At 38.5% G+C, this 72,089-nt stretch overlaps 1 long non-coding RNA gene across 11 annotated transcripts; it reads left to right on the top strand.

The window, feature by feature from the left end:
• The first annotated feature begins 35,935 nt into the window (after nt 1–35,935).
• Nucleotides 35,936–67,576, top strand: LOC112978308. 11 transcript variants are annotated; one of them, XR_003257844.1, is made up of 8 exons: nt 35,936–36,175; nt 44,579–44,651; nt 46,898–47,048; nt 47,896–47,987; nt 50,497–50,657; nt 52,897–53,123; nt 56,376–56,487; nt 66,193–66,207. It is a non-coding gene; the product is annotated as an uncharacterized LOC112978308 (long non-coding RNA). The 11 variants fall into 11 exon arrangements; XR_003257842.1 differs by lacking the exons at nt 56,376–56,487; nt 66,193–66,207 and adding an exon at nt 48,914–49,083 and having other exon boundaries at nt 52,897–54,931; XR_003257843.1 differs by lacking the exons at nt 56,376–56,487; nt 66,193–66,207 and adding an exon at nt 67,190–67,576 and having other exon boundaries at nt 35,937–36,175.
• The last annotated feature ends 4,513 nt before the right edge of the window (nt 67,577–72,089 follow it).

Raw genomic sequence — 72,089 nt, 5'->3', positions numbered from 1 at the left:
GGCTTTTTTAAAATCTTTCATTTTGATAAGAAGTCTGCAACTCTATGAATGTAGTAGACCTTGATACATTCATCAATCCAGAGTAGATTACTCATGTATGATCTACTTGTCATTACATTTGAAACCTCTTAGAAAATGCATTTACACAGAATTCAACTTCCCCTTGCATTCAGCTAACTGAGGATATGGACAACAAATTACTCTTAGGTAAACTGAGATATGGCTTTACCACACATTGGCAAGGCAAGCTGCATGATCAGGACTGATGGACAGCTTCAAATTCACTGTGGAGTAAAGGCTTGCGCTCAAGCAGTGACCATGGCATATCAAAGACCTCAYTAATGACACTGTCGCTTAGTTTGTGCTGATCTGTTCCTCTGCCCATGTCCTTAGTGGTGTTTCTCACAAGCGGTGTCAGACAGCTCATGCTGGCTACCAGTTTGCTTTCAGATGCTGTTCAAGGCGTTGATCTTCAGCTGTATTAGAAAAGTTCCCCTTGTGTGAAAATCAAAATGCTTGAAAGAGCCCTCAGCTCGTACAGCTCAAACATCTAAGCTCCTGGAGATAAGGAAAGTCCTTTTGAAAAAAGAATGTGGAGAGATGCACTTTTCAATTACATCAGCACCATTCAGGCAGCACGTTACTTTTTAAGTGTTAGGTAGTATCGCTTATGTACCCTATATTACTAGCCAGCTAGGAGAGATATGGAACCTGAGCCTCATAACAGCATTGATTAGCAAACCAAGAACCCACTTACCAGTTTCTAAATGCTAAAAATAAACAAACAAATAAAACCAGGAGTTATCTGTCTACGAYAGAAATGAGTCTCAACAAAACCACTAACCCAGAGCAGTGCTGCCACCACCTAACTCAAAAATTTCATAAATATCTGAGACTTTCTGTGTGGGTTTGCTAAACAGAGACACAATCAACACTCTTTGCAAAATGCAGTGCACTTCCGATCACTGTTAGCCTCAAAGCCTGACTGTCCGTGCCTCACCTGTACCCATGAGGGCAGGAGCAGTCGCTGCTGGGCGTGCAAGTCCCTGAGCAAAGTTCCTTTGACTAATTACCTTAAATGCTCAGGTGCTTCAAGAGCACCTCAGAAATACATGAAACACGGAAAGAAGGAGGAGCCAGTTTCTTTCATAAAGTTTCTCTCCTTTTGACTTTCTTGTAATTTTACATATTTTTTTGCCAATGCTTACATCTGTAGAGAAGCTTAACAAACATAAAGTGTTTCTCCAGACAGAAACAATATGTGGGGGGGAAGGGACATTAAACAAAAAAGGAAAATTTCTGGAAAATCATCAACATCTGATTTTCTCAACTCTCAAAATAATTATCTCTAGTGTTTTGGGTTTTTTTCCTTTTTTTTTTCCAGTCAGACTGATGTCTACAAAAGACTAAAATTGTGTTTGAAAAGAATTGTCTCTAAACTTCTTCCTCCTGTTTCTAAGACATACATATACATGTATAGACAACAGCAAACATATGCCATAAGAATAGTTTAATTCCTGAACATCTGATTACACTTACTCATGTATTATCAGGAAATCAAAAACATAGCAGATAATGAAATATACTTATGAAAGTAAAATAGGCAGGATGTTGGAGGAAGGGGATGGGGAAGGACAAGGGAAAGTCAGGAATGAGGCATTTGGGGCAAGGGAAGCATCTGGCTAGTTTTGCCCAGAAAAGAAAAATAAGTCAAAACCACTTGTCAAGACGAACAATGAATTAGAAGTACATAAGTTATACCTCGCCTAAATCTTTTCCTGGCTTCCAGTGCTGTTGGAAAGTGTTAGTTCTTCTTCATCATGTCTGCTAAGCACATTCAGGGAAAAAAAAAATCAGGAGCAGAGAGTGAACTTAATCTTGGAATCCTTAAAAAGTCGCCTGTGTGCTTTTTCTAGCCCCTGGTACAGCAAACCAGGTTGCTATGGTAAAATGGGTCAGAGCAGTAAGCAAGTTAGCTTGTGCAACAAAATCAGACTCCTGGTGCAGTGATAGAAGGCAGAGGGCAAAGCAGACAGTAATCTACAGCTGAATCTAGGTCACTGGGGTGCTTTGTAGCTGCAGCTGTCCGTGCAGGACTGTGATCTCCGGCAGGGCTCACAAAACCGTCCTGACGGCTGGGCTCCTGCTTAATGGTTATGAATGTACTGTGGGAGCTGTTGCTTTGTCTCCTTCAAAAACAAATTATAATTTTAGATTTTTAATTATGGATGCATATGCAGGCAGCATGTGTCTGTGTGTATTATCTATGCACATTTATTTTAAAATAAAACATACTCAGCAGGCACACGGCCCATATTTTGGGAACCCGTTATACAAATTAACATTCTCACTCCAAATGCTGATTATCACATATTTATGGGAACCATGCATCCCATTCCATGAAGCCTATAAAGATCTGCAAGCAAACATAAGAAATCTCTTCCCTAGCATACCTAATGAATCCCCCCCCTCAGACAAACACCCTCCCAAAAAGCCTGGGAAAAGAAAAAGGGCTTTGGAGAATGTCAGGGAGGTCGTCCCACAGTTCAGTCTCTCACATCCCCCTACAAACATATTCTGATACACCCATCCGTGCAGTAATCTATTATTATCATTTACTATTCTGTGACTGTTAAAAAAAAAAAAAAAAAGAACAACAATCAGCTATTAGAAAGCCAGGCAGTGGGGCCAAATCAGGAGTAGAAGTAAACTAGCATATCCCCCACTGATGCCAGCGGAAATGCATGAGGTTATGCAGACTCAGAGTTCAATTTCAAGTACAGACATTGTCCTCACCTTGGGGGGGGGGAGCAAAATGATCTATAATGGAGATTCATAAGAAATATAGGAAAAGGCATACTCCTACGTGGTTAGGTAGATATCTGTTTTGAATACAACAGCTACCATGCCACTGGGCTTTCCTGCCTTTTTCCTTTTTATGTTTAGAAATTCTGTCTGGGCAGAATTCACTGCATTTGTCTGGGATTCGTGGATACCTAGCAGAGAGTCTAAATACATCCCCTGCACACAGACTTATTGACCTTCAGCGCATTCAGAGTGAGTCTGGTGCTTCCAGGGTATATATAAATGCATGCACATTTATTGTGCATGTAGCAATCAACCATACAACAAGTGCATAGTAGGCCTGAAGCTTCCTAGAAGCCTCAGCCTCATGTGTGGCTCATTCAGGCACACATGCTGAATCGCTCTTACGTCATATGCACTGTAAGTCTGGCATGTCAAATGCTAGACATGTTACTGTCAGATTTAATTTCTTTTGTTTTGTGCAAAAATCTTGAATAGACATACAGCAACTCTAAGAAGACAATATTAATGACACAGTGAAGTATTCAGCTTTTGGATCTGGTTTTGGTACAGTATTGGATGCATGTGAATTTTCCCTGTGCCAGCCACAGGGTATTAGACACTTCTGCTTCAGAAAACTACCTCAGACCAAGCATAAAAACAATATCATGGGATGTGCTTTAAGCATACTTAGGAATGCTGGGCTGGACTTAAAGTGTTCCTGGCCCAATGCAAGGAGAAAAAGTCATCCAGGCTCCAGGGGTAACAACCTTCCCATTTTTTTTCTTAACTATCACTACTGCATCAACACTTCTTACCTATTCCCGGCATGAATGAGGGCAGAGGATGGAGGAAGGACAACAGTAGCTCAGAGCCTCAGAGTCAGTGGGCCACCTGCATAAATCAAGTATGACAGCGAAGTTCCTGCCCTCAAAGCCTTGCATTTTAACATGGACGCTGAGATTAGAAATGTGTGAGGAATAGCCGAAACACTAGCCAGGCCAGGATTAATCCACGACAAGGTCAACATCCAAAGACAGAAGARGTACTAGGATGTATTCAATGAACTAAATAACTGAAATCAATTATGCTTTTCTAGAAAATGTTTAACACATGCATATTTTTGATGGGGACTGTCTGAAAGACAAGATGAAACAAGTAAGGACCGTATTTTAAATACGATCAGTTTGTAACTGAAGCAAAATCTCTCATTTATACATGCAGAATCGCTGCAAGCACACTGGACAATTGTCCATACTATTGGTCACTAATCAGACAAAGATAGCTTGCAAATGCTGAAGTTAGATGTATGCATCATACACAATCAATGCAATACATTGCTACATTTTTTCAAGAAAGTTGTAGCGAAAAGAAAAAGAGAAGTTGCCAGGACAGGTTCAAGGATGACTTTCTCTCCTGATGGTCACTCAGAGCTTTGCTTCTTCTCTCAGCAATAATAAAGATGATATACATAAAAAAAGTCCTTGACTCATTCCATCTACCACATATACATAATCCCTTCTCTAATTTTCACAACAACCAGTCTTAAACCCTTCAGCATTCTTCTCRTTTATTCAATGGCACTTGAATAGCACTGATAACGCATCTGATACAGCAAAATGACGGAAATATTTGTCTACCAGGCATTGTCTTTGTAAAGCAAACAAATACCACTTTGTACAAAGGAAGACAGTCAAATTCATCATTRGTGAAGCATTCTGAATATGGGGTTTATGCCTAATGGTCACCAGAACAGACTCATTTAGAGATATCACCAGAGATATAAAGATCTGCTACTCTGTTGATAAAATTCTTTTTATGCCACTGATACCTTAATAGCTAGGTCTATATAATGGCAGCGACACCAGTCAGGCATGGAGACTTACCCTTCTATGGGTGGCAGGGGGTCAAGAGGGTTCTGATTTTCATTTGATACCAGAACTACATAATTCAGCCTATAGCAGCATGTCTAAAARAGTCTGCACATAAAATAAAGGAAAATAAAAAAAAGCTGAAAAAGAAAAAAAAATAGTTCCTTTCCTAACTCTGATATAGATATAATTTTATACTTGCAAATAGCTTTAGCCTTCCTGTTCCCAAAAAAGGCAGTAAATCACAAACTCAGGGGACTATACAGACATTTACCAAGTGAACAGATTCCAGGGTGTGGGGAGGGAGGGACAGTTTTACAGGCGTAAAAGCAACATTCCATGGAAGTAAAATTGCCAGATAAATCCCATGTTGCAGTATATCTGCACATTCCATTGTTAAAGGGCYGTGAGTTCCAAATAAGAGGTCATTTTCTTAACCTTGGACAAACAGGCAATTCATGGCAAAGAGCTAATTAACTTTGTAACATGTTGGAAGAACTGAAGTACCTGACACACTTCTGTCACACTCCRTTCTCTAGGCAGGGTGGAGTGGGTGTTGACTGGAGGAGGGTTACAGAAAAGGCTATCTGATAAAAATTCCTCTTTTTAACTGATTTTCTCTTCCTCTGTATACTGGGAAATGTTTTCAAAGGAAGGAAGGAAGGAAGAAGAGGGGGAGGGAAGTGATCTAGTTAGGTAAATAATTACCTGTGCAAAGCGTTTMTTCAAGCTTTATTTAGATAAAATGCAGTTCAGGCTTGCATAAATGTGGTTACTAATAACACATTCAGCATGTTGAAAGAGATCATCATTATCACAACAAATGTGGTCTTCCTAAAGAGACAGAAAGAGGAAATTCCAAACACTCCTCTTGAAATTCACAGGGAAACTTTTGAGTTTACCTCCTTTTCACTTGATAAATACTGTGTTCCTCCACTTTTTGCTGTCTAGAATAGAATAACAAGGAGATAAGTGTAACTACTTTTTTAGCTAGTGCCTATACTGAAGGATGCAAGCATACATATCATCTACTTTCCAGACTGAAGCTCATGACTGTTCATCTGTACACTTTGATACACATTGCCTCAGCAATGACCTTCTGAATTTCACCAAACAAGGGCTGGCAGTTTTCCACTYTATCACTTAGTGTAACTGTGGACTCTTCTCTCATTTACTGACATCAGGGAATGCTTTAACAGAGCAATTATTGCCTCATACCTCTTCAAACACTCATGGGGTGGAAAAAAAGACAAACATCTGATGCACGCTCCTCTCCCTGGAATGTGTTAGGAAAAGACCAGTCCCTCAGTCAGTAAAAAGGGTTAAATTCCTTTTCTATGAAATGAACTCCTTCAAAGTACTTTAGAGTTCTTCATAGCTCAGTCAAATGACTTTTCAAGAGATTCTTTAGCAAATAGGCTGGAGGATTCTCTCTATATATATACTCTGTGAGTGTATATATATATATACACTATGTGAGTATATTAAAAACTGAATACGTAACTAAGATTCAGCCGTCAGGTAAATGCGTTAATTAAGGGTATTGAAGCTGTTATGGCAAGTAGCAGTTTTGACTTATTCTGTAAATGACCACAAGGTCTAACAGAGGCTTTTACCTGCCATCAGACTATGACCTCCAGTCTCCCCAGACTTTGTTTTGAACCCCTACACAGTGGACTACGAATTAAAACAATTGCCAGTCGTTAAAAGATTTGAAATAAAAAAAGAAATCACTAGAGCACACTGACCTATACAGAATTTTAGTTCCAACTGTGAAAAACAAAATAATGTGCATTTTAAAGAGAACTACTTTAGGCAAAACATAATGTCTGGCAAGGTAACTGGGGAGGAAGTATCTCATGTCATCCATGTGGAAGTCTCCAGCTGTAACAAAAGCTTCCTTAACCACTCAGTAAGTAACTAAAGTAATAAACATTTATATCACAGCTAATTTATTTTCAACTGTACTTTGGAAAGCTCCTCTCACTCTGTTAAATGATGCTGCTAAATGTCAAATTCACAATTTTGGAAAGTTATTGTCAACACTTTGCTATAAGTGGATATTAATTAATACTAAATTCCAGTGGCTTCCATAAAACTTCAATGAATGCCCAAAGGGGGGGAAAAAAATAAATCTTCTGTGTTACTACAATGAATAACAAAAGAAAAAAATAATGGTTTTCCACTTCATAAAATAAAAAAGTTGCCAGGAGCTACATTCAGCTAGTAGCCATTTGATTCGAGTGGATACTGACTCCTGTCATATGACAATGAAATATCAGATTTAATAATCTTGCTGGCACATGTCAGGTGAGCAGGGCCAAGAAACACAGAACTGTCTCCTAGAATAGTCCTTTCCATCATAGCTGTGTGGCATGGTGCTTAAGAAAACTGAATCTCTAATGAGAATAATGGTGGGGGAAAATATCCCTGAGAGTCTTAAGAGGGAGRTATGTGGCAGAGAAGGTACAGATGACTGTAAAACTTCCAGATTTTCCTGGAAGCACATTTTATTGATCAGAAACTGCAGTGAATAAAATCACTGGAGAGTTCAAATTGCTAAACAAAGTCACTGAGAAATTTTTTAAGTGTTATGATCAACCCAGTGTATTTGTTGATTCAAGACGCAAGAATAATATCTGACTGTAGAAAGCCTCATGGAAGCCAGTTGTGACTTACTGTTCACAGTAGTACTGTCACAGTACTGACCACTGTTTTGTAAGAGCAAATGAGAGAGAAAAAGAGAAGAGAGTCAGTTATAAGAGAGAATATCAGAAGTAGCCAAAATAAGGATAGGCATAGCAGATGAACAGGTCTGAAATGTTAAAAGACTGTGTTAAAACTGCAAAGCATGCTAATATTGAGAAGACAACTATCAGAGACAAGATAAGCAGAGCTGAAGAAAAGGCTGTTAATATCACTCACAAGACAGTTTGATCTGTATGGCAGGAAAATGACCTGGAGTGAACATGAATCAAAGGCTAATTGTCTTCAGAATTTGAGTCCATCTTATGTTGAGGGCCATGAAAAAAATGAAAAAAGAAGCCAAAAGACTTATAAGACCAAAAAAAAAAAAAAAAAAGTCATGGTGGAGGGGATGTAAGGGTTAATAATCGAAAAAGGGTTTTGAAAGGTAACTGTGTGAAAGAAAAAAAATGAGAGTAAGAAAGTGCAAAATTAAATCTTTTAGTTTCTTAGACTGCAATTATGGAGTGATGCATTGACTTAGTAAGGGGGAAAAAAGCAAACAAACAAACAAACAAAACAAAGCATAGTTAATCCTCAGAGAGTGTGAAGCCTTGTCTTATAGAAGAGCCAACCTTTGAAAAGAGGTAAAAGAAACAACATATCAAGAGTTGTTGATGTTCCCCTTGAATGCTTATGAAAAGGAAAGAATAAGTCAACACAAAGACTTAAGAAACCAGATCACAGGGGCAAAGGGATGTCTGAAAAAGCTCCAAACAAAGAGAAGAGGGTCAAATACCAACTTCTTGTAAACTACAAAATCCGATCTTTGATATTCTGCTATAGACTAATAAAGTTGGCTAACTCTGTGTTAACAAGGAGCCAGAAAAATTAGATTTAAGTCAAAACATAAAAAATCAAATGTGCAGCTGTAAATGAAACTTGAAAATCTGGGAAAAGCTAATAAAATGTACAATTTTAAATTAATGTGGGAAAAGCTYATCATAGTCATCAACACATTAGGAGGCTAAATATCAAGGAATCTTAAAAAGTAGGTAGTAATAAATTGATGATGAGGGAAATTAAGGCACAGGAAAGAGCAGCCTGTTATATTTTGCTAGAGAGAGTGCCTAGCTTCAAAAGTATGAAAGTTGCAGTTCCATGAGCCCATCTGATCTGTTCAAACAATTCYCTGCCACCAGAGAGAGAGACTCTTCCACTGATCTCCATCTTCCACTTCCGACCTTTTTTTCTGGTTCCAGGAGTCATCTGGTACTTCAGTGAGCTAATTCAAATCTCTAAACTGACAGAAAGCTAACCTGGGGAGAAAAAATATATATCTTATTTAGTCAGCTGAATCAGTTAATCAAGGAGTTAAACAAGAAACAGAGCTGGCACAGAGGGTGGGAGACAAAGGATATATAAAGAAACTATCYCTGTTGACAGTGAGATATTAGATATGCTCCACTGTCTAATGGAGCCATACTTTGAGAAAGATCAACTTGTTGATATGCAAAACCTACAAAAATACATTATTCTATGTAGACTTGAGAATGGGACATAGACTAGAAGAGAAAGACACAAAGTAAGAAGAAAGAAAATGAACACATTTAAAATTAAAGTATTCAGGGAAGCCAAAAGGTTAAATGGTACATGAGATATTCTAAAAAGGATTTACAGGAGATCTATGAGAAATCAAATACGTGACTATCCTTGTATGGGGAYCGTAGTTAGGATGACAGACATGAACTAAGAATCTCTAGAAAAGTTATTCCTGAGGTTTAATGTTCTTGACTAATTCAGAAGGCACCAGAGATATCACATGGAACATGACCCAATTGCTCATAACAGAAATTGCAAGCAGGTTGGAAAAAAAAAAAACCCTTGGCCAAAAAAGATGATGGCAAATTTTGAAAGAGAGTTTGTATCTATGGTGTATGGTACCAGGAAAGAGGAGAAATAGCAGATCAGAAGAGAAAGGCACATTTTCTTTAAAAGCAAAGAGTAGGCAGTTGAGACTGTTGATTATTATATTATATACCTACCCATTCAAACAAAGTAGTGTGAATTTGACAGTCAACAAACAGTTTAATTGGAAACCAAATAATTTTGGGAACAGCAACTTCATATGAATGACTTTGAGAGGAGTAGATTTGACTTTTCAAAAAACGAGTGAGTATAACCAGTGGTAATAAAATGGAACTGGAAATTAAAGCGTTAGCAAATAGTGGAAGGACTGAAATGTATCTGATCCAAAATGGATGCAAAGACAGAAAGTCTGAAAGTAAATAAACTGTAGAGACAGCAAATAGTAAACACAATAAATGTGGAGACAATCACAACACAAGGGCTTCAGGCTGTGGGATGTCACATCTTGTAAAGAAAGCAACCTTCTTTCAGAGTGCATGTGATTCTCTCCAGAAACTGCAGAGATCAAAATCAGAATCAGTTCAAGAACATAAAGCTGGAGAACAAAGCTCTGATTATGATGCAGAGAAAAGCCACTATCTTATTTAAGCCTCTCAGTAAACATTCACAGAAGAATTCCATACAAGTTATGTGGGTTTTTGGTTTTTTTGGTGCTACAAGCAAATGAATGAAGAATGGATTTCAAAATAAATAGTGAAGCTGATTACAGTGTAATCTCAGGAATCACAAACAAATAAATGGTGACATACAAATAAATAGTGACTTGCCTAGCTCAAAATCAAAACAAATCTTAATTTACAGTARGCATAAGATGAACCCATGTGGTGAAGTCATACAAGCACTCCTGTATAAGGACAAATACTATCAAAACAGTTCAAAATAATGGAGCAGGAAGTTTCRTGCAAGTTTGTATTGAAGAGCAGTCTGCAAATGTGGAAGATCAAAGGATAACCAAAATCTAGGAAAGCTCTTCAGGTTCACAGAGGGAACCTCCTCCAGAGATGATTCAGAGTAGCTAGTGTACATTGCTATTCTGAATCACCATGCAGAGGACGTATCTCTATTCCTTCACTTTACAGCAGCTCTAGCATTTCCAAGGTAAAATTGTCCTTGATGGCTAGCATTTGCTCCAGACTACCATAACACAGCCTTTTGTCATGTATCAACCCATAATATTTGAATAAAGAAAACAGAAACTAATGTTCTTTTGTGTAAATAGTTAAGGAGAATCTCTATCCATGGAGATTTTAAAAACTTGTCTAGATAAGGCTCTGTGCAACCTGATGTAACTGTGAAGTTAGCCCTGCTTCAAGCAGGAGATCACTCTAGATGGGTTCCAGAGGTCACTTATGACCTAAATTATTGTGTGATTAAATAATTTTGTTTGGAATAGGAACTTTGAAGAATAGAAGAACTTATAAGGTCATTGGCCTTAGGAATATTAAAATAAAAACAAAAAAATACAGTTCAGAATGAATCCAAACAAAACTAAGCTTGTTTCTGTAAGAAATGTTTCATTCAACCTTTCCAATCAAACTAATGTACTGCAGAATGTACTGCATTTTCAAGCAGAAAATGAAAGCCCCCACTCAGAAAACAGCTGTAGAAGATAGTTACCTCATCTACTTTCAGTCCATTATCTCTCCTTCTCAGGACAGTACCTTAACCACCAGGCTGTAAAATATTTCAGTTTTTTATGTTCTGTTGATCTTCCATTTTGAATAAATACATTTTGGACCACGGACAAAAATCCAGGTGTTGCATCTCCCCAGGAAATGGACTAGCCATTGGACTAGAGAGCTACTGTTATTAGTTTTGGCACTCTTTACATGGATTTTGAAGAATTTTTACAAAATGGGGCAGTACTACCACAGAAGCAGGGTAATTGCAGGATGCCCACTGAGTTTATCATAGTATCTAAGTTCTAGGACTATATCATAGTAGYTCAACATCCGTGAGAAATACAGGAGCTTAAAAGCTGTGTGCCTTATTTTCTTGTTTTGAAACAGCATTGTGAACAGAGCCATAATTCATGGTTCATTCAATAAATAAAAGCACTTAAAATAGTGCTTGGTGCTTAAAGCATTTTAGTTTTTGAACTGAATCTAGCCTCTAAGAATGACAATGTATGTCCTGATTACTGCACAGTTTCCTGTCATGATCAGAAAACCACACAAGGAATCAGTGTAAAGTGAGGTTATTTATGTCTTTCTAATAAACTATCGATTTGGTCACTGCATTCAGAAACAGCAGTGATAATTCCCTGTCAAAGATAAATACGTACACGTGAAAATGCCCTGGATGTTATTTTGAAGAAAATCATCTTTGGTGGCTTTATTTGAACCTGTCCAGTGTCCCCTTGTTTTCAGGTGAATGACAGCCACGGGTTCATCAGTTTGTCTCATTCCCTCTTTGATCTGTCATTGGATAGTATGATTGATTGTTCTTTCTCAAACAGTCTTATTTTCCCTTCATTCACTTGGAACCTAATTCAATTATAAACAACAGTAAAACATTTAGACATTTTAATATGCATCATTTGCTCATGTTGCTCCTCTCAGAGGAAAGATTTCTTCCATTTTCCTCAGATGAATTCCTTTTAATACCACAGGAATGCTGACTTTTTAAACTATAGCTTTATGTTGGTGCCTTTGATGCTATATATCCATAATATTTTTCATTCTCAGCATGACCCACAAAAATACTTTCAAGGATGTTGGCYCTCAAAAATGGCTGTTGCCATTCTTGTGAGATTAACCACATGCAAAATAAAAGATTATGCTTCTTATGGAGAATTTATCACTTCAAAATAGAAACACACTGGGCCAAACCAATGCCAAGGTTAATTTAATTAGATTTAATGGAGTTATGCCAGGACTGACTTTGCCTAGCTGTGTAAAACTATAAAGAAAGAAAAAAAACTTTGAGAGGTTATGTTCTCTATCATGTGAAGCTAAGTAATAATAGAATTTAACCAAAAACATACTGCTTTACTTAAGATTGTAAGTGTACTATGATCATATTTTCCTGTATACAGTTGTAGCACAGAAGTAAATGCATAGAAAGAACAACCAGGCAACTAATGGCATTCAAGGTTCCTAAGCATAATTGAACTTCCAAAAGCTGAGTAATAAATACAGATATATAATTTAGAGTTTAAAATGGTACTTCCTTGCAAAGAAATTAAATTTGTAGTAATCATCAGATTAATAAAATAAAAATCAAACCTTGATTCAAGAGACAAATTGAGATAGACATATGCTATAGGATCTAGCTTTTCTTGATGTTTGAATGAAATAGCCATTGAAGAAGGTCCTCGGAATAAGGAACAGAACCAAGACTCCCGTTCTCCCCAGCCACATACATCAATTGTAAAAAAAAGTGTTTCTCTTCCATTCCCTCTTCAGTAGAGAAGCAGACTGTTTTCCCTGTCTCTCCTTCCTTGAATGAAGCAACCAAGCATATTTATCTTCCTGTTTAGAAGGGAATGCCTATGAGGGGACGATGTCACTTTGTATATCTTCAGCAGCGGGCACTGTGCTCTCCCAGCCCAGGAGTCTCAAGATGATTAGTCATGAAGATTGTGGAAGGTAGAAGTAAACAATAGTACCTTACTGAACAAGATATCCTATTGCATTGTTTGAACTAATGCCAACACCACTCTGCCACTGACCATCAAAGAGAGAAGAAAGATTACCTTGGTTTTCCACTTCCTTGTTGGGTGCTCTAACTACAGTGTTATTGTACTTAAAAAAAAAGGGGGAAGAGTGTGCTACCATCATTTGAAGCATGCGATCAGCTCCACCCTGTTGGAGGATGGGCTCTGCGAATGCCTGCCAGATAAAGCCACACAGTGAAGCTGAGCAGGACACCCCAGTGGAACATACTCAGGAGAAGGGTGTCACTGACCAGCCACCAGGGAAAGACTGTTCACGGCAAGTGCAGCAGACCAACTTCCAGAACAAAAACATAGAGGCATCTAAACTTTGAGGTATTCTCATTCACAAATGGACCCAACCTTAACTTCTTAGTCCCATCTCTCATTGTGGATGATGAATTTCAGTGGCTATTTCATAAGAGGAAGGAAAGGAAATGAAGATGCTTATTAAGTCTCTGATTCTCAGGGTCTGTCATAGCCCTGACTTGGTCTAGGATATATCTTCCTGCAAGAAATTTTGTGTCAGTGGATCTACATTAAGCTAATTAAGTATGCCAAGTGAAACTATCACTAAACAGTATCACTAAGGAACTTGAAGGTGAGTGTTGGCTAACCATCCCAGGCATAGATTCTTGGGTGGATTTTCTATTCTATCATAGTATCCTGTGAAGTTCAGGTTATGTCATTAGTAATAACGAATTAGCTTTAACCTAGCTTTAAACTCTGACAGAGGCATCGCCAAACCTTTGAGCTGTCACTCAGCCCACTGAATATAGTTGTATAAAACTCTGTAAGTTTTGATTTGTTACTGTAAACATATCTGCTCATAATTTCGTTTGATGTATTTATTCCCCAAAACTGAGCAAAAAGTACAGCCAATGATAACTGCTGTTTGAATGAATTGTCAAAAAATAGTTGGATGCTTAGGCCTTGCTTACATGACTTTAATGAAAGGACCAACCTCTTAAGTGTGAAAAGAGGAAAATGAAATGCTGTTGGATACCTCCGTGGTATTCTCCTTGCCCCTCCTCTCCTCCTCCCCGCCCCACCCCACCCAAATCACAAACATTCACTTGTTACTTAAATTTCAATCCAGAGGATAAGAAAAAGGAAAGTATGGACAATGTGGGCTGTTAAAGAAATCAGAGAAGAACACCACATCAAATACTTGAATATTTAAAACACACTATGAAGACACAGCAAAACGCTAGGAAAAAAAATGTACCTTTTATTAGCAACAAATTCTGCAGTACTTTTCAGAGAGCATGTAGGTTAAAGAAAAAACAGTGAAGATAGGCGAAGAACTGGCAGCAATGCAGGCAAAGGCAAAATGAGGCAGAAATGGCCAAGGCAGAGAGAGCAGCAACATCTCTGAGGTCGAGGGCAGCAGCCTGGCTGAAGCCAGTGCGCTCAGCCCGGGCATGGAGGGTTGGGGCTCTGCTCCTGGCCCCTGCCTGCGGCATTGCTCCTGCAGTCTGCTGCAAGCTGTCCCCCCGCGCTGTGCGCCGTCCCCGCTCAGGCTGGGTGAGGAAGAGGGCAAGGCTGTCAAGGGAAAAAAAGGGCTCTTTTGTGACGTCCCCTTTTTCAGCTTTGTGGGAGCTTGAGACTGAGCTTTGTCACAGGCTAGTGGCCTGTGACAGTGGTCTGGGGAGAGGAGCATTCTCCAAGAAACAAAGCACAAAGAAAGAGAGAAAGTAGCTGTAATCAAATGGGTAAGGAGATGAAATATCTGCCTTGACAGTATTGTAAAAATAAGAGGGAAATATGCTTCTTAATTGGGATTGCCATCTGTCTGGATTAGGGGACAGCCCTACTTTAATGCTTCCTGTAAAAAAGGCCTTGCAGGATTCTGCATTTGAAACCCCCCTGGGAAKTTATCTTATCTCTGTCACTGCAAAGGTTTCCTGGGTGCTTTACTTAAATTGTCTCTACACATCACCCACCACAGAAGTTTCTTTGGTGGCAACCCTGCCACTGTTTACAGTTCACAGAAACCCTAGCTGGTAGTCTAGGACAGGAAGTGAAAAATGTCAGTAAGCCAAATGAAACTGAGTGGAGGGCAGGGAGTCAGAAAGTAATGTGTCAGGCTGATATTTTGGAAGAGTTACTCATATGTCTAAGAATTGTTAGATCAGTCCCTTAAGAAAGCAAGCTTAATACTGCTGTGTTTTGACTTAAAATGAGTTGACGACAGTGGGTAAACCTGTGATCCTTTTTTGAGATAAATTTGAGAACCAATTGGAATTCCTTTAGAGAAAAAGACAACTAAAAAGAATAGATGCTTTCCTCAAGAAACAGGAATGGACCACTGTCTAGAAGGAAAACAACATGAGGGCAGATGTTTTGCTGCAGGTACTTTTATGTATGCTCAACTGTCTGTGAAAGGAAGGGGAAAAGAGTATAAAAGCCAGTCCAGAAGACAAGGCGGGACTGCACTGTGGGAATGGCCTTAAGGTACCACCTGAATGTGGTCTTGAGGGGTCTTGAGAGTGTGTGCCAAGAAGCAATGTGCCGGTTTGTCCGGTGATCAGAGAAGCAGAACTTTGTGTATTCACTGTAAACAACCATGACTCCATCAGTGGGATCTGGTGCCACCATCACTTTTACCTTTTATGAGAAGCAACCTGAAGAAGCCTAACATTTGGTTAACTACTAGAGCCAAAACATGACAATTATTATTCTGCTATGACAAAAATCTGCCCTGTGATACCTTCATTATCTCTAGTGCTCAGAAACCCAGTGTTTCTATTACATTTGATCCAAACRATGACAATATGCAGCTGATACTGCATCATGTTAAGATGCTACATTATATATGAGATATTGTACCAGGACAATGATTTTTAGTGAAGAAACCTGAAGTGCGCTTACATTAAATCCACAAATAGAACTCACATGACTTCAAGTTGCGATCTAACTACAAAATCATTCTGAAGTTCCTTAGCAAGATAACATGAGCAGTTATAATTTGTCTGTTTTTATACAAATGAAATAAAACAAAACTGCAGTTTGGTCTGGAGATTCTGAAGGTTTTTTGTTGTTGTGGTTGTTTTTTCTGCCTCTCAAAATGTAATTAAGAAAGAGTAAGAACTCATACGATTATGTTCAAGTAAAATGTTCACTGAAAACCATGAAAGGCAAAATCAACCTTTCTTCATAGAACTTCCAGTCTCTCTCCAGACATAACTATTTTTTCCAAATATCCAGTAATGACTTGTGAAAACCTGTTCAACCATCACTGCAGCTCATGAGAGCGTAAAGCTGTAATAGCATAGAAATGGTTGTGAACTATCCAAGCACTTTAGCTGTATAAATCTTATTAATTATTATGCACAGTGTTACAAAAGCCAGGATATTATCCATCATGGTCACCCTTATGGATCCCACTGAAAGGAATACCAGTACAGCTGACAGTATTATCCTCTGGAGTGTATTTATATATAGTGAGATGTGTCTACTGAAATTGTTCCTCATTTTGCATTCTTCCAAACATTTCCTTGATGTCTTCTTAAATTTAAGGGAAGGCAAGGCAAGGCAAGGGAAAAGAAAGACTATATTGCATTGCTGGCAGTGTTTATGTGCAGAAAAAACAGGAGTATGAGCAAGGTGACATGAAATAGAGAGACCAACAGCATGAGACATGTCTGTAACTTTATAATTAGTTCCTCTGGTGCTACTACAAAGCAATAAGCAAACTCCATTAGCCTAGAGGAATTCTTGGTTGCTGTATTGGTGTAATGAAGAAGGCTCCATTACCCATCCTTCTCCATATCATATTAAGTGTATTGTAGCGCAGAGTAACATCATTCCTTAGAGCTCAGTAATGATTACTGATGGTGACCAGTGGAGTCTATATCTAGGAGCCTTCATCAGAGATGGACTCAGCTAATAGAAYCATGGAAGCAGAAAGGCCACATGAAGCTCTTTCTTTACATGTTCACTGAACACTTTAGAGATGCTCTTGAGAACCCAAGAAGCTCTTGTGTAACCCATAGAACGACCTCTGGAGAGCTGGAGTAAAGGGCACAGATAGAAATGAACCACTTTCAGTGAGAAAACTGTTAAGAATATTAGTCTCTTACACAATGCTTAAATACCAAGATATTCCCTGAAACATTTCAGGAATGATAAACAACAAGTGAATAAATATTGTGTCAAGTGTTAGTCATTTAATACTCTGGAGCAATGTGTCTTTAACTGCACACCATTGTCACTCTACAGTTTCAGAGGTGCCATTCAAGTATATCTATCATTGTGGTGTCTATAAACCACCCAGTAAGATTTGGCCTAAATTGAAGCTTAACCCAGCAATATGGCAGCAGAGACCAGGCATATATGTCTTCCCAGCTATAACAAAAAATCCCTGCTAGCATTGCCCTAACACAAATAAAAGATTTATTTTAGAAGAAGGTGTCTAGGGAGTTATCCTTCCTGCAATATAACAAAAAGCTGAGTTATAACCATTTAAACCCAAGGTAGTCTAAGCAGTCTTGCAAGATATGAATTTTTCGGGCCACTCATTTCTGTTAATGTTATTTCTCTGTTAGATGTTGGGTCTACACAGGAGCAGCTGCTTTACTGCCTGTTTATATATTGTGCAAAGCAGTATATTGCACAAACCACATTCCAATAGCAAGCTCTGAGGCAGCAGTATCACCACCTATAAACAGCCAAAAGCCACTGAATAGCACTAAGAATAACTTTCTGGAATAGGTCTGAACGACGAGTGCAGATAGAGTGAAAGGCTGGCTTGAAGAATGCAGGTGCCACTATCACCTTGAAAATCTGCTGTGGCTCTTTCTCCTAAAAAAATAATCTTGTTTTGCCACAGACTGCCACATAATGTTTCCTAACAAGGGATTTCATATATCTGCCCAGAACTAGTGCTTGTAAGATCATGACAATTGGAAAAAACACATTTTAAAGTTTCCCTGTCAGATGATCTAATCCCCACATTGTGCTCCAGAGGCCCCGTCTCCATGCTGAATCCAGCTGAAGGCCACAAGGATCCAGCTGCACAGAGCTCACTCACAGATCATTCAGTCTCTCAGTGCATCTGTAATTCACAGTTCACACCTCAAAATACAGAACACCATTCATATTCAAAATCAAGTGTGGAAATGTGTCAAACTGCTGCTGAAAATGACTCTGCGATAGATAGCACTTTCATAATTCAGTTTGTATGCTTGCAGCTAGTTTTTCCTTTCTGTCATTCAGCATGTGTTATGCCATGAGCACATTACATTGTCAAAATGACTGTTTATAAAATCTATGTCTGTCATGTGGCCTTCTCAAGCCATCAGAATTATTATTTTACCTGATTTTTTTTCCAGTTCCACAGTTTTCTGTTGTCCTTAATTTAAATCAATCTACATTTTGGGAAGATAATTAGCTTTCAAATGTGTGGTATTTGTTAAGAATGAAAAATATTAAAAAACCTTGTAAATTAAACATATCTGGAGACAAATAAATTTATTATGACAAACAAGTATTCTTATTAAATTTATGGAGCAAGAATTCCACTTCTTATCATAGTGTTTGTTTCTGCTGTACTGTTCACTGAAAAGAGAAAATAAAAATAAGCAAAGGCACGATATATCTAAATTTTTATAGAATGCTGTGTACATGTGTCATGGACTCTAGCTTTGGGTCAATTTATATGACCACAAAGAAAATTAGCAACAAATTATACTGATGCATACAGTATACATATATATAGTGCTGTGTATGCAGCACATATATACAGTGTATACATACATATATATATGTATGTATGTGTATGTATATGTATATATGTATATATACCAGAGACTACAGGCATAGTGTAGTCTCCAGTCATGCCTGAGTATGAGTATTGTGATCTAACATACTTGGGCTGTGATGAAGGAGGACAAGATAATACCGTGCTGTATGAGGCTGTGTTCCAGTCAAGCAAATGAAGTGAGATGAGCCTGGCCAGTATTTGAATAAGAAAGTTCYGAAGAAAAGCTAAAGTTGCGATGTGGGCCTCTATTTGTTAATAACAAAAGTCTACACCAGTCCTATGCTTCATAATTTGGATTATTATTTATTTGTTCCTAAAGGTGTGTAAGCCATTTGTGTAGAGCTGGCTSAGCACAGACAGAAGACTGTACCTCAAAAAGGATATGCAGACTACATCAWCTCCCTGCTGCTTAGAGAAGGTCATAGATAGTTCTGAGCATTATAATTTTGTCCCAAGTTAAATAAAAAACAGTGGGAATCCTCTTTGTCCTTGAGACAAAACAAGAGCTGGTTCTTAATGTTAGGCTCAAGCTAAATTCCAGTGCTTTCAATGAGAGTTTTGTCTGAATAGCGTGCATGGCATTGTTCCAAGAAGGATGGGGAGCACAAAGGTGAAGACTATGAAATGATATCACCCTCCTGCAGGATGGTGTATGCAAGCTGTAGAAGACAAAAGGGTATGTATTTGGGTTTTACGGTAGCCACGCTGTCCATCAACAGAACATTTTATATTCTGGAGAAGCTGACCCTCATCCTATATCGTACGCATAAAGTTAGTAATAAATTTGAGGGCTCAAGTGACATGGGCTGGGTCAGGTCAGCCYATTTATTACTGCTGATGTAATAGGGCATCCCAGTTTGCAGGCAGAGGGGATTTTGGTGCCTGCAGATTACAGCATGTTTTTTGCAGAACATTCTCTTACTGTGCCTTTGCATTCTTGTCTGAAGTCTGGATACCCTGCCAGCTTTTTTGCATGCACAACTCTCACCTTCACTTTGTTCCAGGATATTTTTGTTTAGGTTTAGGATGAATGTTAAAGAGAGAGGGACAGAGAGAAATAGATTATGTGTCTTTTCCACAATATTTGATTGTATTTTGTTTTTGTAATTATTGTAAAAGTATCTTGAAGCTCTGTTTTTCATTTATTATCACTCATTTGATAAGATGAAGCACCATATGCTGTGAGTTCTTGACTTTTATGTCATCTGAGATTGAAAATACAATGCTAAATACATTAAATATTCACAAAGGTAGTCAAACAGGGTCATGAAAAGTGCCATACATTAATCATACATGTGTGGTATTCCCTTGTTAAATGATATAGTTCAGCTCACATTTTCTGACAAATGAGGTCAAGATGTTGCTTGCTATTAGAAACTAATTAGAGTAAATTCTTCAAGCTTTTTTAATGAAGAAAGGAAAACCTTCAGAAATTATAATGTGAAGAAAAGTGAGATCAAGGAGAGCGAAACCAAATGGAATAAATGGAACCAAATGGACCAAATGGAACTTTATTTTTTTTAAAAAAAGTGTTTCTAAAAAAAAGGTATGTGTAATTAGTTACAAAGTTCACTTGGCTCATTTCCTCATAATATCACCAATCAATAAGGTTACCGTGGATAAGAATCAATGCCCTTTAGCAATGACAGATAAGAAGAAATGAGCAAGTGATTACAATTTTCAAATTCTGCTATTGTTTGAGCTGTTGTTCTTTAGCATTATGTATATGTGGGATCAAATGAAAGAAAGACCTTGCAGCTTTGAGATCTACTAGACATTTATGAAAATCATGTGTTTTACATGTCAGTCAGAGCAGCAAAAGATTTTACATACCTCAGCAGTTTAAACACTTTTGTGACCTGCTTTATTACATGGAAAAGAAGATAATACAAAGAGATGGCCCTGCCTCTCTAAAGCCAAAAATAAATTGAGTCAAAATCCAAGACAGAGTGAGGAATGGTTCTAGTTCTGTGGTGACTGTGTTGACAGGGACCTGGGCAGCAGGTGACGAGGAGTGTCAGCAGCTTGCAAGCTCCTCACAAAATCCAGCCCAGGCCCAGGAGCCCTTGGCTGCTTTCCCCCATCGCCAGGCAGAGGGTGGCAGGTTGTGACAGGGGCCACAGAAAAGAGCGATGCCCCACACCTCTCACTACACATGGGCTCACAGAAGCAGCCATCATAGAGGCAAGAGAGACCTACTGTGTCTGCAAGTGCGTGCCTGCGTGCCTGCGTGTGTGTGTGTGTGTGTGTGTATTTACAACCCTCACGCACAGTGGAGAAATAAGGGAGGGACTGTGCTTCCTGAAGAATGTCACTTCTTAGATCTTCCATTAGTTTGGTAGAACTGTTCCTATAACCCGGTCATATCCAGGAAGATATAATATTTCAATCTACTTCCACTTTAAGCCATTCCAGTCAAATGCCACAAAATGCCCATCACAAAGTCTCTTCCTTTCGAACACTTTTTTTTTTTTTCTGGAATTTTATTTTACAGACAATCAAAAAAATGCTTCATAGCACTTCCCTCTTAGTATGCTGAGAGAAGTTAACTTAGTCATACTACCCTATTAACCATTTTTACCCCAAAATGCAAATAGGGAAGTACTTTTGCATAAATGCTATTTTTTTTCATGAAATCATTGTGAATATTAGCACATTCTTGAAAAAGTGAAATGTGTTTATTTCCTCAAAAGTAAATATTTAGGATGGGTGCTTAGTGCAGTGATAACAGTGACTTAAAGTTTTATGTTCTTTTTGAAAAAAGATTGTCAATACTATAATATTTAAGGGTAGTGCTTAATTATATTTACCATGAAAAAAGAGGATTGTTCAGGCAAAGTCTGTGTGTATATAAAAATGTATTTCATAGATGCCCTGGCTGAGAAGAAGCATGAGCACATACATTATCAGACATCCAAAAACTCCCACAGGAGATCCTATAAATGTCCCCACCATGGGAGAAGCTTCAGCTAGAGCCTACTCCTCTTTTGACCCCAAAATCTTTAACAAACAGACAAAAATCCATTGGGAATCAGGCTTTCTAGGCTTTGGTACTCACAGAACTACATCTTTTTTTTCTCCCTCTCTTTTCATTTTTCTAATAAAAGCGAATCCCACATGTCCTCTCTCATATATCTCTTGACTGCCTGCTTAGTCCAGCAAACTCGCCCCAGACCTCTGGTACGCTCCACACTCAGCATTACTGAGGCTATATCTTCAGAAGAAAGCCAGAATTGTCCTTCATATCAATTATTTGGAGCATTGTTTGCACAAAGACCTCCCAGAAGGCAAGGAGCAGACCTTAAGGTTTCCTGTTGTAGTTTCAGGAGAACAGAATGAGCTGCAACCATTTCTACGCATATCCAAAGGAAGGTAGTCCTTCCAGCTCTTTCAAACAGGATTGTTCTTTTGGCCACCAAAAATCTCCCAGAAGTCACAAGGCTGGCAAGATAAGTACACACATGGAAAGAAAGTTTCATATGACTTGACATCGGTAAGACTTTTGACACTCTCCCGTAACATCCTCATTGACAAGCTGATAAAGTACTGGCAAGGTAAGCGGACAGTGAAGTGGACTGATAACTGGCTGAACTGCCAGGCTCAGAAAGTTGTGATCAGGGGCATGAAGGCCAGCTAGTGGTGTCCATGAGGGGTTGATACTGGGGTCAACACTGTTTAACTTCTTCATTAATGACGTGGATGATCGGACTGAATACACTCACAGCAAGTTCAGTACAAAACTGGGAGGAGTGTTTGATACAGACCAGATGGTTGTGCTGCCATTCAGAGGGACCTCAACAGGCTGGAGAAATGTGCAGAGAAGAACTTAATGAAGTTCAACAAAGGGAATTGCAAAGTCCTGCACCTGGAAAAGTATAACCCCAGGCACCACTACAGGCTGGGGGCTGACCAGATGGAGAGCATCTTTGCAGAGAAGGACCTGGGAGTCCTGGTGGACAACAAGTTGGCCATGAGCCAGCAATACACCCTCATGGCAAAGAAGACCAATGGTATCCTGGGCTGCATTAGGAAGAGCGTTGCCAGCATTTTGAGGGAGGTAATCCTTCCCCTCTGATCAGTCCTGAGGAGGCCACATCTGTAGTGCTGTGTCCAGTGCTGGGATCTCCAGTACAAAAGAGACATGGACATACTGGAGCAGGTRTAGCGAAGGGCCATAAAAAAAGATTAAGAGACTAGAGTATCTCTCATAGGAGGAGAGGCTGAGAGAGCTGGGACTGTTCAGCCTGGAGAAGAGAAGGCTCAGAAGGGATGTTATCAACATGTAGACAGATCTGAAAGGAGGGTGTAAAGAGAATGGGGCCAGATGCTTCTCAGTGATGCCCAGTGACAAGACGAGAGGCAATGGGCAGAAACTAAAACACAGGAAATTCCCCTTGAACACAAGAAAGCACTTCTTCATTGTGACAGTGGTTGAACACTGGAACAGKTTGCCCAAAGATGCTGTGGAGTCTCCATCCTTGGAGATATTCAGAATCAAACTGGACATGGCCCTGGGCAACCTGCTCTAGCTGATCCTGCTTGATAGGGGAGTTGGATCAGATGATCTCCAGAGGTGCCTTCTAACCCTAACTATTCTATGATTCTGTGATAGCTTCTCTCTGCATTATTGCTTTAGGAATCAGCAGTGCACTTGTGAAAAGAAAGTCCCAGTTTCCGACTTTATGTCCTTTGGTTCATATCATGGAGTGGTCTCAGAGCACACAAAATGGATGCCTCTCAGATGTAATTAAACCAAAAGATATGCTTCAGGAAAGAAACTAACACGCTCCAACTAGAATGAGTTTTCAGTTCATGGGACCAGATGAGAGCTAGTCTGAAATAAACTCYTCCAAAACATGCATAGTGTGAACATGAGGTCCTCAATACTGACATTTTACCTTACAGATAAGGCCTATTGGATGTACTATTTGCTAAAGTGGATTTAGCCATAACAGGGACAGGAAATAACTGTTAGGAATGAAACAGGATGAGGCTTTCTGAAAGGAAGCATAGTATGCTGCAGTATAGGATGTTTGCACCGTGGTTTGATGTGAAGGAACTTCCATAAATGTAGACAAGTCTCTCAGGAAAAATGCATGCTTATATAATGTTGATAAAGGTTTTGAGGTCATCATATGAGAGATATTCCATCAGAAAAAAAAATTTACAGTCTGAGTCTTCAAATARCTGTGTTTCCTTCATGTATTATAAGATAGTGCAAAAGGAACATCAAACTGTCGTCTTTTGTAACATCAGTTACATATTTTTACTCTCAGAATATAACACTGTATTATCCTTCCTAAAAACTCATATACCTTTCATCAATCTTTCCTCAGGGCTTGATTCAATGTTCCATTAGCTTTCCAAATGGAACTGGATCAGGCCTTCATAGATCAAACAAAAAACATACCAAAGTCAGACAGAGACATCCCTGAAGAGGAATGGCAGGATTTCACCAATATACAATAGCTCTATTGCTTATCTTTTAATCTTTGCCATGCATACTGGTTTTAACTCTTCTAGCTTTTATTTTTTCAAATTTTATTTGTTTGTATTTTATTGCTTTGGGACAGAACTTTAAATGCTTTCAAAGGACAGTCATAAAATGCACAGAAGTTACTATCACCTGTACTATCTATTATCACATGTTATAACATTTCTCCCACCCAGACATCATCCTTTATGCTACATTTCTGTAATATTGCTTGAAACATCCCTATGCTTTGAGTTAATATTTCCCACAACAAATTAAACTTTAAGATTATACTGCCTGTCTTTGTATTTCAAAATGTGAATACATTTGAAAATTCACTGTTCTAAAGACCATTGTGATTATGACAAACTCAGTAACTGATACATTTATCTCCAATTTATTTTAGTGGAAATGGAGACAAAATAGGTATCTGTATATTGTAATAGGTAAATACTTAGTTCCTTACATGACAGTACAWGGCCAATATTAGGAGTCTGCTTTCTGCAGTCTTTCCACTGACTTCTCTGGAGACTACTTTACTCCTTGGCCAGAAAGTAGAGTTAGACACATTTAAACCAGTAGTTCCATGGAACTGGTCTGGATTTCCTACAGATTCACTGCTGATTCTTGCTTTCCTGCAAATTTCTGTCCTGTGATTCACTGACTTTAGTGTCTAAGATGATGTTAGTCCTGACAAAAGCTTTTGTTTAAGAGCACTTATAAACACACTTGTCTATGGGAAATCTGTTAAGTGTGATCTTACACTGAAACTTTTATGTCAGTGAGGTCATTTATAAGGTTTCTCCATCTTATCCAGGTCACTATTTTTCACAAAACTTGTAGGTTCTCAGTTACACTTTAGACTTCTACTTTTCTGTCACATGTGATTTAGATTCAAAAACTGTCAGAGTAGACATACACATGGGTACAAAGACAGAGAACACATACAATGAGTTTACCTAGCATCTCAGATTTAAAATATTGATATAAATGTAGCCTAGAGAGGTATTTAGCTAATCACTGCAATATTCAGAAATATAGAGAGATATAAATAGAAAGAAAGAGTCTGCAATGTTTCAATCTTCAGTGGACTTTCTTAATTTTACTTCTTCAGAACTATTCTCTCATGTTGGACTTGCGTGTCTGGAAAAAGGACCTTATAATAATATTTATTTGCATACATACATATATACATTTTTCTTCRGTTAAAATACACCGGAAGTAGAAATGAAAAATGTCTGTCATTATTTTGACTGCCCTAACAGTTAATGTCTGTCTTATGCGAAAACATAATTATTTCCTTCCCACCCTGCAGAATATGCAGATCACGTGATCAAAAAGAAACAAATAAAAAATATGTACACATAGATAGATTCAAGTTCGTTAGTAAAGTAACTTTACCAGAGCATACTGATGWTTGCAAAACCTTCCATCTGGGTTATCTACTATGATGCAATGTTTATATAAAGCAGGAAGTTCAAACAAGATCTTTGCATTTACAGCCTCACCTTTATTTCAGCTATAAAAAAGCATGTTACAATGTGACTGGTGCTTGGTATCAGTAYTAGTTATAAAAGTCTTTTTCTCTTAAAGTTGCCAGTAGCTACCCTTTCTTCTTCGTTGGCCAGTGCCCTCTGAAGAGTTGGTATCCTTCTCCTATCAAAAGCATAGCCACCAACTGTGACAGATAAAATTGTCTGAATACCTCAGTTAAAATGCCAGTTGCCACTCATAAGTTGCATCAATATATGTATTTGAAGTTCTGGTCTAATAGAGGGGAAAAGGGTTCAATAGTGTCCTCGCACATGAGCTTCCTATCCTGATTCCCTTTCATCAAGCTATAAAAAGAACCCTGTAAGAAAATGACCACTGAAACAATATTTTTCTAATGGCTTGCAGCCTCCTCTGTATGTCAGGGGAATTTTGGCTGTGTCTGATAATTACATTTGACCATATATTTCTGAGGATCCAAGAACTCTAGGCTACATCTCTGCTAATTAACCAAGTTTGGCCAAGGCACTGCTCAAGCACTGCTACATGAGCGTTCATACTTTTAAATCACTAGCATAATCCCTGAGCACAGGGATATTTTATATCTATATTTTAGATATATCTAATATTACTAGCAGACTAGCTCTGATGTAGCTTTATCTTCCATATTATAGATAAGCAGGCAATATTATGTAGCCCACGTCTGTCTTCTTTTCTTTTTAAACACAGCTCCTCTTTGCTAAGTGTATTTTTCTCCCCAAGCCTGACTGTATGTATGCAACAGTTAATTAAAGCCTTTTCCAATGAAAAGTCTTCTGATGTCCTCAGATATTTATTTCTATTGGTTTGTATGGAAACAAACTGTTCATTGTAGGGTGGACAGAGAATTCTTAGAACCGGTTGATCTAATAGCCTGAGCATGAAAGCATTTGTGAGGGGACTGAATATTGAACAGTAAGAGTGACAAACACCATTGATTTTCAGATCTAACTATCCAGAAGAATACACAAAATGCAAGAGGTGGAAAATTCAAAAAAGAGAAATTCACAAGACATTTTTGTGAAAATACCAGGGAGCATTTTATCCTTTTCCTGAATTATTTCCCTTGTAAAATAAGTAGCACTGGACAAAATCCTTGGCTCTCTCATACACCACTCATGGCACATCGCAATTTCTAATGAATACACTCCATATTTCTGTACAGTGTACATTTCAATATTTGATCTATTTAAAATAAAGTCAAATCTATTCTATCAACAGCAATTAATGGTGAAGAAAACAATGGGAACAAGGGGAGAACACAGATAATATGACATATACATTAATCCATTCATAAGAACAAATTTAATACCTACACCTTTGACAGACAGGTGAGCAGGTTTCTGTAAAAAGCTGGAGCAGCTTTAAATAGCAGTGGGCAAAACAGTATGGGCTGTACATCATGCATTTTGCAGTAAGATGGGGCAGAGCATATGCTGGATAACTCTGCTTCAAGAATCAGCAATTCACTGTGTCATTCTTCTAYAGCATGCTTAGTGTGATAATTACATAAAAGATACAGAACTGGTCCAGGGGTCTCCTCTTTCCTTTTCTCTTTTTGACTTCAGCAGGGCTGAGGCTTCTTCCAGGAGACCAGAGGTTTCAGCAGCTCAAGTCAACCAAYGCACCTTGTGCAGAGGTCCCTTGTGCCTGCCAGCAGACTCCAAGGAGAGCACTGCCTACCCCAGGTACAATACCAACACTAAGGCTCCAGCCACAACAGCATGGGACTACCCATCCCCTTGTTACACAGGCAGGAGTTTCTGTGCTGGGTATGGCATTCTGCCAGCCTGGTGATGCTGGCAATGATTTCTTCAGAAAAAAAAATTGGTCTTTTGTGTTGACAGGAGAGCTTCCCTCATCACAGCTGCATGGGCTGGTGACAAAGAGACCTCATAGCCAGCAATTTTATGCATGGCCTACTCTGCCTTGTTGTTAATCCAGGCCTACTCTCAAGAGCAGCATTGGCTTCATTTTACAACCGGTTTTTTTGAGCTGGCAACGCCAGAGATAAGAATAGGAAGTAAACAAAGGCTGAAGCCTCTCCTGGAGAGGAGTTGGAACATGTCTCTAGTTGTTATACATCATACCTTTTAGTTGTCCTGCAATAAACTTACATTTTTATCTCTCTTCTGTTTGAATGTGAGCCTATATATACTAGGTAGAGAGTAAAAGACCCTGAGGAGGATGGTTATGACAATATAGTTCTGAAGATAACAAATTCCCTATTTTTTCCACATTATACAATTTTCTAGCCTTCTTCCAAAGTGAAAGGCACTTCACAAGGGCTGCCAGGCCATTGGTCTGTGATAGAACTAAGCAGCACTTCAGGACATGTGTCCTGGGAGTAGGTAAGTGTATTCAGATGTTTCTTCAAAGCAGCAGGTTTCTGGCTCAGGAGCAGGTTTCTCATTCAGAAGCAGTTGGAAGAGGCTTTAAAAATAAAGAGAAAAGGGATTTGAATCTTAAGGAGAAATAAAGCCTTCTTCACTTACAACAAAAACAGATCTCTTGGAGTTTTTCGTGACAGTTGTAATAACAACCATGGTGTCCTGGCCAGGTTCCAATTCAGGTAACTACAAAATGCCCACATAAATGTTCCTTCTACTTTAAAAGTATTAGCTACTGCTAAAGGTAAATTGGTTAGTGGTATTTTTGTGTCCTGTTATGAAGCTACTGCAGTCTATTTGAGAAACAACTAGTGTTTTAGATAATTTTGTTTTGTATATTAATATCTAGAGAGCATTTTCCATTTCTGGAATACATAATACAGAATTTTTTGGCATTAGTTAATACAAAAAAAAAATGAGAAAATAAAATATAACACGGAAAAGTTGGGACAGTAATCAGTAAATCCTCTCACACACTGCCTGGTCAAAGATCATTGCAAAAATACATTAAATTTCAGTAAACATTTGGTCAATACCAGCTACATATTAAGAGCCTTGATTTTGTTCTTCCACTATGCTTTATGAATCCACTTAACTCTATAGACTTTATACTAATAGAAATGAGCTCAAAAATACCCTTAAATTACTCACTATAGCGAAAAACCACACCATTTTGAAATGTTCAGTCAACTCCAGTCTTCCCATTTCAAGCTTATTTCTATACTCAAATGTTGGGATAGTAAATAAAATCTTGGCAGTTTCATTCCATCTCAGACTGAGAAGTATCAGATGTAATAGCTTAAAATAGGAGGTCTTACTTCACCAAAAATTCCCTAAAATACAACACATACTATTTTGAAAGACAGACACACTCTCATTTAACAGGGATTTGGGGATCCAAGCTCAGAGCAAAATTCTCCTCTCTTAATGGCACTGAAGAGCTCAAGCTCAAGATATGCTCTGATCTCCCTCCAGGTGTAGACAGTACAAGGAGAGGAAATTATATGAATCAAGATAAAGCAGATAGCTTTAACAGGAGAACTACTGTCAACAAAATTGTGTCCAAAGAAKAACACAGAAAATATTTTGGATAATGCATAAGAGAGTGTGTTATTTCACACAGGAGAATATTTAATGAATAATATACATTGGCATTTGGTGTAGAGGAGATGTTCACAATACACTAGTTTTTAGAAAATGCATGAGCCAGTCCACTCATGGTTTTGATATATTTCACTTATTAATAAATGGAAGGTGAGGACTTTTTTTTTTTTTAATTACAAGTAGTTCATTAAGTTGTTTTATAGTCCCATAAGAAAGCCTGCTCAACAGGGGAAAGTGGGAAGCAGATCTTCATTTCCAATTAACCAAAGTGAGCAAAACAGAGCTTACGGTTGAATTCTACTTTCTGTCCAGCTCCTCAAATGAAAAACATAGAAGAACCAGTTGGATATACCACAGATGATGAATGTYACTGAGATGTTCATTGAGATGTTTATTGAATGTTCTGCTGGCGGATTAGAGCTATTTTCTGTACTTTAGACATGTTTTTTTGAATGTCAGAAAAAAACCTCAAACCTCTGACAGTAATGTTCACTCACATATTTGTTATTTTTCAGTCCTCTTCTGAAGTCACTTATCCCTTCAGGAACCACTTCAGATTCTCAGAATGGATCCACTGTCTTAAAGAGCAGAAGAGTTGACATATTTGGTCTGATTTTCCCCTGCTCATACGCCATGAACAGCAATTTATATCTAAAATGGGGAGACAGAGGGAATCCAAATGAAAGAGTAAAACATGGCTCCTCCAACTTGTTGGTATTTTCCATGTGTTATGTACGAACAGTTACACACATTTCATGATGGCAGAGAATCAGACCCAATATAACCCATAGTCCACTTCTGAAAGAAGTTGTGGATGGCTCTAACAGCTCATCGCTGACAGAAAGCGGAGATCCCACTGCCTCCCAGGTACACTTTCCACTTGTTTTCCTGGCTCCATAGTCCTGCTACATACCTTCTGCTGGCTGCAGTGTTCCTCAGATGCCTCCGTTAGTCAATTCACCTTACTAACTTGGAAGACAATAATCAGAAACTTGGATAATTCTCTTCTGAGTTAGCTGGTTGAATTGGCTCAAGGAAAGAGGCTCTTTAGAGGGAAAGGGTGAGACAAAGTGATGGGCACAGGACTGTGAGAGGGAAGAATAAGAAGGGAAGGCACAGAGCATTGGAGGAGGAGTGAATGAGACCTCCTATGGCAGCAGCAAGCTGTTAGATTGGCATTGCTGCTTGTTGACCTGCAACCATAAACTTTACCTTCCCAGCACTTTAAATAGTCAACTATGCCAAATTCTTAGGTGCAAAAGGAGCACAGGGTCAAAATTGTTCTTAAGTGTCCATCCTTCCAAGGTGCGTAAAAAATGAATACTCCCTATGAAAGCAAAAGAACTAATATATTCCTGTACCTAAAGTTATACATGTGCTAAAGTGCTTTGAAGAATTGAGGTCTAATTCATTTCAGCTAAATGGRGTCTGTTTCTCATCTTAAATTAAGTTTAAATGTGGATAAATTGTCATCAGCACATGATGCTATTATTTGCAAACATAATAATTTCTAAACTAATAAAACATACCACACTGGAGATTAGCCTGATGCAGTGTAAGACCATGACTCTTTTGGAGGTGTATATTTTTAAATATTAGCCTTGTGTTTGCAATTTTGTTTTCATTTCATTTATCTTCAGCATTGAGCAAAGGAATTAACTCGCTCTAATGAGGGCAGTAGGAGGTTTTGTTAGAAAATATCTCTATTGATCATTGTAGCAATCACTTGATTTAATCATTTGCAAGACAGACCTCTTGATAAAGTGCTGATTACCTATCCATGCACTAAAAACTACTAGTTCTAAATCACTGCAGGGTTGATTCAGCCATTCATCCTCCAAGGAAAGATAAATTAGTTTTGAGGTCATTTGGAAAAGACGGTCCTGAACTAAAGCTCTTTGGAATTTAGCAATTGTCTTTTATGGAACAGGAGACATTTACTCTGGTACTTTGATTCATCTACAATTTGAAGTCTGCCTAAATACAACGGAGATGATAACTTTATGTGGAGGTACTAAGACAAGCCTGGCACTGTCTGCTTGTCACCTGTAGACAAAGATCAAGCCGCCTTCACTCGTAAGGTTCAAATACATTAGAGGTTAAGGCAACCTGAATTTCTGCAGATGTTGTAGAGCTGGCTACCTCTTATAAATCAGTCAACACCTCTACGCAAGAAATAAACTTGGCTAAAGATTTACTGACTCACACATGGGTACTTTGGTTTCTTAGACCTCTGGAGGCAGCCTCCCCTGGGTCCCACCAAACGCCTGCAGGCAGTGTATGCCCTGCAGGCACAGGCTGCTCAGATACAGGCAGGTTATCAGAGATCTGTGCAAGAAGCTCTCGCAATTGCTTTGCAGAGCCTGGAGAACTAGCAGAAACCCTGACCTGTGCTGTTCAGCTGAGCAGAGGCCCAAGACAGCTGGGCATGGGGGTAAGGAGCACAGGAGGAGCTGGGAGAGGATGCAGCAAATGCTGGAGCTTAGAGAAAGTGGRTGTGAGGAGTGGGACAGTAGAAGAAAAGGGGAGGACATGCAGGGTTACATTATATTTGAATAACATAGTGAACATGATTCATTTTGTGCTGGTTTAAACATAGTAAATTCATTCTCTCTGTGATCCTGAGACACTACTATTGCCATCATTATTATTGCTATTGGTACTACTATTGTTATTATTCTTTCATTATTGTTATCATCATAATCTCCATATTCATTCTCCTTTATGCCCTTATGTGTTGGGGGGAAATCACATTACCAGTTTACCAGTGAGGTGTGGGACATAACAACTACCTCAAGTGTGGCTCAGCTAGAGACGGACTGGGAACCACTGTGTAATAGCAGTTTCTTGGGATATTGCTTACAAAGTGGATCAAAGACTTTTCAACAAGGCTATAAAAGTGGGGGGAGTAAGGAGGACAGAGGACAGAGAACAGGATTTGACACTTATTTCCACTGTTACAGTCTCTGCTGACTGGTTTGTCCATCTCAGGTTTGTCCATCTCAGGTTTGTCTGAACAAAATCAACCTATGCTAAACCTTTCAAGTGTTTTTCATATACATGATGATAGTAGTGTAGCTGATTCCAGTTAATGAAAATTTCCCAAAGCATTTTAGAAAAATAAAGACCTTTCCAGAGAGTTTAGTGTTCTTGGAACATTCACAAACAGGGTCAAAAGTAGAGCTGTAAACTGAAACATTTGGTCAAAGATAACTCAGCCTTCGCTCATACAACTTTGAAGCTTTTACTCTGGGTTAGTGGAATTATACAAATAAAACTGCTTAATATCACTTTAGGACAAAGCATGTCCAGAAACCCAGTATTCTCTCATTGATGATAATACGTTCTTTTTTCAACTGTCTGATTTCAAATGTTAATATTCCAAGGTAAAAGACAGATGTGTCCAAACCCAGGTGCTTCTGTTTTCTTGTTTATCAAGACAAGGAATTTTGCTTTGAAGGCAGCTGCTCAGTGGACCTGGAGGGCTTAGTCTAAAAACCGCTCTAATTTTATCCCCTTTCAGAGATATAAAAGTTGAGTAATAGCCCCTTGAATTTCAAAGCATTGCCCAAGGCTCAGGAACAGTATGTCCCACAATAAATGCTGGAAATTATGCAGCTGAAACTCCATCCAGCATTTTGAGACTTACTTCAGCTAAGTGACCCATCTTAAAAGAACATATAATTTCACTGGGACTCCCTCGGTTGGGAGAACATTATGAAAGCCAATGACAACAGATATAAATGTCCGGAAACTGGAATCCTTCAGAGAAACCTTATGGGAACAATGTGGTCAAATTAGCTTTGACATTTTCATCTTAATAAGGATCTGCAACCGATAAGAGCAAACTGYCCAGGATGCTATCACTTCTTTTACAGCTGTGAGAATATAATTTATCCTAAGAAGGTAAGATGCTTAGATCAAAGCTCATCAACATCTCAATTCCCTGAGTGTAACAACAGCTTTGGTTGGTTATTCTTCATTGGCAAAGAGAGGCAGACTCAGATTAAAAGAATATAATAATAGATTTCCTAGATTCATAGATCAATGAAGCCAAAAAGGACTGATGTGCTCTGACTTTCTAAGTATCACAGGCCAAGGGACTTCTCTGAATTAMTATTTTTGAATTAGAGCATAGAGTTAAAAAAAAAAAAATCAGTCTTGATTCACCCCATTAGACCTTGTGAGTTATACAAATGCTGTTAAAAAATGGGCTTTATCAAGTTTGAATATGTTTACCTATAACTTCCAGCCTTTAACTAGTATTATATCCTTGTCTGACAAACTGCAAAATCCCTTTTCTACCAGCTTTTCAATCCATCTTTCTTAAGTGTGATGAAGATACCCATTACCTCTCTCAGATATTCTAACTCAGTTGGACACTATGAGCATTTCATATGAAACAGGTTTTCTAGTCCTTTAATCATGTTTATGGCTCTGAAGCATTGTCATGCATCTGTCTACTTCCTCAGCACTCATTCTGGAGGGTTTATAACTTCCCCACTCCAGTTAAAAATCGTCCTGTTTGTATATCCAAAAATGGTACAAGCCTTTTGGATGCAAAAGTGCACTGGCAGCTCCTGAGGGATAGAAACTGCCTTTTTATTCCGCATCTGTGCAGCATCATATAACCCTTGCTGAGGACAGGCGTTCCTAGGCATTACATTAAAGTGTAGTCATAGTCATAACACTAGCAACAATAAAAATATTATTCTGCTGATGATAACCTCCTAGTCCCTTCCAGGGTCTTATAAGATTTATCTCCTTGCTTGCTACCATTTTTCCTATATGGCCTGACTAAATCACATATTGATTCATCTTTTTCTGTAATAGTGACTGGCTGTCTTTTTAATTTATCACTCACCTTAATCCTTGCATCTTTTGTAAGCTGAGTCAGCAATTGTTTTTCCTTCCAGATTCTTTATAAAAATATTAAATATGGTAGGAAAAGAATTCTGCTAGAAATGCATCTGTTCATTGATGGTTTCCTGCTTAGTTATATTTTGAGATCTGATATTTATCTAGTTTTTAGTTCCTTTATATGCACCATGTTGTTTATATTTTATCTAGATTCTAACTCAGAAAGAAGTGCAACACCTCAGTGACAAATATTTTACAGAAATCTATCATATCCATGCTATTATCTTTATCAAGTGAACTAGTCTAAGCAGTAATAACAAGCTTTATTTTCCATATACATCATGTTGCCTGGCACTAGTTTTATTGTCCTCTGTTGCCTCTTTCTTAATGGATACTATTATGTTATTCTGTATTAGACTGAAAAAATGTCTAGAACATGTAGATTAAGGTTATCCAGGTGTTCTCTTTGCTCTTTTGAAGAGCTACTTGCCCTTTCCCCAAGTCTAGGAAGAATATTAATGACCATTTCAATAACTCCTCTGATATCTCTTCAAAAACATGTCATCTGGACCTGTGGATTTGAAATCTGCTGTTTTTAATAGCTACTGTTTAACACTTCATAATTACTGGAATGGAAATTATTTCTCTCATTTGCCTGGAAGCCACCCAGTGGATGCAGGATTTGCTCATGCACATTGCAAACATCCATGCTATAGTTTAGCTTTAGGTTTGGGTACCACCATACCTGGGCTTGTCCAGGTCTGGTGCATCCAGTAGGATGCTATGTCATTGGCCCTCAACTGTGCACTTTGGTAGCACATCTGGAAAAAAAGGTCTGAATTCACAAATGTTTATATTGACTAGGTAATTCTGACAGATAAGAGCTTCAGTCAAGAGCACTTGGGCTTAACTGGGAAATCTTACAGCAGTGAATGGAGGAAGACTAGCGATGCAAATCCCCCAATACCAAAGACATGCTCTACTACCTATCCTGCAGAACATAAATGCCAGGAAAGTGTTCAAATCATAAATAAAAATAGGAGAATCAGGTCTTTGATCAGTCACAAAACCACTAAGGTTTAGAAGTAGTAGTGGATAAAAAGCTATAATTATGAGGAATAATACTGTCATAGAAGTGGCCACGGTTTCTCCAGGCCCTACTGGCAAGTCTCTGTTGTGGAGCTCTGGTCTGGATATGATACCTAGGAACTATACACAGGAACTGAATTCTACAAAATGCACCACTGTGTTTTTAATTGAAGTGAAGCCATTGTACAAGCCCCAGATGAGCAATTAGTATCTTTACCCCCAAAAATATACAGCCTGCCATAAGCATCTTACAGTTTGCTATGCTGTGTCTTGGGCATAGGAAGGATCTTATGCAGTGCATTGATGCTGCATGAGGGTGAGAGCTTTGTCTTAAATAGTAGTGGAGGAATTCTCCTTTCTTGCCTCAAGCATTTACAAATGGAAATCACAGAAATGACTCTGGTTTCTTTCAGTGGAGCGGTCTGGCCTGCTTGCTCCCATGGACTGTTTGCTTTGCAAAATCCGGTACAAAACATGCCAGAGCACTGCTTGTTTCCCTTCCACCCTATGTAATCATGCTCTTCCTTCCTTCCTTCATTACATTCTTCCTTTCTTCTTTCCTTCCTTCCTTTCTTCCATCCTTCTTTCTCTCCTATTTCTCTCTTGCTTGCTTGCTTTTTTCCCAGAAGTGGCGCAGTGATGAGTTCTTTTGGGGGAAAGACAGGAGGTGTGGGGGCAGGACTGTGTTAATGGCCTAATTAAGTCTGTAGTTAGCTGATAGGCAACTGGTTGTCAGGAGAGCTGATAACAAGCATAAACATGACAAGCGTGTTTTGAAAAGTCATCCTGTCACTTTGTTTACTTAGGCTACTGCATGCAGCTCCAAGCTACTGTCATATAAGTTTATATTGATCCATCTGCATCACCACTTTTTTTTTTTTTTTTTAGCCTTTTAGGAATAGAGATAAAAGCTTCACATGTCTTGCATTTCAAGGGATAAAGAAGTCCCCACAACAGAAGCATATATTCACTCATTTAGGGGATAATAGAGAATATGGAAGAAAAGGCTCTGAAAAGGTGAGAAACTTTACACATCTGTTTTAACTTTCTGAATGAYTTACAGATGTCCTTGTCCATGCTTAATTCTATTCAGTGATATTTATTTAAATAGTTATTTAATTTTAGATACCTGAAACATCTATTTTACATATATTTTCAGTAGGGATTGTAAAGGGTTACAAAATAAGGAAGGGTAGCAGTGTGTATAAGATATGTCACAGTCTCTCCACCACTGAGTATACTGTGAGTGCAATATTTCTTTCACAACTGGAATCATAAAATCTCATATGCTTCATTACATTGATGATCAATAAGTCTTCATGAATTGCTAAAACTTTGGCTTTATGAAAAAGTCCTTCAGACCATTCAAGCTGTGACATGAAGTTTAGRATTTCTGGTTTGCAGAAACTTGTCTCAGTTTCCCAGAGTTAAAGATTTGCTGTAGCCTGAAAACTGAGACACAAAAGCCAGCCTCATACTGGCTTTCTTCTGAGTCAGTTCAGCATCAAAGATCTCCTTTCCTGGTTTCACATGATAGCAGATGGAACAACGTTAGGCTATATGTATGACTCTGGAACTGGGAGAGGGATTTGTATTACAGTGGCTTCATTTGATTTTGCTTTAGCTTAGGCAGAAAGAGTCATGTTTCCAGTTAAAACAACCATGCATTGAGATCTGGTTGCTGTTGTTTTCTCTCTTAACCACAGGTGACTCATTAAGGGTAAGTAACGTTTCACAAATCAACCTTTAATTATACAGCTGATACAAGAGGGATAGGCTTCATCGATGTCTAGCCCACATAAAGGAAGTTTAACCACATTAGCCTTTCCTTCACAGTGGATGGGGCTTTATCAGAACTCAGTTTATTTAGGGCTTGTAAAGGAACAATTCCAAGAGCTAAAAAAAGAGGATCCATCAAAGACTCCCTGGTAAGAATGTTTTATAAAGAGACATTTAATGGACCTCGATTTTTAGTATCACTGTACCTTGAGGATTATGAGGAGGCATTAAACCTTGGACATTTCTCAAAGCACTGTCACTTGGAACGGGACAGAGCAGGATTAGTTCCATCTCCTTTAGCCATCAGAAAGGTAGGCAGGGACCTTGACTGAGCTAGCCAAACAGGGGCCTTACTCACTGGTCTGTGAAAAGAGACAGGCTCCCTGAAAGGGCCTCTCTTCAGCCAATTCTGGCTCCATTTTAGGATGGTAGAAACTGCCTTCAGGAGGTGCTCACTCTCTTCCTTGACTATACACAGAATCCACAGTTTAAACAAGATGGCTCATGTTTTGTCAGCTAAGTCAAATGAGATGGATGCCATCCTGTAATCTGGCAGCAGGACCAGGCTTTTACTCTCTATACATTGCAGCCACCAGAAGATGYAGAACGTATTTAACTGCTATTAAGGAATGTCCATAACACTAAACAGATTTTCTGCACGAATTATTGTTTGTATTCATCAGTCTTAAACACAGTATTTATATAGGTACCTGAGTACCTCATCTGTCCTGTTGCATTTGTTCCCACCACATTTCCTTGGTAGAGAAGAATGGCTACTTACGTTTCGCAGGCAGTGGGAACTGAGGAACAGAGAGATTAAGGCTCAAATCTACAGAACAGGCTTGAGCGCTGCAACAGCCCCGTGTCACAGCACCTCACTTTTAGATGCCTGGCTCCTGTGGCAAAATCTACACCTCCAGGTTAGAATTTGCTTTCCCTACAATCACACAGAATGCTTCTGGTGAAAGACAGAACTGAAGCCTTCTAGCCACTAAAACCATCCTAAAATCCAAATTTTCGGTGTTTCCTTCTGTGAGGTGGGTGTGCTAGCAGGTAGTTGTACTGTGTGACTTCACCACTAAAGACATGCCACACCTAGTCATTGTGTGCCTGTAAATGGCTAAATCCTCCCACCCCAGAGCAACCAGTCACACATCATTTGACATTTCTTTTCCTCATCCCAACTGGAGCTTTTATCCCAATAATCTCTCCTTTCCCACCTTTAACAATAGACCATTCACAATTTAATTTTCTTTCTGCAGTGATAAAAACAGATTGACCCTAGCAATGTAGGAATACAAATAAAGCTATACTACATCATGATCATCAGAGGAATGTCAGCTGTGCAGTCACCTGCAGCAGTCAGTACAGAAACATCAATTTCTGTCTAACAATGAGAGGAAATGCATGAACATCACTAAGATTTTTTTCAAGGTGGGTGTTGCTAACTCCCACGTCCTGGCCAAACTTTGGGCTGGGTGATTATATTCTGAATGAYCTAAATTCATTCTCCCTACAGTTCTAATTAGATAAATTAATCTTAGGAGAATAAGTGAAATGTACTGTTATATACAGTAGCTAGACTTGCTATCAGAGAATGACTTTCATCCAGAAGATGCATTTTGCCAACCACAAGCTCAGTTCACTTCTGAGTTATGCTAGCTCTTACAGGCACAGCAGAAGATGTGAGATGTGATGGACAAGTCTGCAGTGCTCTGTGGTGGAACGAGTGCCTCTGAAATCCCCTCTCTGCTATAGAGCCACAATAAGTTACAGCATGTCAAGAGGCAATGGTGCTGAATAAGCAGGGGAAGGAGAGGTACCTAATGCAGTACTTTAAGCAGCAACATTTCTCTGCAGGCCTAAATAGACATTAAAGCTCACCTCTACTGGTTGGAAGACCTCAACAGTGCATGAAAGATTTCCATGAAGTCTAATTGCCTTATGAGCACAGAGGATCCAGTCTTTACAGCAAGAGAAACTCTAGCCAGGGGACAGTCAATATATTCAAGAAAAGCAAAACTAGATAAAGAAAAGCATTCACTTTTTCTTCAATGTCAGTACTATCAGTGATTTTTTTTTATTATTTTTTTTTGTGAAGGGCCAAGTGAATTTCCATTGATGGAAAGGATCCCAGAAGTTTCAACAGATTTTGAATCAGGCCCTATGTGTTCTTCTCCTACACAGTCCCTGAGTTATGTAGAAATAATAGAAATGACATGTTGCTTTTAACTCACACTTGCTTAATGCTACAGAAAGCTGACATCTAGAGCTAAATTAGCAAGACTTGTCTTCACTGTTAGGTTTGTGAGCTGCACAGAAGTATGATATAGAGAAATGGTTTATGAAATTCCTCTGGGGAGTGGCCTATAGATGGCTAAAGTGGCTCACATATTCTTTTTAATGCATACATGAAAGCTGATTATGAAAAACACATTCATATATGCATGGAACTATCTATATGTGTGAAATCTCTAAAGAGTTCATATCTTCCATGAAAAGTGTTTACAGCTCCACAGACCGACAAAGGTCAAAAAACATTGGTTAAGTAATGCTTAGATCTAATTGTACATCTTCCATCAATGAAAGTCATGTGGCTAAATTCCCGTCCACCTCTTTGAAGAGTTGTCCAGAGATGAAAAGGCTCTCTCTTATGTTTTCTGACTGGTCTCCAGTGATTCATGTAAAAAAGAAAAACTTCAGAGAAAACAAACAGCCTCTAGGAAATATTTCACAACACTAAATAGTGTTGTTTTTAAAGATGCTTCTCCACAGAGAGTTATAGACGTTACCTCTGGGCAGCTGCCTAATGTGCAATCCAGCACAGTACTGCTGGGAAAATGAGGCAGCTCTCCTCTGTGCAGTTAGATGGGGTGAAGAGCTTTGGCAGGGTAACAGAGAAGTTATAGAAATTATCAGATCTGTTGCTGAATTTTTCAGTCTCACCTCTTCTGCAAATCAGCGCTTCATATCTTAATAAATGTATATTCTATTATTCTTTTATAATAATTTGCACCTATATGGAATTGTTCAGAGAGGAGATCAAAGCCTTTTATATACACATGCTAAGAAATGCGTAAACAGAAAAAAAAGGAACTCTGGGAAACTGTGTGACTTGTACTAGTTCACTTGAACTTATGGCAAAAACAAAAAAACCCTACATACTTGTCTCTGAACACAGATACTAATTAGTGCACTAGTCAGAAGAATCTGACTAGAAGCCATTTCTAACTAATATACTGAAAAAGTCTCTTCAAAAAAATAATTAATTGAGTCAATAAACAAAACATGGAGTACARCAAAGGGTCGTGCCCTAAGTGTTTATGCTGGAAAAACAGTCTAAAAACTGTCTGAGACTGGAAATAGAGTGTGTTTGTGGGAGGAGCAAATACTGGTGACTACATGGGCAACAGAAACAACCCATGGACAAGAATAAAAATTTGCTTCTTTTCCCAGGAAAGACGAAGGACAGCAGATACAAAAAATCTATCAGTTAAATGGTGCTACTGTGCAACATAAAGAAATAACGTATTTGTTTTCCTCCTTTGTTACAATGTCTGTGTGACTTAAGGGAAGCTTTTAGCATACTATAGATTTTAGGCATCTAATGGCACAGTCTGGGATATGGGTATGCTTCTAAATAATTGGGTGTGTTTTCACATCACACTGTTAGAACAATATAGTCAGTGTCTATTAACATCTGCTTTGAATTACTGTTCCTCTGGTTAGTACCCTCAGGTACTCAGGTGCTGTGGATGTGACTGCAATCATATGTTACTGGGCTGGAGACTAATAAAGCTTTCTTTAAAGATAAACAGAAAAGTTAGCATATGTTTGCTATGGGAAGATACACAATGACAGGTAGTTTTGTTTTCTTATCATATATATGTTTTGTAGTGAAGTCCAGGCTGGTGGAAGATATAGATGAGACAAACTCGGGGGCGGGGAGGGGGAGAGAAAGAAAAAAAAGAGTAAATAAGGTACATTTAGAAAGAGCAGCCATTGACTTCAGTGGTATCTTGATGATTACAYTGGGGCAGAGGGAAATGGTCACTCACTATTATTTGCTGTATTTCAAGGTTATGTCTGAGACACTTTTTTTTTTCCTAAGCACTTTCCTCTTTTGTTTTAATATAGTGTTGCCAGATCTTGAGGTTTTGTCATGACCTTCACAATGATTTGAACCATGTGAATCATGTGAATATACAAGAATTTCACATTTTCTTAATTTTTTAAGTTTAACATGGAGACAAAAATGAAGAGGACAGTCAAACTCCAACTAGAAAAAATAGGTTTATCTCACAACCTGTAAGTTAAACGTTATTGTTTTAGATTATTTGACTCATAACATTTTGGACATCTGGGTTGGCTACATGGTAAAAACTTCCTCCTATTCTGTCTACCTTACCATCTTTTGGATTTGTGAGTTAGCCTGTACTGGGCAGGTATTAACACTAGAGTGTTATATGCTTAGGCACAAAGCGAGGAATCATCAAGAGTGTGATGCAACCTGGTCCCCTGTATTGAGAGACTGTTTGCAAGACCTATATAGGTCACCACCTATTCCTGCCTAAAGTCACAATTACTTATTCATATGCCAAGGTAAGGGTACGTACTTAAATCAGTGGCTTCTGTTTTGGGATAATGTAATTACTGGCTCTTGATAGGGGATAGGTCTTTCAYAGAGCACTGGTCTACTCTGGAAAACTGATAACTGAAGCCATTAAAAAAAAAAAAAAAAAAATCACAGTTCGCTCATGGTAACCCTCCCTCCAAAGAGTGAGGCTGCGACTGCACTGGTAAGACACTATACAATGAAATAGCAGCAGATCTGCAGAGCCAAAGAGGGTTGGGTTTTTTTTGTGTGCGTGAGGGGGGATTTTCAGAGTCCACTTTCAGATTTCAGAGTTCCAGAGTCTGGTCCAGTCCCATGAGCTGACTTTCCTTCCATGGTTGGGGTGCATTAGGTGTGCTCCTAGAGCACATCTTTCACTTTAATTTCATCCAAAAGAAATATGGCTTGAGCACAGAAACTGCTCTGCAAAGCCTGGCCAAATGCCTTAGTTTCAGGGTATTAAACCAGGAAAAAAATGGTTTTCTATTCAGTTTAGTGGTCTTCACCTTTGCTCCCAGAATCAGCTCAATATGGAGCCAAATGATTCCCAGTGCTCAAGGCAGGAACACTCAGCTGTGATAGAGTGGGAGATGAGTTGAAAGAGAGTGAGGACAGGACCCTGGCAGACCTGACTGACTTAAGATCAATGCAGAGGACTATATCTTTACACTGGAGGACAAATTTACTAAAGATGAGGCAATGAGACACGCTGCAAAAACTTCTCTGCCTGGTACCTCCGTGATATAACACTGCAGTATTTAGAGATATCAGACCCAAAAGCAGAGTTTATGAACTAAGGTGTTTGCTAGTTTGTTCTTCTCAGCATTTTCTCCATTATATGCTTTAGCTGAATTAGTTTCTCTTTCATTTTCTCTTTCCTGGGTTATTACCCAAAACTCAAGACTATGGTCTGGCAAAAGGGATCTGTTAGAAAGCCAACAGCTTTCACTGTCACCTGACAGCATGATGAAGTGTATCTTTAATCCCCATCCCCCCCCTCCTCCAAATAAATGGGACAGTAAAAAAAATTCCCATCTAGTTCTATATCGGCATATAATAATACACTTTTGTATTCCCTGTTGTGTTCCACACAAAGACTTCAAAAATACCAAAGTTTGCCCCCTTAGGTGCTTTTTTGGCTCTTGCTGAGGTTTTTCCAGTGTTTCACTGAGGGAGGTATTGTATAGATTTCACACAGAAACATAYAAAAATAATGGTAAGAACTGTGCAAATAAATAACAAATATAATGCTGATGAGGAACATGTCCATTTTTGTTAGAGGTGCTTTAGAAATCAGTGGTAGTTCATGTAATTGAGTAAAACAAGCCTATGAGAATAGGTGTGAAATGGCATCTACCTTTTCTCCCAAGGGTAAGGTTGCAACCGGATGCTTTTTCAGTTCATCAGATAGACCATCAGCATTTCAGTGAAAGCATTTAACTCCTCCAATAAGAGACTGAATAGCCATTGAAATAAGTCTAATGGGCATTTTATCAGTGACATTGAACATTTTGTTGTTTTTTTTTTYYTTTTTTTTTTCTGTTTTGTGAGATGCAGTTTCCACTGACCCCGTATATCCTACCCTGCAAGATTTTCCAGTGTGCCCTATGTTAATGACAATTTAATATATGTCAGGAAAACCTTACTGACTCTCTCTCTTCACTAATCCATAAAGCCCAATTGTTCACACTAAAAATGAAGTAAAGTTTTGAAATACTCCAATATGTGACTCTGGATCACAGTTGTAAAACATATGAACTCTCAGGGCAAATCTTGTTCAGACTTATTAACATCAGCAATATTTTGCACTTGAAGAATTTTGAATTTATCATTAAACACCGGTATGCCCTTTCAATTATTTGTACAGACAATACCTCTGTACATATGCAACTTAGCCATTTTGGCTTCTATAGGTCATTACAAATGTTCCCAAGAAAGAGGATGTATTTTAAAATTATGGCTTTTCTTATTGCATTATTAATTCTCAAAATGTACTGCCCTTTATAAATGTTTAAGAGTGGACTGGTTTGCTTGTTTACTTCTCAGTATGACTCTTTCCCAACCAATATGAATATTCACTCATTTGTGGGAATGAGGGAAACCAAGATTTTAACTCCTCTGATTCTTCTCCTGAATATCACGAATTGTCTACAAATGCCAGTGACTCAAGACAAAGGAGATTTCTGACGAATATCAGGCGGCCAGCAGTGCATGGGAATCCTTGTGACAGACTGCTGCCTTCTCTCTTGCCTTCCTGTTCAGCATCCCAGATGGTTTCACAGAGATGTGTAACGACATTCACTGTTCTGTTCTCTGCACTTTCCCAAATATGTTGCAATGTTCAGTCCATCTTTTTGACCAGGACTGAACATTGAGCCGCTGTTCCTAGGAAGGTTTCTGTTTTAGCCCTAAGACCTCGCTCGGTAATAACAGCCAGCTTAGAGCCCATCACTTTATAATGGAAAATGATTTTTTTCCATGAGCGTTCTTTTACATTTATGTGCATTGAATATTATCTGCTATTGTATTGCCCAGTAATTCAATACTGTGAGGTGCTTCTGAAATGCTTTGAAGTTAAATTTTGTTTTTATTATCTTGAAAAAATTAGTATTATCAGAGAACTTTGCTGCTTCACCAGTCACCCACCCCTTTTTTCTAATCTTTTATAGTTTTCTTGAAAAACACAGACCCAAGCAGAGATCCCTGTGGGACTTCAGGGGTGATTTCAATCCACTCAAAGCTGACCACACATTTCTGCTCTGAGTTTCCTTTCTTTTAATCATTTTTATCCACATGAAGAATTTTCCTATTTTGCTATTACCACTTCTTTAAGAGACTCTGGTGGACAACCTTTTTAAACATTTATCTAAACTGAAATGTAACTTCTTTTTAAGGCAATTTTAGATTTTCTTTACCCCAATTCAAGGTGAAGGCACACTTAGAAATGTCATAATTCCCACAAGACTTTGCAGAATTTTGATTCAGCTCTTGTTTTTTTTTCCTGTTTCCTATGGTGAATCTGGAAGATGAACATGGTGATCTGGATAATGCAACATCCTTTACTGTTACAGTCTCCTTCCTTCAGACAAGTCAAAACAGGTAGGACACCCAGTAACAAGCCAGATGATTGATTACACTGTGTGTTAGTTACAATGTRTTAATACTCTTACAGATCAAGCTTACATCATGTGCTACACCTGCTTGAAAGTGTATTCTAAAAGCCAAATAAATAGTCGGTCTCACAGTACTCAATCTAATTTCAAGGTTCCATTTGAAAATGGGGAAGAAGGAATGATGATGAATATACYGTGTTCATTCATCTTTATTGTATATTACATCTGCTGCTTATAAAAATATTCAGATTAAAGATCATGTATGCCTCCTTTAATAGTGCTCGGTGCTCAGTTTACAGACCTGTTGATGGACTTAAATCTGATGAGCACTCTTTACTTGATGTTACAGATTTAGTCTTGCCCTTCATGTCTCAGCCTTTCTCTAATCATTGTCTTTTCATGGGTAGAGGGGATTAAAGCTCAGTGAAAATGCCAAGAAGAATTCTATATTGAAAAAGAAAAAGGCAACACTACATATGTTCATTTCTCTATGGTCTCCCCTGAAATCTCAGTTAAATGGTTTTTCAGCTGGACTTTTGGAGTGCCAAGTCCTTTTAGGAAAACATTTGCAAAGCTGCTCCTGAAGATAGTTTTAAAGATAAGGCTGCAAATTGCTAGCGCAAATTGAACAGATGGAGAGGATACCACTGGAGAGATAAGAGGAATAATAGGTATTCAAAGTGACCAGAGCTAAAGTAAACAACTAACCTACCAACTGCCAGGCCTAAAAAAAAAAAAAAAGCCCCCCCAAAAGTCCCTAAATACACTATAACAATGTCAAAAAGAAAATCAATCTTTCTGCTGAAGAACTCCCCAAACACTGGCTGCAAAAAAACATCAATACTTGCTCAGACCCCAGTTTGTTTTAAACATGTCAATTCTGTCTACACCGATTTTATCCAAGCATAAGTAATAACCAATTCACTGAGCCTTCACAAACATACAAGTGCAGTATTAGAGCATGTCAAGCCATTTGAGACTAATTTGAGGTCTGCAGGGTGCAGAATTTGGAAGACCTAAACTTTATATCATCAGACTGGAAAAACTTCTGACAGTCATGGTTGCACGTGTTTATTACAATGTGCACAAAAATATACATACCAAAGCTGGAAAAGCTACAACACTGAGTTTTCAGTATTAGGTGAAGTGATAGAATAAAATATGACAGAGTTTTTTCCAGCAAAACTCTAGTGGAGAGTTGTTAAGGATATATATATATATATATATATATTTTTTAACTCATAACTTTTTGCACAGGGTCAATTTATACAGCCTTTCCTTGGTAAATCTGTGATTTGGAGTGACTTGGAGAGATTTGTGGAATTATACAGAGGAGCCCTTCAAGATCTTTTTTCTTGAAGTAGTCTCTCAGCATTGTTTCTATAGAAGTTCCTACTCTGATTCAAGTAAGGACATGTTCCTAGAGCTCATCTGTTAATTAAGAGAGTAATTCTAACTGTATGACTCCACTTAAGCCATACTCTGAAAATTACTCTAATACATGTACTGCAAGTGCATGACTTGAACTAAATCCTGAAACAGTTCCTGAGGTGGAATGAAAGAATAGTCATTGCCTTCACAAGGACAACCAGGCTGTGAAAGCTGAGGAATATGGGGGCTGCCTCAAAGAGAGTCCTCAGGATGCAATTTTACTGTGGCTTTTTCAACCACAGACATGATGACACCTTGAGAAGTCGTGTTCTCTGAGTCTTGCATCTCAAGACATAACCTTGAGCAGGGAAGGAGGAAAGCAAGACTTTGAACTGTCATCTTCATTTCCATCTCCTGAACTGAGTTACGTGACCCACCAAGGGATGAGAAGAGTAGGGTATCCTATGTCAGATACTTCAGAGTTGTAAAGAAGTCCCAATCCACCCCCAGTGCTGTCAGGTAACTTAGCACAAATGTGTCACACAGAAGTGCACGTGTGGGGCTGGCTGCTGCAACTGGAGGCTGACAAAACCTTTTCAGGCAACCCAATAAACCATTAGAAACATGCTTTACTGTGTAAAGTAATGTATATTGTGTGTAAGGGAGAACAATGGAATTAAGGGTTTGTCCACATGTTGCTGATTAAAACCACAAGCTGACATGTTCAAGGAAATATATGTCAATGCTAACGATGACTAGGTTGACTTAATATATTGCTAGCTGGTCTTTATCTCTTTGGATCCTTGCTGTTTTCCACCCTGAAACTGAACTGTCTGAACAGATTGTGCTATTACTCCTCAGGTGCTTCAAACCCAAGTCACTCACACTAGTCCAAACCACCTTTTGTGGAGTAGACGAAGAGTGCAAGTTGATCTGGCTCACTCTGTGGCTGCACAATTTCTCTGTCTGATGGTAGGAAAGAAGGAGGAACATGTAGACAGTGAAGGACAGAGTAAGTGTGCCCTGAAAAGGGCTGTCTGAATTTAAACTGAACTGACTTCACTTTATCTATTTGCCAGCTCAGCTGTGGACAATGACTTGGCATGGGGACAGTATCCAGATGTCACCCTGAATGGACACTGCTTTTCTGCACGGCCTTTGAGTGCCTTGTACCCATGTAGCTTAATTTACAAATGAGGCAGGCTAAAATTCAGAGTGAAAATTGGATGTTCTGAATTTGAAGTAAGAATGCTCACCTTTGGAACTAGTTAGTGCTAATCAATCAGCAATAACTCCACAGGCACACTATGCAAAATCTGAGTGTGGAAAGGGCAATTGTACTTTTAATACAAGCTAGCAGTTATAGAATCATAGAATAATTTCAGTTGGAAGAGACCTCTGGAGGTCAAAAAGTTCAACCCCTTTTTCAAAGCAGGGCCAACTTCAAAGTTAGATCATGTTACTCTGAACCTTGCCCGGTTAAGTTTTGAATATCTCCAATGACATTCAAAGTACCTTAGTTCTTACTGTGAATAGCTTTGTTTATATCAAATATTTACTGCTAGTTAACACTTATTTGCTAATATATGAGTAAAGGATGACTTTTGTTGTTCTTACCAACATGGACTTTCTCTAAATGATTATAAATTTAAGTTTTTAAAAGAGACAATCCTTACCCTTTTTAACTTATGCCAACTCTACAACATGTAAATCAGATTTTTATTCATGCACTTACCAACCTTTATCTTAATCCTAAAGAGCCTGATTCGCAGTTCTGGTGTGAGATGGGAATGGACTTTAGCATATATTAACATTAGAGAGAGAAGGCTGAAGATTGAATGTTTTTTTTCCTCCTTCAGAATGAGATGGCAGTGGGTGGAGCTCCTTCAGTGCAAGATGGATCTGGTATTTGGGGCAAAGGGGGAATACAAAGTCATTCAACTTAAACCAGGTAACACAGACTAATCTTGGTCTCAGGGAATTTTTCTTAAATAAAAACAATAAATTCTTCAAATTACTTTAATTAACTGTTCCTAGTTAAAACGGGCTCTATTATTCAGAGCTAAGCCTGCACTGTGAGTTCTAATACATTATAAAAATATGTATTCAGTATGATAACAGCTCTTCCACAGGAGAGAAGGCAAAGTCCAAGGGGAAAACCCTAACTTTTTTCAGCTCCTAAACCTTTATTAGTACAAAAGGGTGGCCCTACTCCACACACCAGAAGTGCAGTAGGTGAACTGGCCTAGACAGTGGTGTCAGTACGGCAGGAGTCCAGTATGGACTAAGTCACTTTACTGAATGAACTGTTCAAAGAAAGTATATCAGCATTGTAGTGGAGTGACACTTCTACACCACTGAAGTGCCAGACTGCTTATAACTGTAACTTTCACATTATAGAGTGCTAGTTACCTTAAGGCAAAAGTTGCAACTCCTCTCCTCTCCTCTCCTCTCCTCTCCTCTCCTCTCCTCTTTTTTTTTTGTATTTTTAAACAAGCTCATGATGTCTGTAACTAGTATCTAGAATGCCTTTTTGGTCAAAAAGGTTTTTAGCTGAGCTCCTCTTTGTCCTTGTCACCTTTCTGCAAAGGTAACAGTTACTTAATGCTTCTTGGGTGGTGGCTCTCTAGAGTTATTTCCAGGTAATGGCAGAATCCTGCGTAGCAGATTTAAGTCAGCTAAAAGTAGGCTTGTTTTTCTTAGAAACAGTCAACTGAGAGTCTCAGTGGCCCATCAGCCATTGTCTGCAGGCTGGCAATCACTGACCAGCAGTTCAGTCATGCCTTTGGGAAGGGTGATAGTTCAGCCATAGTTTTAAATGCATTAATACATAAATTGTCCATTGTGTATGGCTGGAACTGAGGTCTGTCCCTGCAGGAGTGTGTCCTGGTTGCCTCCCTGCACCCTCTCTTGCTGGTGCCACACATCTTTTTCCGTTCGATGCATCATTACCTATTTTCTACAATGGTGAAAAGCTCTAACAGGAGCAAGTTGTCACAACAACTTCCCGTGCCCTATGTCCTGGAAGCTGTTTGCCTCTGGGGGAGGTAAGACTTTGATGCCCTCAGGCAGGAGAAGAAATTCAGCTCACACCTTGAGCGAGTACTCTAACCACTGAGCGCTAGGAAAACAAGGGCACTATATCCTCCTATAACCATGGTCTGAAGGGAAACAGCATCCATTGCTGCATTCTGCTCTGTAGGACAAAGCCTGTTTGGCAACTCAGGCAAAGAACCTGATGAGTTTGGGCTGAGAAAAATAGTGAGCTGAAAAAAATGTCTTTTTCTTAGCAAAGTTTTGGGTTCCCAAGGAACCACCATATAAAAAAAAATCAGAGTTCCTGGATATTTCCATCATTAGATAGCAGCTGTTTTGGAGAGTGGAAGATCTAAAATGTTATATGCTTATATATGCAAGTGGATACACGCGACATATTTTAACCCTTTTGAGGATCTATTCCTTGTTTTCTACCTTTTTCTTACATGTTTACATGAATTTTAACAATCTCACTAGTCAAAATTGCCCCAGAGGCATATGTTTGGTACTGCATACACTCATTTTCAAAATGGTTTGGAGGATATGGTGAAAGAAAGGTCAGATTGTGTTTGTCCATTTTAACCATGGTAAAATACAGGAGGTTTAATGAAGTAAAATAGAATAAAAATGACAAAAAAAAAAAAAAGCTGTAGCAGGGATTCCTTAAATCAACATTTGCATACTTCTCTCATTGTTTTCACCCCAGGAGTAGAAAAATACGGAAGTTCCTTAAGCAGTAGATTGAAAGGGCTGGATTAAAGAAAATAGGTGGCAACAATGCACTCTCTGAATGCAATTTAAAGTTGTAAATTATTTTATTTGGTCTATATTCAAAGTCAAAGAGAAATGGCTCTAAATTTCAAAGGTCAGATTCACAATCAGATTCTAATTCTTCGAAGATTCAAAAGTGTTGCAAAGTGTCACAAGGATTCAAGTTGTGTTACATCACAGCTGTTAAATTGGGTTATCATTTCAGCTGGAAAATTGAAATGAATGTAAGATGTGAACCTCAGAGGATATACATGCATTCTGTGTGCCTTACAAATTGCAGTTTCCATATCGTTGAAACGTATTTTTCCCATCTGAACATGTCCCTGATGCAGACCCAGCAGTGAACTGAAATTTGATCACAATAACTTTGCAAGAAGATATTAAGCTGTGTTCTGAACTTGTCTTTTGTGGATTTTTATGGTTACAATTAATATGGTCTTCTGACCTACATTTTTAGATATTCTAATGTTCATCTATTTGAGAACTGATTCAGAAAATTTTGAGACAATTTTGATCATTTATCCACCAGAATCATTCACTCAGTATAACTGCTTCAGAGTTATTTTTTTTCTTAAAATAAGAATAGTAATATGAAATATGTAAAGTTCATGACTTTATATTTCAAAATACTTCATAAAATTGCATTATCCCAGTTTTGCAGATGGAAAAACAGGCACATAAAGGTGGAGTAACATAATGAAGATCCCTAAGCAAGCCCAGGACAGACTTTGAAACTGGGGAACAAGGGTCTTCATTCCTAGAACAGTTCCTGCATGGATAATGTGGATTTCYTACTGTAATGTGGCTATTATTGGTAAGAATACTTTTTCTGTCCTGTAGCAGAAGGCCATATTATTTTTACTCTAGAGATGGCCATGAGTTAAAAAGCCCAAGTACATCAATGTTCTAAGTCAGAGCTGAGATTCTAAGCAAGAAGAATCAAAGTAGTACAATTCATTTATATATTTTTAAAGTCTTCTTAAAATTTCTTTGATGTTAAAGCCTGATTGACAGCCCATGGAAATCGTGTCTTCCATTAGTTAACAGGAAAAACATAGTAAGGATTTTGTCATTTCTGCCAATATAGTTAAGAATGGTAATTGATAATAATGATGACTTTAATTATTTGGGTATGTGCCCAATATAAATACAATTGGAACTTAACATTTATCATGGAAAAAAAAGAATACTAACAAGATCTCAGTTATTAATAATCTAGGGCAGCTCTGAATCAGGATTTGACAACAGCAGTCTTCCTATCTCATTGGTAGGCATCAGAATCATTCTGAAGAAATTTTAAGCTATGGCAAGATGAAAATGGATGACTGTCCAAAACAGTATATAATAATTTTATTTATAAATTGAAATAAGAAAAATATCTGAGCAAACTTTTTTGGTACGAAGACATCAAAGATGATAGATATAGACCAAGGTGGGAGATACTTCAGAAGTGTGATCTAATTATATGAAGTGTGAATGTTTCAATTAAGATTTTGTTAAGCCCTATGGCCAAGACAATGTGTTCAGTGATGGATTGTGGCTCCTCCCCTTCTGGAAAGGTACAGCTCAAGGAGAGGGTAGACTGGATTGAATTAGAAAGTAATGAGGTCCTGAAAGAAGAATCAAAGAATGGGCTGGGTGGAGCATGCAGGAGTCAATAGGACAGCTGAGTAAGCAAGGAGTTTTGTTCTCTCACTTTCAACACTGTTAGGAATATTTTAATTTAGGTTTGGTCTCTGAAAGAGTCTTATCATTGAAAGTGGTCTTGAAAATGCACTRGGTCAATTTATTCCCATTTCAAGGTCTTTCTCACTGTCAGTCCCTCATTTTTGCTGAGATTAGGAGAACAAAGGCAATGTTGTGCAGGGACCTCCAGATTAATTGTGGGTGGGACAGAAATTAAATTAGAGATTCCTCCAATTAGAGATGATTAGTGTTCAAAGAAACAGTCTTTTCTAGGGGCAGAATTGCTCATACCTCTGATTCCTTCTCCTATTTCCCTTCCAAAGCTCTAAAGATCTCATCTCACAGTCCCTTCCTTCCTAGAGCTCACAGATGCCCACTTCCCCAGACACTACCAATCTCTGCCCCAAAGTTACACTTTTCATGCTCTTCATGCTCTCTCTCAGACTCTTTCACCTCAGAGCTATATTCTTCATGGAAGCTAACTAAAATTAGAAGTGGTCACAGTCTCTTTATATTAAAGGAGAAAGCTAACATCCTAAAGAGCACACTGTTATAGCTAGGAGTAGCATGCTCTCTAACTTTCTCAGAAACCATTCCCCAGAAAAACCCATCTCCTCCAGATCACCCCAGTTCGTCCAGTCCTCGCTCTTACTACCACCCCTCAGCCGAAGACACCCTCAGCCAGAGTTATCTTGCAGATCCTTTCCATATTCCCTCAAAACAGCATTCACTGTGGAGGTTGGAGTCCTCTGATTTGTCTTTGCAAGCTGACAGCCCCACTGTCCCAGTGGTCACCCCACTGTCCCAGTGGTCACCAGCTCCTCCTGCCCTTCTCTGGCTGGCTCTTGTTGCTAAGTGAGACTGCCCACCTGCCTGTCTCCTGGTGCAGAAGCCAAGCTTCAGCTCCCATGTGTGGTGAGGTTTCTGAGACCCCAGACACATTCAGTAACAAACTAGCCAAACAGGGCTCTGACAGCAGAAACAGAGAATATGTTTAAAAATAAATAAATAAATAAATAAATAAATAAATAAATAAATAAAGGAAGGGATTGCATTAGCTGAACTGAGAACTGAGTAAGGTATAAACAAGTATTTCATCTAAGACAGGGTCAGGGTGAGGGCAAACTCTGGCAAAGCCCCAACCAGTGATACACCAGAGGGAAAAGGTGGTAGAAAAAAAAGTTCAGGGTCAGCAATGACAATGAGATTTCTAGCCTGAGGAGAAAAGTAGAGATCTAGAAATATGAGAAAACTTTAGCCTAATTAATGACTCTCCTTGTAGAAAATTTGGTTCCAAGATAACACAGTTTAATTATTATCACCATCATGACAGTAACCCTCATATCTTTAACACTGTGTCCATTTAGTAACACAGCATGGCCCCATGGTGTTTTCATTTGACCGCCTCCGTTGATTCAGGCTGACACAGCAAAGTACTTCACAGCACGCAGTGAAAAGACAGTGCACGGCTCAAGCAGCTGCTGCCCATCTCGTCTGGGGAGAAGACAGCAGTGGCAGGCAGACGTTGTCCTCTGCCTCAGAGATGCCGTTTGAACATCACTGAATTAAGTCATGAAATGCTAAGTGGAACCAGGTCTGTTGGTTTGAAAGGACATGCCAGAAATGTTGTAAAGCAATGCATTTTCACAATGTTCTCGCTGCGACAGGGATTCGTAGTGTCCCTGTRCTTCATCAGTCCTTTTAGAGAGGAAGAGCAGCAGATAACAAAATGCCTTGAGCTTAAAGAGCTATGCATAGGGAAGTTAAATCAAACAGGGCCAGACTTCACTGTCTTTACTTAATTGTTAAATGAGTATTTGCAACTCGAAAGAGAAATATGCCATGATTGCCTGATTCCAATTAGATTACTCAAGGAGTAGGTACCGCTTGCTTTTGGTAAAAATATTGAAATGTGACCCAAAGACTTCTTCAGGCGAGACTGGGTTACAGAAGAGCACAGTTTGGAAAGTAMAGAGGTGCAGAAATAAAGTGTAAACCAATCTATTCAAAATGTGTGTCCTCCCCTTCTTTCTCTCAAGATATTTTGGCAGTATAGATATGGACTGCCACTGTATCTTTCATTCCCATTTTCCGGAAACCAAGGAGAATAAAAACCAGAAAGGTTTGGGTAATAGTTCTTCTGGTGGAACAGAGACCTGAATTTGGCCACTTACAGCAGCTTGGTGATGTTTGATACAAGCCATTAAAAATACCCTGTGTAGTCTATACAGCTGTGAAAATGGAGCCAAATCCTTTTAATGTGCTTTTATCAAGAACATATTTTGATGTACATCTGTGTGTTTGCCTAAGCCTATCTATTATTATTTATCCTCTGAATCTGTCAGATATATGGACAATAAAATCTACAAAAGTAAAACCTTATTTGATATAGATTGGCCTTGTTTCCCTGAATTTTCTGCACTTTTTAAAGCAAACATTAGCTTTGTTACCTGGAACACCTGCAACTTCCTTACAGTGTAGGAAGTATAAGATGTTACTGAGTTTGAGTATAAAAATCCATTTCAGATGAAGATCTATTTTTCATTATTTATTTAGGTTACGTTTTAGACAAGAAAGTGTGCAGACACTCTATGGCAATCAGGTATGCAGCCTGATGACTTTCCTATCTTATTCTATTAGCCCCATTACTCTTGGATCGGTCTTGAGCAGACCAGGCTCCTGGGTAGGTATATTATGTGAGGGGAGACAGAAGGGGAATTGTGGATAAAAAAAACCTCTTCCTTGAAAGAAAGTGAAAAAGGAATGTTTGGTCAAACCTCATCAGTGGTACATTCTATTTTGTAATACTTTTCCCTTGCTTAAGAAATAGTGTACTTTAAAGGTCAAGTATTTCACTTTTGAAATCCATTGGTGGCATGGTTAGTGACCAGAGAATTGTTACATCTAGTGATSGAGAAAGTGGCAGGGAATTGAAAGGAAAACAGAATACATGTCAACTCTTTTTTTTCCAATAATGAAGTATTTTCTTTTTCTTTTTCAAAATAAATTATTGCTATGGGCAGTATTGACTGATGTTTTAAGCAGATGAAATAATGGGAAAAATATCTGATGGTATAATTGCTTTAACTGTGCATTTTCAAGTGAGGTGTCTAGCTGTCAGTTTTAACAAGTTTAAAAAAAAAAAAAAAAAAGGAAAAAAAGAAATACTTACCAAAGCTATTTCTCCTCATTCAGGGAGCTAAAATGGGGATTGGATTTTTTTTGGTTTTTTTTTTTCAGTAGAATGGGGAAAACAGGGTTTCCTCCTTCACTTGGTTCTGCTTTCAGTCTTTTTGCTGCATTCTGGCTTTCAATATTGCTGAAAAATTAGATGAGGTCAAATTTAGAAGTGAAGTAAAACTGTACAAAAGGCCCCGACATCAAAACTTCATCCAGCTGTCATTGATGTTATTACGAACTGGATAAGCTCCTTAAACTCCCTTCAAGGACTGAAATTTTCTTACGCACATGTAGGTCCAATCTGCTGCTGGTGCCTAGCAGTGTTTAAAGACGGGTTGATTTACATACCAAGAAGACAAAGAGGAGGTATAAACGTTTGAATTCTTGTCACTTCTCAGAATGCAAGCCTGCCCATGACTTATGTTATTGGAAGGTAATATTAGGGAGTATATTTGTGCTTAATTAAAAATCAGCTTACGGCATACTACCTTACATACTGTTCTAGTAAGGCACTGTTATAATCATTTCCCAAATTTTTGGCTCACTAGTTCTTGTCTCTAAATCTGATTTCTTGTCAAACTATTGGGAAACAAGCATGTAAAGAATAACTTAGGAGTAGCCTGATCAGCTGTATAATGAATGATAGATGCTACCATTATCCTTTGGAGGGTTTCATTTCACTCATAAAATGGAGTTCATCTGGAGAAGGAAGTTTGAGGACACCCTAGAAACCAGTACAGACTCTTATTAACTGTTTGTTTTTCAAATCTTATTCATTTCACACACTCTAACATCCATTTCTATCACAGTCTGTTGTTCCTACATGATTGCATTTTAAGTGTACTTCATATTTTTTATTAGATTTCAACTTTGTGGGAACATTTCTGTCTCTCTTCCCCATCACCTATGTCAGAAGAAACTGGGAGAAAAGCCTTCCTATCAGTCATTTGAAATTACACTGTGAGAAGTATGTGGGAGAATAATCTGTGAAATGCTATTCCTTAGAAATGGTCTAAAAAGGGAAACGGGGAAAATCAGAGCTACAGACTCCATTATATTCTTACTTAAATAAGGTTTAAATCTATTTACTGCAAATTAAGAAGTTGCTGTCATAAAGAAGGTTAGAAAATTTGTCTCTTAGTGATTTAATTTTATTTTAAATTACACAGTCTAATATGCAAATATCAAATTTATTGGTTATTTATATTTTTTATATAAATATACAATTTCCCAGAAAATTGTTGACCTTTCATTAAAGTATCCAGCATCAACATTTGCCACCTGAGAGCCAGAACTTTCTGAGTTCTGGATGTTCCTGTGCTAGAAGAGAGATCCAAGGTTTGGGTATTGCAAAATCCTTTTCAACAGTTGTAATCTAAACAGGAAAAAAAAAATCATAGTTTTGGCCAGCTTCAAATTTATTTTAAAGGTTATTGAAAATGTATATGCTTAGTAAGAGCAAGATACTAATTTTGATGACTCCAGTTTAGGCACTGCAATGCCTGAAAACAGCACCATTCAGATTGCTCAGAGTGCCAGTATGAGGCTTTTAAGATCCCTGTAGAGACAATGCATTGAAATACATCTCTGAAAGAAGATTCATGTTTTCAAACATTTTTACGTGCAAATCTCTATGTACAACAACTCAGCAGGGTTTTCGTTGCAGGATTCTGATGTCAGGGAACAGTGTGAGGATCCTACAGCTGTTACAAAAAACACTGTGTGCAGGGTACCTGAACTGGATGTGAGTGTGCACACTTGTGATCCCAAATGTCAAGGTCTGTCAATTAGCCCCTGTCTCAAGAGAACTCCCTTCCTTTTTCACATATCTGTTTTCAACTCTGAAAAATAAGGAATGAGATAAAAGTCTAGGATGTTGGATGACATGCAGAGCAGCAGTAAGAAATGAGAAAAAAACTCTTTACTTGATCATGTATTGCCAAAATTATATATATTTTTAAAAGACTGCAAGAAGTTCTTTAAATATATGATGCAATGACCAAAACTGCACTGGCAATGGGGTACATGAGATCACATGAAAAGTTTCATTTTTCTCATTCCTGTGATTTACAGAGTCACATATATGCAAACYGCAGTATACACCCAACTAGTCGTCTGATGAACCTATTTTGAATACATTTATAAGGTCAGAKTCATTCTCATTTTAAAGATACATTAGAAATTTTAAAGATATATTAGAAATCCCCCCCCCCCAATTAAAACACTCATTTTGATCCATGTTCCTGTACTCTGGGAACAACTTAAAAATAGACCTGCCACAAATTTTAGATCCTTTATAAAACCTTATAAAAATTGCCTACAACTTTTTCAAAATGCAAATGCTTCTACGGCAGGGCCATGCCAGGAAGTGGGACAAGAATTGTTCCACACAGTTCCTACACCATCAGGAGTTATGCCCTTTTGTACATAATATCTACTATTAGAAAAAAAAAAAACACACACTAAAAATTACCAAAGAAAGAAAGGAAAGAATCAGCATAATATAAACTTGTCTCTTAATAATCCTGTGTTATGTCAATACATAAAAGAGGTTCTTAAAATGCTAGTCTAAAATAGTTTTGAAGTACCTCATAAAATTAACAGTCCTACAGAGTATTTATGACACTGAACCATATTTAATAACACTATGGTTATAGGAGTTATAGGTTGTACACTTAAGATATTATTTACAGAAGGGAAAGACCAGTTCCATTTTTATGAGAAAGGTGTTTCTCTTGTTCAGGGCAGCAGCTGATTAGCTTCCCACAACTTTTGGATTGTGTCAGACAATGAAAGAGGCCTGATGCTAGACTTCGTAAAGCTCTGAAATCATTTGCATTTGTTTTGCAACTACATTTCCATGCAAATGTAAAGCATTCAGCTTAACATCAGCAGTTTTAAACCAACTAAGTAGAGACACTTTGTGAGACTTTGTCAGAGGGAAAGGATTAGAACCCTTAGGCTTGACTGAAATGCTGGTGGAGTATAACTCATCCGAAGAAGTTTCAAGAGTTTAAAAAGTCACCATTTATTTCTTTCTGAACTTCTCCTCCTAGCCAAAATAAATAGCTGTTCTGTACCTTGTAGGCTGTAAAGATGTTGTAAATGTTTTTTCCTTCTTTTTTCCTTAACTCTTCCCAGGTAGTTTCTTCTTTTTACATTATAATAGCTTAACATTAATCTCTGCACACCTATACCCCAATCATCTGGATTCTCTTTCCAAACTTTCTTGCTCCATATCACTGTTCAAACTCATTGTTGATCTGTCACCTTTTTATAAGATTAATTTGTGCTTTTAGGAAATCATTGATCTCTCGCTTAGCCCAGGGTAGGATAAGCAAGCACACAGGTACAGTTCAACGTAACAATTCACTGGTAGCAAAAGCACAATGAGAACCTCCCATCCTCACTGGCCACTTGCCACCCTTTCCCATCTTTATGTTTTTCCTGATGATTTTTTTTTTTTTTAATACAGATCATTTCACACAAACAGCACAAGCACAGCTGAATAGGCAATAAACTGGAGCATAGATCTGGGAATGTGTCACTGTAAGAGAGGAGTCCAGGAAAACCAGCTTGGCTGTAGGAGGAGGAATATACACACAGATACACATACACACTCAATGGTCTCTGTGTATAAGTACAGGGAGTGGACACCATTTTTTGGTCTCCTTACTACAAAATTTTGAATTTGATCCTGATGGCCACAGAAATTTAACTGGTGTAGATCTTCCTTAGCCTGGGAAAACTCTAACCCACAGCTACAAAGACCAGAAGGGATTGCAATCATCACAGTCACAGAGGACACAGGCTACAGACTGCCACCTTGCAATTCTTGCATTAAGCATTTATTTGATCTGTAAATTTTGAATCCTAAGTGACAGAGAATCCATTACATTAACCATAAAAGCTCTTAGTGGTTAATAATCTTCACTACAAAAAAAAAAAAAAAAAAGTGCTTTATTTTTAGGCTGAATTGGTCTAGCTTCAGCTTTTGTCCCACCAGTTTAAATGAATTCACCAGAGAATGGCTACACCACTGTCACAGCTGCCAATTCCAAATCCACTGTGAGTTCTTCCACAGTGGAAAAAAGTTAGTCCAGGAGTATGAAAAGGAGAGGTTCACTCCTAGGCAGGTGGTGGAAGGTATTACTAGCAATGTTGTGCTTCCACCTCTCCTGCCCCCATCTTCTGTGTGTGTCTGCCCTCTTCCCTTCCCTCCTTCCCCCACTTGTGTGCTCCGTGCTGCTGGATACAGTCCAAGGAAAGAAATTCACTTAGTTCTTGGACTACAATTCTCTGCTGTCATGGTTTGAAGCATGTGATTCAAACATGCAAGTGACTGGAGAAGCCTCTGCCAAAGCCCAGAGCTTACTCCTCCCCATAGCCCACATGTGAAACACATGGTCAGTGCAGCTCCTCTTTCCCTGTTACATTGACTGACTACTTACTGGCTGGGACTGGCTTAGTGCAACAGGATGACATACCTCATAATCCAGATTAGTAACCAACAGGGAAGCCAAATTGCCTCTTCATTAGATTTGTAATGGATACAGAGGAAGAATAGAATAGGATGGGATGGGATGGGATGGATTGGGATAGGACAGGACAGCACAGGAAGGGCCATGAAGTACTAGAAGGTCCAGGCGCTTGTAAAGGGGAAGCCAAATTTGAGAAATTGGAATAATAGAAATCATTTCTCTATGTCCTAGCCAGTTTTATATTTTGTTGGCAGCTAAAAACTCTTATAAGCAGTGTGGGTTGCCAGATAAGATATAGTTAGAGTATTTAAAATTTTCTTTTAGAATTATTAGCTTGGTATGTTTCATGAGAGCTATAGAGTCACAGTACAGGTTTTGCAGGTGCACTGATATGACTATCAACAGAGTTATGATCAGACAGAGCTGAGTAAATGACGGTGGGTTTATCAAATGCCTTTGGCAGTGTCATAAAGAACTAGACTGCATCTGAAGCACTGCAAGCCTGTATTTCATTTTGCCTTTAGTGGGAGGACACATTATGCTTGTAGTTTTGATTAAGACACACCTATGATCTGCAAAAGCATTGTCATCCCAGTGGTTATTCCTCAGAGAAGAGAAGATGCGAGGTGGTTGTTTTTTCTTCAGAGCCAATGCCATAGCTCAAGAGATCAGAATGTTTCTGTCACAAGTCAGCACAGGATGCAAGATATTAGATCTTGTTTCCAGCACTTGCACTGCCCTTTCATTTAGCCATTCTGGGCATTTATTTCAGGTTGAACATTGGTAAAGGCAAATCAAGACATTGATTAGCAGGAGTAAATATTGCAGCACTGCATTGTATTTAGAAATCAGGGTGTGCAGTAAGGAAAGGAAAAACATTTCAGATGGATTTTACTTTTGAAAGTTGGAACACAGATTTATTCCTTTCTCATTTGGCAATGGAAAATATGTTTTGATCTCTCAGGACATGAAGAGATGACTTGTCTGCAAAAGTAGCACAGGTTCTGATCGTAATGTGCTAGGACTGGTAGAGTTACTTTGCTTAGTTCATGAGAGCATTACCCACTCCCATACTTGTCCTTTTGGAATCATGATTACTTATATGAACTTTTAAGAGTGAAATGGCTTCATGTCTGCTTTAAGCCAGACCAAATGTGAGGGGTAGACCTGCCCTTTCCTGGCCCCTCTGTATGTTTTCACCACCTCCCTTAAAGCCCATATGGCCACAGAGTAAATTTGATCAGAGACCTAAAAAACTAACCTAACAAAAAGTGGGTTTTTTTTGTCATCTGGATCCTTTTCCAGAAATTGAGCTCTCTGCATGTCCACAAGTACCACCGGCAGCAAAAGGGATGTGACCAGGGCATTGGGTAAATAGGGAGAAAGAAGGGATGGGAGAAAAATTGTCCCTTTTGACTATAACCTGTACTTGTGTCTGCTTAAAATCAGCCACGTGTATACAAATCCTAGGTTCTTCTCCCTGCTTGGGCTATAATCCCATTGGGTCCAATATGCTTAGTCTGCACATTCACTTCTTCTCCTCAAGAACTTTTGGCAGCTATGAGCTGTGGTTTATATTGGGTGATTGGAATTAGCATTCCAGTTGAAGTGAATTGGAATAAAGTGGAATTATCTTAAATGCCCATAAGGAGACCAAAGATGGGGTGGGAAGTTATTCACCTTCTCATTCAGTTCTGAGTTCTGAGAGGCAGAAGCGGTTAATTCCTAGGTGTTACAAACAAAACTGTTATCCGTGTTATTATGACCACTAGGAGCAGGATCTCCAGTGCAAGCACCCAGTTCCCTGAGGAATGTCCAACCAGTACAATTTCAGGTTATGAGAGCTGCTTTGAGGCAGTTTGAGATCCAATTATAAGATGATGAGAACACTTGGGGGATGCATAGGACACTGTTTTCAAGAAATTATCTCCTCATAGATAAAATGACCTATGATAATTAGTAGAGTGAATAATATCATCTGCTTAAGTTAACTAAGTTGCTACTTTCCGGCACACTTCCATTACATTATATAGGAGGAATATTTATTGATGGAGGAGTCCCTGCAATTCAGTTACTCACAAGGGCCAGAACATGCTTTTGGAGTGCAGGTGGTTGGCCCTGAACTGTCCCCAGGAACCTAACAAGCTAGTCAGAAAAGCCCCCTCCAGCACAGATGCACAGACAGACCCCCTCCAGGCAGTGGCTGCATCAGTGAATTGCAAGATGAACTTTGGATGACTGAAGAGCAAAACATCTTGTTTTTTCAAGCCAGCTGCTGGTGTTGGATTACTTCCCCTTGCCCAACCATGCAACTTTCAATCCACCCCTGTTCAACTCAGTTCCTAGCCTGGATGCATTTAAAGTATGCAAGTGATTTATTCTCCATAATGCCACTGTAAGCACACTACTGTTTACTAGGCCTTAGCTGTGTTTTCTCCAGGCTTGAACTTTAATGACTCATATTGATATATGTGACATGATAAGCACTTTTAATATTTAATTATGAAGAAGATTTTTGTGATACTCTGATTGTGATTTTGGTTTTGGCAGTGGATAATCCTCACAGGGTAATTTGAGAGCTTTTGGAAGTGAAAGAGAAAAGAAAGTACATTTATGCCTTAAACTAATTTCTGGAAAGGGGAAAAAGGAAAGTGACATCCCAAAATAGGCTCTTCCATCAAAATTCAGCCAGTAAGCATGCTGCAAGCAGGGTTATCTCTCTATAGAAGGCCAAATATCTCAGCCTCAGATACAAGGCTGCCAAAACAGGAGAGATATGTGACTTGTCTCTTAGGCTGCAGGAAAGGCAATGTGACTGTAGAAAGCCCTATGCAGAAGCATTTGCAAGAACAGTGTCCTTACCATGTCCTCAGTCAGAAAATCTAAATCAGTCTAGGAGCATTTCAAAAGATGGTAGAACTACTGCTCTCATGTTTGTTTTCTCAAAGCTTATGAACAAAAACCCTGTAGAGTGTGACTCATCCTAACCTTACTTGCCATCTCTATCAGAATTCATGTCATGAGTTAAAACCACAGTCAGGATCTTCATCTGAAAGGTTATACATTTTGTTCAAAATCTAATGTTAGGAACCTAATCTATGTTTTCAACTGTTTATCATCAAGTCATCTGACATTTTTGGATATCATGAAAACTATGGTCCTTCTTAATTCAACAGCATTGCAACTGTCCATCTATTTTTCATTCAGTCACATGTTGTGCACTCATTCAGGAGTGTCTTTTGCAGCCAATATTTAGCTATGATTACTAAACTAATCATTTACAGCTATTCAAGTCAGGCTTTGAAGAAAGAGTTGCTTGTCTTTCAAAGGTCAACACAAGAGAAGGTTATGAGGAGAAGGCTAAAGCTCAGAGGCTGTTAATACCCCATCCGGAGTGTCTAAAACACATTATTGTCCCAATAATCAGATATTTGTAGATTTAACTTTTGTTTTGCTGGATGAGCTAATATTTGAAACAGTAAACAGAGAAGTTTGTCTGAGCTTGGTAGAAAAATAAGGATCTAAAGACTAAGCCATTCTGTCCAAGACCTTCATTTTGTCGGCTGAAGCCAGGCAGAATACTGCGCTGCAAGGTCTCTTCTTTCAAAATACATCTCCACCCACTGTGCTGTTTGCCTTATACAAAAAACAGCAATGTACATGTTGGGAGGCCAAGACGTGCTCAGAATGATTCTTAGTGGCAGATGAATGCAGTTGTCTCTTAGAAATGCATTTCCAGAAGTGTGTTAGTATTATTATGACTTTTAAAAATTTCAAACAGAAAATCAGACCCGGGCCATTCATTTACTGGGAAGGATGATCCACAGTTTTCTGTTGCCACAGATGAAAAGTCAGAAAGAATAGATCAACAGGGAAAGACATCGCTTTTAACGACATTATAAAACTAATCATAGCCCAGTAATACAACAGTTTTATACCACTGCTATTCATCTTACAGAATGTCTGATCAGTGATTGGCATTGTTCAACAGATGAGTCAAAATGGAATTTTGCAAATACAGAAAATAGATTTCATATCTGCATATGCTGATTGATTAAGCACTTTCAAATTTTTATAGACCATATATTGCAGCATAATTGGGCAAAACAAAAATCCATCTGAAACCTCCAGAAAAGAACTGGGAGAGAAAAAGAAAACTCTCTTCACAGATCTGCAGAACTGTACAGGTTGTCTGCTGTCTCTTTCTTAAGCCAAAAGTCTGATCTGAGCCTGGCCTGGAATTGTCACAACTGTTCCAAGCCGCCTGGAATATCTACTCCGAGCTCTCACCCCTACTACAAACATACAGCAACCCGTATCCATCTCATATTTAAAAACAAAACAAAACAAAACAAAAAACCCCTCTAAAATAATTTTTTTAAAAAAAGTTATAGTAATACTATATTGTCTTATGTCTCTCCTCACAGTGACAACTGGGAAATGTCACATGCAACATTAGCCTGTAATTATAATCTGTCATTGCTGTTCAGACAAAGAAAAACTCTCTGGGGAGGAAGTTTGCGTTGTTTCTCAAATTAATTTTGGCTAAACAAAGTAACTAGAGAGAAAGCCCATCTAACACCTTGTGTATTATGTTTCCTTTATCTATTAGCATTTAGGGCACACAGCCAGCTTTTAGAAACTATTCTCTTTTCACAGCCGTTTCCCCAAAAGACTTGAATGGTTCAACAGCATATAACATAAACCATATCCTAACATAATTTTAGCATTCTACTGGTATCATTCTTCAAGGAGTTTATGATGAAGCCTGTTACACCCCACTAGAAATCAGCATTGTTTGACTATGGCAATCTGCACACATGCAAAGAATTTTTCATCATCCTTGGAAATGAGTAGTTTTGATAAGGTCTTTATAAGAAATTCAGATACGGCCTATATTTGGGTTGCATAAAGTTCTGCTCGTAGCTTGAGTTTATCTTTATATAGGTAATGCACTGCTAACTGAAGGCCTTAAAATTGTTCATTCAAGCCCATCTGAAAACATAGCTATTACTGATCTTTTCTTCTAAGCTCTACAGATCTTCACAATCCTTCTCTCGAACTGATTAGATTTCAGCAAAACAGCATTTTCTATTTCATGAAAAAATGATCTACGAGAAGCAGACAACTCCATTTTATGACCTACATATCATGTTAGATACCTGTAGATAGAAGATACTGTTTAAACAAATGTAAACCATATATTTTTAGCTGTGAATTATTATCCTGGATGTGAAAACTGATATGGATAATTGTTGGCTACCTTCTGACTAATTCAAAGATATGTACTCCACAAAACATACAAATCAGAACTTATTTCCATCTGTATATAAGGTTTTCCTTTTTTAAACAGTTTTTACATTGTAAAATATAATTCCAGCTCCTGTAAGCTTTGACATAGGCCCTACATTTGGCAGAACACATGGAAATTTCAGGAAGTCTATTCCAAATCTGAGCAAAATGAATACTGTCATCATGTTACATTTAGAACTACCACCCCCTACTTCTCTACCTTCCTGTACAAATATGCTTGTGCCTGCATACACACGTGGAAAGAAACAAGAGTCCTCCCCCAAATCTGATAGGAAGGCAATTCTGGCTCTCAGAGCTATAATGTTCCTTTCTTCTGTTAGTTTACTTCTCTTGTAACCCATGCAACAGCAATGAAGACAGTTCTTACTGTCTTATTTTGTTTGAGACCAACTCCCAAAGCCTGTCTCCAGAGGCCACTATCAGTCATTTTTCTCTCTCAGATGAATTTCATCCTGTTTCTAGAAGCTCAGTTCCAATATTGACAGTATTTTTCACTTTAATTTTGAATTTTGAACTATTTGTTCAGGAATCACTTTAAGCTCTCATTCAGGGAGCACCAAGGAGCACCAATACATGCTTTTTATTTGCCCAGTTGTAACTAACCACTATAGCTTGAAGGATGAATAACCAACTCTTTGTAACCAATCCACTGTGTTAAGAGGAGCTAGTAAATGACTGTAAATATCYAAGATACATCATCCACATGCAAAAAATAAACAAACAAAAGTAAAAAAGGAGAGAGAAATGTAACTTACTAACTTCACTTAGGCCAGTGTTCATCTCACCAGAAGTTAGTTGCCTATATCTGTAATCACTGCTGTAGGTTCCCTTGATAGTCAATTAAAAAAAAAAATCCATATCCAAATGGCTATTGACATCATATTCTGTAGACATCCATTCTAGGATGAGATAAACTGACATATTCAGATGAATAGGTTAGGCAGATATCTTTTAGGCCATTAGGTTAGCTGAGATGGATCCCATTTTCAGTTAGCACAGYGTACATCACAAAGATTTATTGAAAATGGTTACATTTCTCTTTGAAATCAGTTTTATGTTATAAGCTTGATATGAGCAGAATTAAGACCGTGTGACAATGAGTTTTTAGCTAGATGTATTTCTAGGAAAGAGAAACCCCAAATGAAAACTGTCTCAGCAAATGTAAATAGTAGGTTGATAGCTAACAATTACTGAGTAAGACAATATGTAAGGAGCAGCCAAGCACTTCTAATATCCCCATGAAAACTGTTATTGTATAGTGCGTTTGAAAGTAGACTAGAAACAGTAGTTAACTCCTCCCACATTTTGGAAATAAAGCTATCAAAATCTCACACAGTGGTAAAATACAGTGATACTGCTGTCAATCTGATATACAGTCTTCTTTCCTTTCCTTTTTAAAAAGAAGAAGAAATAAATTATGTAAGAGACAAACTGATAAAATTACAATTTCTGACATTTCTGACATCCTTATAATATTAAAAAAAGAAAAAAACCTGATGAGAATGAATGCAGAACTATTTCCCTCCATCCTGCTGACACTTTGAGTTATTCATTGCAGTCACAAGTAACCTCCTCTTGCGTTATATCACCATGTCTGAAAAGTTCTTGGATGAAATCTGACAACCTTCTTAACTTGTCTCTACCCAGTGTTTTTGGTGATCAGATTTCCCAATTTACTTCTTTTACCAGATGAAAGGCTTGAGTCATGGAAGAAATAGCAGAATATATTAATTTGTGATTTCAGGTATAACAGCTTTGCTAATCACTGTAGCTGATCTGCTCACTAATTTCAGGTATGTTGAGCTTTGACCTGTCCACCTTAACATCATTTCAAACCCTAAAATATAACCTATTGCAGCTGGACAAGATAATTAAAATATCTTTGATTCTACTCTTAATTTCATGTGTATAGATTATATGTGTGTATAGTTTAGCCTTTTAGGAACATTTTAGTTGCTCATACTGACAGATACCAGATTTTTTCTAACTGCCCTACAAATAGCTGCTAATGAATCTAGTCCGATAGTTGCAATAGTATGCATAGGGCAATATTCATATATGGTTGAAGAAAGGATTTGTATGGTCAAAGCAAGAAGGGGAAAATCAGTATATAATCCTTGAAGGGAAATATAACTAACATAGCAGTAATCACAAAAGGGGAAAAGAGGTGGCAGCAGCTAACCAGCTAAAGGGGTATAGCAAATAACCCAGTAAAAAGTGGTGTCAAAGAATCTCTTGTTGCCCATACCACAGACTGATTATCCTAGGAAAAGCAAAGGACATTTTGGGCCAGTGGAGTTGACTAGGGGATTTCTTGAAGTCTCTTCCTGTCCTGCAGTTCTATAATTTAACCCTAAAAAAATTGAAGAGCAAGCAACATGGAACAGGCCCAAAGTCCTCCTCTGCCACCACAACAGTAAGCAAGGAATGGCAGGAGCATAGCTTTATGACTCCTAGGTAATCATGGTATGGCTTACAACTCCCTTTTCTCCATCTTGCAGTGCTGCAACATGTTTTAACTAATGCAAAATTTTTATGCAAGCTTTGTTTATCTGTCCATGACAAGGTTCATGACAGACAGTGTCCCTCTGGAAGTAGATGTGGCTTCTGTTTGATACTAAGTCTGATTCTTCTGATGATTCAAATATGTTTTCTTTTTTTTCCTCTCTCTCTCTCTTTTTGACAGGCAAACCCTTTGGGGATCAAATGCCTAATCAAAGTGAAAATGTCTGGTGCATCTGTTAACGACTTGGAATAGGAAAACCTGACTGGACACAATCTAGGACAAATTATTATTTAGTTATTAATAATGCTTTATACCAATAGGGAGACACTTTCCAGAATATTAAAAACAGATCTTATGTTTTGGATACGTAGTAAGCAAATATGCACCCATGTCTAACAGTGTTAATTGTCTCTTTCCCACTCTTTTGTCAGTGCTGGTTTTGGCCATCACTTGTCTATTCTCTGTCTTCCACATTTGCTAGTGATTCATTTTATCTGTTCATCTGAGTGGAGCTGGACAATTCTTTCTGAACATTTTGTAACTCTAATGAATCCTTCTTTGCTTTTTTTTTGTGTGTGTGTGTGTGTGTGTGTGTGTGTTCCTGAAAATTTGAAGTATTTCATTTCAAGTTTAATGGAACATCCCATGCAACAAAAAAATGATATTTTGGGGTGTTTTGTTTTGTCAAGTAAAAATTAAAATTTTGAATCACTTTCATCTGTAGCAGTTTTATTTTTATTTTTAATTTCCATTGCTGAATCAGTAAAATCAATTACTTGTATTGGCCTAGCTTCATCAGCAAAGAATTTGCTGCCTTCTTCCATAAAAGGGTTGCTCAAATCCACAAGAAATATCCCCTCTTCCAAAATTATCAGTCTCCTTTCTTCACTGTCACACTTTTGCTGATTTTCCAGTTTCTTCTGTTTAGATATCATTTTTTTGGGGAAATTTCTTCACAGGAAATTTACCTTCCATTATGAGCTAGAGATGAAACGGAAGTGTAAGGGAACAGCTTGAATCAAATCTGCTACAGATGGAATAATGGCATGTAAATTATACCTCATGGGTTGGGGGTATATACTTTAATCTGCTTTAAAATGCATTTTATTTACTTGCAGTGTTTTAAATATTAATTATAATTATAATAATAAGTGCCTACTGATGGATGAAATATTTGCTTTAGAGACAAATCTTTTAAAATACTTTTAGAGGTGTTGAGGAATCATAACTATCCGATGTTAAATTCAATGAAAGACTGATGAATGCATGGTAGTGGTCAAGTGCCACCTAAATTGCACATGAAATGTGCCCTAGAATTTTTCAGGGTTTATGCATAATCTCTTTTCCGTTGCCTGCCTCCCCTACTTTGGGGAAAATAATTCAGGTCTACTTCAATATACTTCAGTGCTCCTGTACTGAACTGTTTTCCCTATAACACTGCCRTTCTTCACCCTACCTTCACCATCATACTGATGATATATGAAGGCTACCATCTAATCTGTGTGTCCTACACATTTGTTATAAGGATATGGTCTAAATGTTTGWGGAGGTCTGAAGGAGTTTCTGGTAACCAGTTCTGAAGCAGGGGTTCCCAAAGCACTGGAACAGTGGTCACAATGTCTCAAAGATCATCATGTTTGGACCTTGCAGATGAAAACACTATAAAAGTGATATGATTTAGTGGATCAGTTACAGGGCCATAAGAGCACAGTTAGGGAACAACCACTGTGAAGATAGCACTGTTTTTGAACACATTTCCCAAAGCGGATGAGATACCTACCAACTATGTTATTAGGAAACCCAGATGTTTCCTGGCTATTGAATACTCCTGGCCTGATCCAACCCCGGGGTAAATGGGAACAGTTTCATTTCTTATAGGAAACTTTTCAGATCAATTCAGCGCTAATGTAAATGGGAGAAGATGTGCTGAAGAAGTGCAAAAGGGCTGGAAACGACCTTTGATCTTTGTGGAATAATCCAAATCTGGCTTTAAGTTAGGGATGGTATATCTCTATTTTACAGATAAGAGATTCAATCCTCTTTTTCCTGGAGATTTACAATATAGAAGCACCTATCTCCAGTGGATGGCTTACACCACCACAACTAACATGCAGTAAAGTGTATTTTACCCCATCCATCAAAATGCTAACATTTACTCACACACTACTTAATCTTACAAGAGCATTTCAGCTCTTACAATTCTTACAATGCATTTCAGCTTCCCAACATCACACCTAATGGTCACAAGGCTGGGAAAAATCACTACATAGTCAAGTCAAGAAAAGGACAGATCCAGTTGCAGGGCAGGCTAGAGTTGCACTGATAGACAACAACCCTAGGTGCAGATGGTATTTGTGGCTCCTTTCTTGGATCTAATGGAGAACAGATGTGCCTTGGTGAGGACAGGATTAATCCTCAAAGATCCCATATCCCCTGCTATAGGACACAATGAGTCATTCATACAAGAAGAAGAATGCCCCAAGCGAGGAGTATGCTGAATTTTCCAGAAATGGGATGGGATTCTTCTTCTGGCTGAGTGCAGAAGAGGGCATTGTAGCTTCTTTTGGAGTGATGAATGGTTCCTCTAGCCAGCTGGAGAAGGCCACCTGCATGCCATGGACTGGGAAATGGGGAAGTACTCAGGGAGTAGTTAATAACTCCTTGGATTGACAGGTGCAGATTGTGCAGATTTTTGGCACATGGTGGCTTCAAACAGCAGATTTGCATTCACCCTCAAATCAGGACAAGAGCCTCTCCAACTTATGTGTGCACATTTGTGTGGGTTTAAAGATGTTGTATTTTATAAAAACCCTTGTTGACTCATTCCAGAAGTGAGGCAGGGGCTTCTTCATTGTGCAGCTTTCGCTGTGTGCCAGCAGAACACAATGAATTGAAGACAGTATTCCAAGCAGTCTAATGCATTCTTGCTGCTGTGGTTAACTTTCAGTACAAAGCAGGAGGAAAACAAAGGGCTAAAGAAGGGAAAATTCAGAAAGATCTACAGTCCAGGGAACCTGAAAGGGATTAACTTGGTCTCCCAGGCATGATTCGTTATGCTGATCTGAGAGAATAAGACAACGTGAGGCTGTGGTAGCTGCCGACCTGCTAAGCCCCTTGCAAGTCTGAATTGGCAAATATCACATCCCATCCTGAATGACTTGCTCCATCTGTGTTTGCTAGTGTCCACAYTGACAGCTGCCTGCCATCTTGGCAAGAAAGTCAATGCAATCTGAGAATCTGCAGTAGATGTCTAGCTCATACACAAACAAAAGCCCACAGGTTTTAGGCTAACAAAGTCTGTTAGTTAGCCACTCCAGTAAATAAAGAAATCCATGCATCCCAGTATATAAACTAATTCCAAAATCATTAGCAGTGTTTGAATCCATTGACACAGTGGTGGCTAAACATGCGTTTACTCACACAGGTTAGTGACAAGTGCTGAAGACTTCCGTATGCATTAACTTCCAGTTAGGGGATTTACATGTGGAAGGTACATAATGTTTCTTTAAAAAACAAACAAACAAACAAACAAACAAAAAAACACAGCAAGAGATACATCAATCTATCTCATTCATGACATACAGACAACAAAATATTAGCAATTATCATCTATAACCCGTTCTTTAACAGACCAAAATGCAAATCCCCACCTATATGTGATTAGCCCAGCCACCTTTCATTTAAAAGTAAGAATACAGTCACAGATTTTATATAGAAATCATTTACTGCCTACCATACATCTACTACATATTTTCCTTTTGTGTWACTTTAGTTTTGCATGGTTGCAGACTCATACATTAGGCCTGATCTTTCTGATGTGCTTTTAAAGAGGAGAAAGTATCTCAGAAAACAACAAAAAATATCATGGGTTTCATTTTGCCTCCAGGTTCATACATTGAAACCAACTGAAACCTCAGGGTAGAGAAATTTAGGTCACATTTGTGCAAAACAGTTCTGTTGCCACAATACTAGTTGCTTCTGCTTGCATAACTGATATTTTTAAGAAAGCAAAGTAGTCTGTTTCTTAAAGGATATCTGTTCAACCAAAGAATTTTAAGACCCAAAGCTGAGCTCTAACAAGCTGATTGCATCAAACCAGTAAAAAGATTCAGGCAAGATGCCTGCAGTATCACTCACTGGCCTTCTYGCAGTTAACCACTTTGTGGGACGAAGCATTGGCGTTGCCCAGTCCTGGGTGGCTGAACTGCAAACAGAGGACTCCTCTTGGAGTAACTGAGCACCTTGGAAGCAATAAAGAGAGATCAATCCTTGGGTGTCCTTGAGGAAAATGTTTGCAACCATGCCTAGCTTTGCAATGGGCTAAGMAGGCTTAGGGAAGCGACTCGCTCCCTCCCAGTGAAGACTACAGCACAGAAGAGTGTCAGCTCCTAGGGAAACACAAAAATACACAAACTGAACAAACACATCAGCAACACAAAGGCTGGCTTCAGACTATGATCCCTACTGAGGGAGACTTCTGTAAAACCCAACAATAAGCACAGTCCACCACCCAGGGTCTTCTGAGCCCCTTCTTTGCAGGGGATGCAGTTTTTTGGCACAGTCGGAAAAAGTGTAAGATGTTGGTTTGAGAGGAAGCATATCTGAGGCCATGAGGGTAGGTGCTGAATCTCCAGAAACATCATTTTCTGATAGCCTTTTGTTCAGCTCCCTGTGCCAGCAGAGAGTGAGTTTGGCCCACTATAACACTGTATGGAAGGTTAGGATAAAGCAGTTGCAGCAGTCCACCTTTATGTGCTGCCTATTAATAAATGATAGTGCTCTGGTGGTTTTTGAACAGTTCAGCAGGAGTTCAGTGACTTTCATCTCTGTCATTAGAACATGTGGTTTTATTTATTTATTTATTTGGGGAGTTGCATAACGTATCCCCCACACTCTCTCCACTCAGTAAAAACTTTCAGACAATTTGCATAGTTAATTGACAAAATGTTGACTTAGATAGTGTCTCATCCTTGAGCACTGCTTTGTTTAATGTTTCCAATTCCTGCAATTACCTCCCTTGGGTACAAAGCTGAGTAAATAGACTGGCTTTTCACCATACCTTGAAGGTCAAAAAGATTCA

Source organism: Apteryx rowi, unplaced genomic scaffold (genome assembly GCF_003343035.1).
Source record: "Apteryx rowi isolate R43461 unplaced genomic scaffold, aptRow1 scaffold_914, whole genome shotgun sequence".
Lineage (NCBI taxonomy): Eukaryota > Metazoa > Chordata > Aves > Apterygiformes > Apterygidae > Apteryx > Apteryx rowi.
This window is presented reverse-complemented; position numbering and strand designations above follow the sequence as displayed.